Raw genomic sequence first — 70,877 nt, 5'->3', positions numbered from 1 at the left:
CAGACGCTCCACGACGGCCACCCGGTCGTGGAGAGGCGCATACTGATCAGCCCGGGGCTGATCATACCCGGGGCGTGTTCCCACCCCCCGCCACCGCCGATCCGTGACACCCGCGGCTCAACCCGCTGGATTGTTGAGCGGATTGTTGACCATAGTATCCCGAAAACGAACCCTCAAGGGGCTCGTTTTCGTATTCGTTGGAGAGGATTTCCTCCCCATCGAGATACATGGGAGCCGCGGAACATCTTGCTGGAGGACGTTCCGGAAATGGTGAGGGCGTACGAGGAGCAGTACGCACTGGCACAGCGGAAGTAGAGCGAGCGCTGCGATCATCGCCAGCGCCCGAACCCTCACGTGCTAAGAACTTAGCACGGAGCTCTTTGAGACTTTCGGGCACACGGAACGACGTGTACCCGTTCAGGTCGCGGTCGCTCAAGCGGACCGCACCTGGAAGCACTTCGAGCACTGAAAGCCCTCGGGCACAGCGCACGGCACATTTGTTCTCCTCAGCAGCAACATGAAGTTGCTCCAGCTTTCCACGCTTCGAGTACGTCTCGAAGCGATCACGCGCTTGCTTAATCCGATCACGGTAAGCACTCGGCCTCTTGTTGAAGTTCTCAACAAAGGCGTTCCAGCTTTGACAAAGTGCCTGCCATTCGGGCACTTTGCTGCGAGAAGAGGTCTTCTTGCTTTGAAACCATCGGAGCTCATGAAAGAGTCCGATGTGGCTTCGCGCCTTTGATGCGTTTCCGCATCAAAGTGCAGCTCGGCAGCCACAGCGTCATCTTTGATGGCGCTGCATACGTACAGCGGCACCTCATTCGGAGGTACCGAGTTCCCAAACCGGTCCGCGATCTCGGACGCGGACGGCATCCATGGATCGCGCGCTGCAGGCGCAGCGCGCGGAGAGCCTTGAGCTTTAACATCACGCGCTGCAGCAGCAGCGCGCGGAGTACTGAGAGCCCCAGCTGTAGCGAGTGGGGTATCACTCTCAGTACGCGAACGCTTCGAACTCGAAGCGTCCGATTCGTCCCCTTCACGCGGGCGAACGTTCTTGGCGTGAGGGTCGAGCGATTCGCCTGACACTGAGTCTTTACGCTTTGAGGGCGAGTCCTCCTCGCCCTCCATATCTTCATCGTCGTCGTCGAAGTCGACGACGTCACCGTACTTCGCCTTCTGGCGTTCGAGTAGTCGTCGATGGAGAGATGACTCCCATCGACTTTGCGGACTTCTTGAGGCGCGCTCATCGTTGAATGAGCGCGGATTTCTTCTCCAAACGCGGAGAATTGACGAATGGTCAATTCCAAAGATTGACGTGCGGGGACCCCGCGCGTCTAACCTTAAGGGGGGATGGTGTAACGGTTACACGTACAAGTGGCTGCAAGCCACTTGTGAATTTAACAGATAGGTTATCTGTTAAACGTTTTGGATACTTCCTCACATTGGTGTAAGACACACCGATGGATACATTGAAGTGGACCACCACAGTGAGTGGTCCACACATACCCAAAGGATCCTATTGGTAGAAAGCAGCATCTTTCTACCAATCAGAGACATGCATATTAGCGGGGCTCTGACAGCCAGCCGCTGCCAACCCTTTCATAGATGATAAACAGTTTTTAGCAGATTTTAGAGGAAGATCAATTCACAAACAATACAGTTCTCATTTTACCTAATCTAAGTCACTTGGAATCCTTTTGTTACTTAACTTATATTTGTGTATTCAAATATAATTAACCTAAGTAATTACTAAGTACTTACGCTTCCTCATACACGTTGCGCAACGTGTAAGCTAAAGTAGTGAGTCAAGTTAGACCCACTACATATGTTGTAGAAGTCAACCACGTATCCACCAGTGAGGATCCTAGCAAGTACGCAACGTTTGAATGTGACGCCGAGAATGATGGTGGCGACGACGACGACCAGGCCGTCGAGATAGTTGATGATACGGACATTAACTTGCTCGTTCCACCCGATATGAAATTTGACCGCACATTATTAGCTTCCATCGGGGGATTGGAGAATATTTCGAGGGGTTCCGTGCCTGACGCTTTCTTGAAGAATTTTGGCGAGACGGGTTGGTCTGATTTGGAGCCTCACACACCTTCATGAACCCTATGAGCCGCGGGCACCGAACGCCATGCGTGAAGACTACCCTCGACTATACGATGGCGAGTGCTCGCGCATTAGATGCGGCTACAACACCATCCGGCAGTTTCTTTTTTATCCTACAGCCTGACTTGTGGGAGACTATTGCTGCCGAATCAAATAACTATTTCGAAGGCAGTATTGATGAAGGGGTGGAGGGACAACTGGCGAAGCAAGGTGCGCGGGAACGGAAACACCCAGAATATAAGGCCAACTCACGAGAATGATTCGTAATGACGTGATGAAGGTGCCGCCTATTGCTGTTAGAGAGCTGTGTGTTTTCATAGGGCTACTAATAGGGCGGTCAATCGTCCCAAACAAGGAAAATTTGGCTAATCATTGGAAGTCAATAGAGGAAGGCGCTATACCTCGTGGTTGTTTTGGTAATTTATGACGCGCGACCGCGTCATGCACATTTCTCGGAACCTTCATTTTAGCTCAAAACATGACCCTAGAGCTGCTAAAGATCGTGCATGGAAGCTCCGCCCGGTGATAAACGCTCTACAAAATCGCTTTGCTGCTGGCTATACACCACCAGCGATCATGGCTTTTGACGAGGCAATGTTGCCATCGCGTTCTACGTTCGAACGTATGTGTGTGTACATCAAGGACAAACCCCACAAGTGGGGTACAAAATTATTCATGTTGTGCTGTTCAGCAACGGCGTACTGCATTCGGTGAGTAGCAGGTGTGTCCGACGACACACCTACTTTTTGTTGGCTTCAAAGCTCGGTTATCGTGTATAGTTCATTCTAACGTTTTGTTAAATAGTATCATACAGCTTTGGAGTTTATTGTGGTAAAAAGGAAACAGCAGGCAATACATACTTCACTGATCACAAATCCGGTCCAGCGGCGGTTGCTCGAAATTTGCAGCATGTCTCTGGTTCTACGGCTCCAGCAAGAGGTGAGATGCGGCTCATCGACATGGATCGATTTTACTCGTCGATTCCGTTGTCTCTGCAGCTTTTGACAATGGGTTTCTATTCCATCGGGACCATACGCACGGATCGCAAAGGCTTGAGGATGCTGCTGATCCCAAAAAAGAAGAAAGGAGACAAGAAAAAACCGCCAAAGATTCCAAAAACCCGACCATCGAGCATTGAACGAGGGAGATACATTTTTTCGGAAGCCCTGCAAGTACCAGGAATGAGAGTGATGCGCTGATGGGATACGCGAGCTGTACACATGCTTAGTACAGGTGGTAGCATGCAACCGGACTGCATTGTTTGCCGAAACACGTTGACAGGGGAGCAGCAAGAAGTAGCGTGTCCACGCATCGTAAATGACTATCAGACCTACATAGGAGGGTTAGACGTGCACGACCAGCTGCGGCTGCAGCGGTAAGCGCTGTTATCGTGTATGTACAGCTTAGAGGACCTTCTAATCGTGTTTGATACATTCTACAGGTACTCCCTACAGCTCTACAGATCAAGTACAAGTAGTACTATAAGGTACTCTTCTTGGGTCTGGTTGACCTGGCAATTATCAACTCCTACATAATCTACAATGCTGTTCGCGCTGCTGCGAATCTCCCAAATATGAGCCACGTGAAGTTCTTGAAACACCTCCACCTCGAGCTGTGTCAGCTTCAAGATGAAGATTGGGCTGCACTATGCAGCAACCAGAGCCTACAATCTACGCCATCAAAAGAGTTGGAGACTACTAGACGTCGGCACGCTGAGCACATACCATTGCAAAATGATGGGTGGAGATCTGGCAACAACAATCACGGACGAAAACGCCGTACCCGCGTCTGCAAAGTTTGTTCGCTTCTAAAGGACACTGACAACGATCGTGGAGGTGCCTCTTCGACCTATTGCAGCAAATGCAAGCTGCAAACCGCCTCGAAGAAGCCAATGGCGTGAAGAGTTTTTCTGTGCGAGAAGAAGCGTCATACTGTGAAGGGCGAGCTACTGTCTTCTTTCGACATCTGGCACCGTGCGTGGCGCGATGGTACGCTGGCACCAATGGCGACACGCGGCGGAAAGCGCTCAATCCGTGCGCGCGGGCCTGCGCGGACTGAGGAAGACGGAAAAGGAGGTGAGAGTGACGAGGAAGCAAGTGATGAGTCCAAGACCAGCTCAGTACCGCCAAAGCGGGCCCGTCGCGTACCCGATCGACGTCAACAGAGTAACCAGCAGGTAGCGTCCGTCCGTTTGTTACTTAGTTTTGGTTTGGTAAAATGTCACGCCATTCGGATCAGTTGCATATGTTCTTGTTGGTTTGATTATGCACTCTCATTTCGTATCTGAGTTCAGCTACGACCTGACTCGTCCAGGAACTTGCACCGGCTTTGCTGCCAAGAATACACGTTATTTACCCAAACGTGTATAGTTGGCTGTCGGAACCCATGAGCAAGCTGGACCATACACAATAGCGAGAGGTCAGTCTACCGATGATTGGGTTTATCGTCCGCCTATCCACTGTACACGTTACCGGAATATCACGATATTTGTATGGGAACCCTTATTCGCAGATACACCTTAGGCTACCTAGGGCTTAGGCTAAATTGGGGTACGGTACTACCTCGGGCTCAAGGGGTTAAAATATGCTATTCCGCAATTTGATTGTGCTACTGTATATTTTCTCGTCGAGCAAAGTGTTTAACAAGCTCCTGCGATCATGCAAAGCCGGTTCCGATAGACATAACATCAAATATCTGGACTATAATGTGTTGGTAAAGTGCATTTGATAACAGAGGCAATTTTTGATGCGCATCAACCCTTTGCATCATTTTCGAGTTGTTGTGACGTACAGACAATCCTCTCCGTGGTGAGTTGGAGACCGCGGTGTACCAACTCTTATGCATGCTTACACAGGCACATCTCATAGCAGTCACCATTCCCCGGTCAAGTTGCAAGTTTTACAAAAGTGCAAATGCATTTTTTTTAATTGTGGGCGATTTCAAGAAGCTCTTCTTGAAATGGGTGGCTTCCTCTCCTTAGAAAAGCCACCCGTTTCATGATTTGCAAAAACATCCGGAGTACTTTTCAGGCAAGTTGTAAACCCGTGCTACAGCATCTTAGAACTTCACTGTGTAATATTCTACAATATTGTGGGTTCTACTCCAAACGGCCGGAGCGATTGGTTGAATCCGACATAAGGTTAACCGCACATACAAAATAAGGAAATCCACAGATCCAGATACGTTAAATCCACATCTGGGCAATACGCTGCACTGCGTCATCGCCCTAAGTGCAATGACGCAGTGCTGCAGCTCAGCAACTCTGGCCCTCTCACTTACCTTTTTCCACCACGGCGCGCACGCGTTCTCGGGTCTTTCTGGGACCCGCCGCCCCGCTCTCGCCGCCAGCACTGCCGCCGCCGCCTCGCGTCGGCGACGCACATTGGCACGCCGCAGCTGGCGTACCGTCCGCCGCGTATTGTGCCGCTGCTGGAGGCGGAGGTTTCGCTGTCGGTATCAGTAGCAACCATTGCCTAAACAAGTTTTTGTTTTGATCGAAGAAGTATGGCACTGGGTTTCTCTATGGGGAACTTGGTTGCTTTCTGGAACGTTGGATACACTATCAAACGAAAGGTCTTTCGTGGGTCGTTGTGCAACGAGGCCCTACATGAAGTTTAGCATTTGGACTTCGAGCCTGTATTTCATTAGGTGTACGCGAAGAGGCTTGACCCCTATCGGGGCCAAGCGAACTTAGACGTGAATAGCGATTGCTTGGCAATATTCGCAGCGTGGTGGCCGGACTTGTGGAGGCAGCTAATACCCGGTGGGAAGTGAATGAAGGTACATGGCACACAATGAAATCGCTACCAGGTGGTAGAACGCAGGCACCGCATCGGAATTTCCCGACTTTTGAGATCACGCGGGCATTTTTACGCCATAGAGTTGGGCAAGGGTCGGTGATCGTGGTGTTAATGGATAATACAGCCATACATGGTTATCCGGGTTGCTTTGGAGGTCCAGTGGAAAAGAGTGGGAGAGTTTCGTTGCTACTAGGACGAGACGATCTTCTTTTGTTCCGTGGAGATCTCGCTCATGCAGGAGCCAAGTACGAAGTGAAGAATATCCGTCTTCATTGCTACGTCCGGGTGATAGGTATTCTGCAAAAGCCAAACGCAGCGGAGGATGTTCTGTTTAAAACCTATGGCTGCAAGAATTGCATGCACATGCTTTATTCTCGCCGCGACTTTAGAAAACACAGGTCTGCATGCACTACCCGAGGGACATTTGCCCGCCCTTACTGTGACAGCAGCTACAACATTCGACACTCCCTCACAAAGCACATTGGTCGTGAGCATCGCAATGTGCATCAGCCCCGCTGAGCCCGCGAACGTGATGCAGAGGGGGGCGGAGAGGACGACAGCGAGGACGGAGAGGACCACAACGCCGACGTGGAGGATGACGATGAAGATGGTGATGACGAGGAAGACAACGATCTAAGTGAGATCGACAAAAGTTCGTCGGAGGAGAGCAGGGAAGGAGAGACGAAGTCATGAACGGCGTATTCTCAAGGCGTAGTACGTTTTAGCTGCATGTGTTTGGTGCGTTTGCGGGCGTTGTGTAATACATGAAAGAAGCACACTAGGTAAGTAGCCGAATCAAAGGGCAATACCTGTTGAAATCCGTTAAGTTGGGCATCTTCGGCATCCCCCATTACCGCGTCGACGTGAAGGATAGATGACGGCAGTATTTGTTTCACCATGCAAACAAATGCACTTAAACACATCGCATATCCTTTAGCTGTGCGGCGGCAAACAATGAATATGGCAGCTAGCTGATACGATCTGAAGAATCCGAGAAGCCGTACGTGATCAGCGGATACCCCAAATCACTCAACTTGAATGTAGCGTCCGCATGAAACAGCGTGAATCAACCCGACGCCGCGTACTCAATACAAGCATTCACGAGAGCTAGACTGGTTACTTCGACAACGAAAGAGTCGTCGTCGGTACCCTTGCCAACGAACACATGTCCGTCATCATCTTCTCGATTTCCAAAACAAAACGCTCTGTTCAGATTTCCGGTCGGGCCACAAGCGTTTTCACGAACTAGGTTGCGTACGACTTGAACGGAATTCTTCGTGCCCTGTAAACGCCATAAATATTTAGCGCTGTTTGATATTGGCACAGCGTAGGGTAGCCTCTCGTCGGCTCGACAATGTCCACTGATCACCTCATGCTGCTTAGGATGAGCTGCGGGGGAATGGCACATTCGTCTTGTTGCAACATGAACTCCTTCATCTGGGTAGTTGTTATGGCTTTGTGAGGACCGTCACAGTCTAACTGGCCATCACGAGCATGGTCAATTAGGTCGTGAAATACTTGACAAGCGTTGGTCGTCTCGCACAATCGAATCTTCATAACGAACTTGCATTTTCCATACAGCCTACGAGTTTTGCTTCTACACCGCATTCGTCGCTCTACCATCGTGTGATCTACACCATCGCAAATTTGACATCGACGAGCTGGGGCCGTGCGACCTACGCGAGCGCAACAAAACTCGAAATCCAAGAATTCTCCCAGTGCTTCTGCAGAATCTAGAGTACAGAGGCTCTCCAAACTGTCTGTGCTTTTCACGCTAATATCTGTGGATTTCAACCTTGTGACCAGTTTACCTGCGCGATTCCTTGATTATCTGTGGATTTACCGCTTCGGATGTGCGATTTACCTGTATTGTCTGTGCAATTCTTCTGTTCTCTTTGAATCCAATCACCCCACCAATCACCCCAGCTCACTTGCAGTGATTCGTTTCTGCACACAATCGCCTCTACTAAATACGAATAGAGGTTTACATGTAGCGCGGGGCGATTGAGCAAATGACTCGGGCTTGTATCGGAGCAATTCACGGAACCGTGCGACCTCGCCAAACTTAGCCGAAAAGCACAGTAATTATCCAGATTATATTCAGAGTCCTTAGGCGGATGCAACTCAGGTGCCATTATTCTCCAATCGAAATACCTGCTGAATATGATTTACAAAGCCGTTCTTCACCCGGAACAGCTCTTGATTTTACGGTGAGCGTGCTAAAAGAAGTATATGATACAGCCTAGCGCTAATACTAGACCGCTGTCACATAAACCGGGAGGGCTAAACGCATACGCGTGCGTTTATTGTTGTCGTTGAACTCATCGTCATCGTCGGTGCTCTTTCGCGCGTCAAACGGATTTATCAGCCATTTTTGAGTCGGCCATAGCTATAGAACTAGGTCGTCTGCGATTTGGCTGGGAACACCTGTGTTGTGAAGTGCAGCTTGCCGTGACATGGTCGATCTCGAGTCATAAGCATTGTAATCAATTCTGTAAACCCCTCGCTTTATTCATCCCCATGCGCATGGGCACGTCATCGAAATAATATTTTAATCAAGGAGAACGGCATTTCTTGTCGTTGAGGCCAACTTGCTGCATTTCTCGTCAAGTAGTGAGTTGCACAGATGGAGAGGAATATTTTATATGTATTAGTAAGAAAATATAAGCTATGCGTAAACCTACCATTGTTCTGATTGCTGCGGAATCGGCGATTATACACGAAGGTGGAATCTCGTACAGGCAGGGTTCCAGTCTGTGAAGTAGATCCTGATACCTCCGGGAGGCCGCGCCCCTCCTCGAAGATGACTTCGATAGGAAGTCCAGTAAGTCCGTGTCGACGTCGGCGGAATTGACGACACAGTTGGAAGAGTTGGAGCGACAGCGCGCGGTCGAACCAGAGAAGTGGGTGGCAGGTCTCGAACGGAATCGATTGCACAAGGTGCTGGTGGATCGGGTCTACCTCAAAGTGCGTTTGCGAGTTCTCAAGCGAGTTGCAAGATCCCAAGATTACGTTTTGGAGGAGATCTTGTCGTGACGCCAGCTCCAGACCTTTTGTGGAACTTCAGCTCCCTTCACACAGATCTTCGAATCCGTTGCGCTTCTCAACTGAACGCTGCTTGGGTGTTCGAAGCGCTGGAGGAGACGGTAAACGCGAAGTGCCTCGGTGTAGTTGCCGCGCTATCGTGCGCTTCAAGTCGCAGACGACCTAGTTCAGTCGTGCCGGCATAGGTAGGTTCATGTTCACGGCATTGATCCACGGCATTGATCCGCTATTCTGTCGTCTCTTAATAATTGATTTACTTAGCATCATTAGGTGCTGACAATAACGCATGTTAGTCGGGTTGAGCAGGATCAATTTCCCTGCAGCAGTGCCGCCTTGGCCGCGGGCAGGATGACCTTCTGAGACGGCACTGCGCTCTTAAGCAGCTCATACACTACCTGGTTTAGAACGCCGTGGGCATGCCTCTCAAAATTAGGCAGAAATCGTAACGAAGACAATGAACATGAATAATCTATACCACCTGCATGCCTAATTTGGATTTTGAGCCGTTTGTATCGAACTACCCAATCGGCCTTTTCCAGAATGCCTATTTGAGACCACGGGAAACAAAATGTTACGTATCAACCATTTATAGTTTTCGAGATAATCGCGTTAAAAGTTGACTAATCAAAATTCGTACATAACCGGACATTAAAAATTTAAAAGCGAAAAACACTCGTATAAAGTGAAAACAACTCTGATTCGATTGCGTTTTACACGAGCTTTCCAGCAATATAAAATAAGATAAAATTGAAAAAATATTGAGGTCACACGCCCGAAATAAAATCCGAGATTTCGGGGGCCCGAAAATGGAAATATTTCTTTTCGCCTAATGTAACCCCACGAGTTCTCAACATTTGCTAACAATAAATAGCTTAAAAGAAGCGCGAGACACAGTCATTTCGATTCATGCGGTTAAATCGCGATTCGTACGTAGGTTCATAGGAAACGTTTTTGTTCGCCGTGGTCAACTTTTGAGGTCAAATTAGGTAGGTAGGTAGGTTGCATTCCTAGAGACGCATTCAGCTAGATCAAGCAAACTGAAGTACTGCAGTGACTGGAGTTGGCCTTCCATTGCATATTTGGCTAGATCTGTTCTCTGCGGGTTCTTGACCTGCTTCAAGACGCTGAACTCACTCAAAAAAGCAGCGTCTTCCGCCTCGACGTTCACGTCATCCGGCGCATGCAGCAGCTACAGCTACCAAGCAGCTCATCCGAACAACCTGTTCGCTCGCATGTTGGAGCTGAACCGCGTGACCGAGTCCACTGACAACACAACGCAGCAGAACGGTATCTACCTCTCGCAGCATGAGCGGGACGTAGGCAGTAGAATATTATATAGGTAGTAGCTGTAGCATATATTAAAGCGCAGGGAAGGATGGGGCGGTCGCTGGGAAGAGGGAGTGGACAATGAAAACTGCCTCCCCCCGTGTGCGGGCGGAAGAGCCAGATCCGACTCCACCGCTCGACACAAACATATTAATCAGTCTGTGATGGTACTGCTAGTGTGACGAGGTTCGAGCCGTAAAGAGAGCGAAGCGGACGCGAAGACTACAAAGAAGTCGACAAGAAAGAAGGCCACGAAGCTCACGACTGCGGCCATGGAGAGAGCGGAGTCCAAGATCGGTGCGGTTCCGTCGGATGGAGGTCGTGTGGAGCCAGCAGAGGCCAAAGCGGCTGCGTGCGAGGCAGCGGCGGGGGCCAAAGAGACGGCGGCGGAGGCAAAGGAGGTGGTATCGGAGGTGGTATCGGAGGTGGTAGGGAGGGACGGGAGGTTTGGAAGGCTGGACGCCCCCTTTCGCGCGTGGTGGAGGAGGTAGTGTCTGACATCGTCGCTTTCGTCGACACTTCCGCAAAGATGGTTGCATCGTCGCTTGGCTCGCGTTTGACTTCGACATCTCGTGACAAACCTTCTTCGACCAGCTCTCGCAAGCGGCATCGTGCAGTACTTCAAGATGACAGTGCAGGCAAAGATGAAACAAGTTCTGGTGGGAGAGATGACACTGTGCGGAGCCTGGAGCTGCCTGTGAAGTGCATTATTGATGGCGACGCTAATCTAATGACTACTGGTGCTGATCAATGCACAGAACTAAACTCGGATGAGGACCCATCACTTCCAGGTGAGCCCGAATCCGAAGATGATGGTGAAGGCGATGAATGGGTGGAGGACTGGAATATCGGTGTTCTTACGGATGAGGACTCAGAGGAAGAGCCGGCGGAGATTCCGAACTCTGCGTGTTTGACGTCAGCGAGGAACAAGAAGACGATGGCGATGATGAGGACACACGGATGGGAATATGTTACGTTATGGTGACAATATCCAACATAATTGGATCTCTAATTGATGCGCATACAACATACGAACAACATAGTCTAACTGATTGTGTTTTTCTATAGATCCTGCCAAGTATGGCCCGGACCCAACGTATGCCGGCTTGTACGATGGGCCGTACGGACCCGGTGATAGCGTCATGTCCGTGGCAGATGACCCATTGGCACTTCAGTTTTACTTCATGCCCCCGAAGTTGTGGACGCAGATCGCGGTGGAGAGCAATCACTACCATACGCAGTCAATATCGCTTCCGGCGCGCTCTATTCGATCTCAGCAGCGGCGGTCGGGACAAGAAGTTGAAGATCTTGGTGATATTCGCCGGCGCTTGGCTGCGGTTGCAGATATTGAGGCGTGGGATGTGTTGCGTGCTAGGGCTTTGTTAATTTGGCGAATGTTGGCACCAATTCGGAAAGGAATCGCTGCACACTGGTCAACAAAGCATGTCGGTGCGATGGCTAAAAACCGCTTCAATTTTTTGGGGGGAAGAACCGTTTTTTTACGTGATGGGTTACCTGCCCTTTTCGAACAACAAGTCCCCGCGAGCTCCCGTCGATCGAGCCTGGAAAATTAGGCCTGTGGTCGACGTGCTTCAGCGCACATTTGCCCGTGGTTATCAAACGCCTCCGGTCATCAGTTTCGGTGAAGCTACGCTTCCGTCTCGCTCCAGGTACAACCCGATGCGTCAGTTCAAAAAGGACAAGCCGCATAAGTGGGGGACCAATATTTTCGTCGCTGCGTGTTGCCAAGACTGCTTATTGGTTGAGGTTGGTGCTGCAACTAGTGTGGCTAGCAGAGGCTAGCCACATTTTTGGGGGGGCTAAGTCCTTATGTTGGTAAAAGACGACATAACTGTGGTGGGTAAATTGTGATGTTCAACATAGTGCTAACATTTACGCTATCTCCTACTGTGTCGATAGGATTGAGGTCTACTGTGGTGCTAAAACACATCTACGGACGCCAGTTCCAAAGGATAACAACACTGGAGAAGCGGCTGTTCTCAGGAATATGCTGGCATTGTGCCAACCATCACCGTCATCGCCCTGGCGGTTGGTGGTCACAGACAGCTTCTACACGTCGGTCAGGCTAGCTCTGGAGCTGCTGCATCGCCGCATCTATCTAACTGGTACAATTCAAACCGACCGAGCAGGCTACGCAAAAGATGATGTCACGTCCAAGTCGTACAAGACGGTGAACAAAAAGAAGGAAATGGTCCCCCACAAGGCACTATCAAGCTAGCCCAGAACAAGCATTTCCCCCAGATTACAGCTGCCATGTGGATGGACAGGAACCCCGTTCACTTACTATCGAGTGGAGGCAGTCGAGCGATGGGCACATGCAGTACGTAAAATTTCGAACCGGAACGGGAAATTGGCTAACTTTTTGTGTGTCAATGATAGCAAGACGTATTGCTGGAGAGCAACAAACGGTGCCTGCACCGGAGTTGGTTCTGGACTATCATCGCTGGATGGGTGGCGTTGACATCCACGACCAACTCCGGATGCAGCGGTACAGCGTGCAGCTATGCTACAAGACTAAGAAGTACTACAAAGCGTTGTTTCTAGGACTATTGGATATGGCTTTGGTAAACGCGTTCATTGTGCATCGGCACTACCGCAAAGTGAATAACAAGAGCCCACCAAAGCATTTCGCTTTCTTCGAGACGCTGATGGAGCAGCTGCTTGCAATTGACTCTTCGGAGACGTACGCAGCGATTGAGGTAAGTGCTAAGTTGGTATATCCTACATAATCAACTATGGGATGAAGTTTGAGCTAATATAACACTTCCTTATGTGGGCTATATTCGAGCAGGCTGCCACTCGAGCCCAGGATAGAACAGCATCTCCAAGCCGACCGGATACTTACCAGGCGTCGCCTGCAAGGGGATCGGAGAGTGGCCATCGTCTGGAGGAAAATCCCGACACAGTTGAAGGCGAACAAGGTGTCAAGCGTCGTCAGCGATCGTGCAAGGTCTGCGCGCTGTTCAAGGTCAAACCACGCAAATTTACGAAGTATTTTTGCCCAGAATGTTCTAATGGCAACAAGCGGTACGTTACGCTATATTGAGTTTTACTAATAGCGGAAAATGCATACAGAACTAACGCACTTTATCTAGAAAATATCTGTGCAATGTAACGCGCGAAGGTAGGGAGAAGACGTGCTTCAGTATCTGGCACAACGACTGGGGTAACGGAATGGATATCCTTCGGCTGTTGCTGGAGGACCACAAGCTGCGCAACCGTCCACTTCCATCTCACCCGGGGAAGAATCGTCGGCGTCGCGATTCCGCAGGCGGTGCTAGTGCTGGTGGGGCTGATGCGCGCAGTTGTGAAGGTGGCGATGAGGACGAAGCGAATGAGGACGAAGAATGAGGCGATGATACGACGAACATGACCGTTCTTTACTTTGGTAGTGATGCAGGAATACATGGTAATCAATTGAAACGATTTATTTCCTTCCGACAATTGGTCAAAACAAATCTAGTCACTGTCGCTGGACGTGTGGAACAATAAAAAAATGGGCTACCAATAAACAGGGCATACATTATGTTCTCATAGCCTACATAAGTGGTTTGTCGGATCATATTCTATGACATACGACCGATGTATGTTGACCATGTCTACCAGCCTTATCGTATGTCCACACCAAACCCCGGCGTACTTAAGTGACGCGACATACAATTCTCTATACAATAATATATGGGACGGGGCAAAAATTTACCCTCGTGAATAGGTCCGGGAAGTAAGGGGTTAAGGGGTTAATCCGATATATTTGTAGCGAGTTAAATGGAGTGATTCTCAAAGAGTATTCTTTGTTGAGTTGGAGTTTTTCTCTACGAGTGCCTCTCATCAAGACGCTTACCGCATTTTTAGTAACCCTACACAGTTTAGAAGCCCCCCTCCCAAATATCATTGCTTTTTGTAAAAGTAAATAGCGACCCGGGCACTATTCGGTGAAATCCGTTAGACATCCTTCACTTAGCAATTCGTCCATTTAGCTGCTGGCAACTCAGGATAGAAGTGGTTGATAGTCTTCTCGATATTGTAGGCAACAGCATGGCCTAAGACCTTTACCTTCTGTGACGTGGTAAGTATGAAACAGTCTGCGTCATCACCTTACGACCTTCGCCGAGGTCGTCCTTTTGGACGTCGGCGATGTATACTGTATGCGCCATCGGATGGCAGAATGAGTTTCGAAAAATACTGTTCGAGGTCTGTATGTAATAACTTAGGGTGCACGGTGGTCCTTCCCCCGTGGACTCTGATTGGCTACATATGGAGGAATGTGCACCGTACTGTGTACCGTGTAACTTATGGACCATAAGTTATGGAAGTATTACAAGTCAGTACTGTACTGGACAACGTTCATGTACTTATTTTAATAGACCGTTTTATTCCCCAAAACTGCTGTCTCGTCGTCATAAGCGCTGAAATCGCTTTACTAACCGGCTTTCTTTTTGATTTTGAACAGAACTGTAGGTATATTGACTGAAACATGAAAACATATATCTACTGTCAGTCCAGTGAGGAGAGCTGTATCCTTCGTTACTATTTTCCACTGCAGTACTGTACGTCCAATGTGGGCTGCCAAGACTACCGAATTTGAAATTTCCTACAGCAGACATAACTCCTAAAGCACATCCCTCACTAGTCAATCATGTTCAGCGGTGCGTCCACCTCATCACTCGAGATTAGTGATGGGGACGTAAACGACGGAAACTTGCCTTAAGGAAAAAAAGGTGCTGAATCTAAACGTTAACGTAAGTTTACGTCAATATTTACTGTATCCTACACAACAGCTTCAGTCTGCGATCCCCTTCCCCCTCCCTGAGTCGAGCTTGCTGGCTGTTCTTGCTCACACGACCGTGTTCACCGTGCTGCCGGGGTCTCACCTCGACACGTAGTCCGAACTTGAGCTGCTTCTCGTGCTTCACCCGCCAGCCCAAGAGTTTCTTTGCTGACCTATTCGAGTCAATGCCCGTGACCAACTTTACGCCCAAGTCAGTGCCCAAGTCCGCTCTCAAGCTCGTGCTCTAGTTCGTGCCTGTGCCCCCCATTTGTGCTGTTGGCCGGACGTGCAATCACGTCCGCGTCCGAGGAGCTGCCCGTGACGAAATCACCGCAAGTGTCAGGGCCCATTATTTGTGCCCTATTACGTTTCGGTGTCAGCTCAATTGGTATTAGTGACACAGCTGTGGAGATTCTTTTGCATCGAGGTGGATTGAACTCAAGTTTCTGTGGAGCTGTTTTGTGGAGTTTTCGTTTGAATAGCGCGCATTACATTGATTGTGCTGTGTAACACCACGACGGACAACTCGCGGCAGGACTCGCCAGCACAACTGCATTTATTCGATATGCCGCGCGTTCACAAGGCAGCATATTGGTCGTTCGTAAAGCTTGTAGCTCCAAGCGCACATCTCCCTCCAGGAAAAGTTAAGTGGTCGTCGTCGGATGCGTCTTCTGCGTACTGTACCGAGTGTAAAGTTTCGTTTTCCTTTAAGTCAGGAAGCAGCGCTGATATTAGAAAACATTTAAGTGAAAAGCACCCTGGGATTTTGATTAAAGCGAGGGGAGTGATGCCACGAAATACTGCGGCCAAGCTGGTGCATGATGCAATCACTTCTAAGAGGAAGTCTTCGATGCCGTTTCTGTCACCAACAAAGCGTTCCAAGAAAGCCTCACCAGTCGAAGAAGAGATGGTTACGCGTGTCCTCGTTAACTGGATCAGTAACAACTTGCGGCCGCTGGGTATCATAGAAGATAAGGAGCTCCGCTTTTTTTCAACATTGATACAAGCTATCAACGGCATCTATGAGATGCCATCTCGTCGTACAATTACCGAGCGACTACAGACTTACGCGCAGCAAAAACGAAATGACTTGAAAGTGGGAATCGTTGCAAGTGCCGTGTTCTACTGCCTCACCACCGACATCTCGACGTCTCGCACAACTGAAAGTTTCTTGGACCTGACAATTCATTTCGTGACTGCCGTCTTCAAAATCAAAAGTCATACACTGGAAATCGTTAGTTTTCCGGGGAAACACACTGGCGTTCAGATTGCAAATATGATAAGGAGCTTGATGCTCAAGTGGGGATTATACCCGTTGAAGCTCACCAAAATTGTCCGTGATAATGGTTCCAATGTTGTTAAAGCATGCGACAAACTGAGCGTTGCCCACTTCGGTTGCGTGGCACACACATTGCATCTTGTTGTATCAGGCACCCTATCGAAGACAAGAGATGAAGTGGAAGACACAACGCTCGGACAAGCGCAAGGGGTCCATTTTGATGATCTTGCAGAGCCCGAACCTGGTGAAGAGCGATGGATAGAAGACCCAGAAGTTGAAAAGCATACAATTGAAGAGTTGGAAAATCAAATTGAGCTACTGGAGTTTGAAACTACGTCTTCGTCTGTTGCGTCTCCATACGAAGAATCGGTGGATGTGCTGACTGATGACTCTCTTGATGAAGGGTTACTTGATGGTTGTCTTAGTGCTCGAGCTGTGGCTCAAATCATGAACGGAATGAAGCTAGCCGCGTCTGAAACGAGAAAACATGTAATTAGTTTCCGCAAGATTGTAACTTTTTTCAACAAGAGTACGAAAGGGAAGTCCAGGTTAAAGGCTCTGCAGAAGACTCCCCAGCCTCTTACTGTGATTGCAGACGTGGCAACTCGGTGGAACAGCACTCATCATATGCTTAGAAGACTTCTAGAGCTTCGACCAGCACTACACGATTTTCTGGAGTACATACAAACCTCAGTAGGAAAGGAAGAGTTTAGTGATGTCAAGATAGCGCGTCCTACTGGGTAGATGTGATTCCATATCCAATGCCTTGATAGGCTCCTTGTCAGCTTTGATGGCATGACCAAACTTCTATCTGGTGAAACCTATGCAACTATGCCGCTTATACTACCCAGTCTCAGACTACTTGAGATGCGCTTGCAAAGCAAAAAAGTGTTCGCAAAAGTTGCCAGTGGGCACGCAGGTGAACCATACTATGGACCTACGCTTAAGCGGATGCACTTGGTTCGTCGATTTTTTCTGGTTCTTCTCCGTAAGCGTTTTAGCAAATTACCGGCGGACGTAAAGTCCTGTTGTCTATTAGACCCTCAGTTTGCTCATGGAAAATACTACCGCGATGACGAAAAAGCAGCAGCGGGGTTGTTTGTAGAAAACGAAGCCTTGCGTCTTGCTGGTGCTGTTGTCGTTGATGTGGATCTTAGCATGAGTGTGGATATGAGTAGTGAGGATGAGGATGATTTTACAAGCGAACTACTTGGCTTAACCCGCAAAGCATTAGACCAGGAGCATGAGTCTGCAGAGGATGTGACACTGCGTGACAAAGTGAAAGCTGAGATAAAAATCTACTTCGACAAATGCGAGCTCCTTGAAAAAAACAAGAGTCAGACCAGAGCACGTGAAAAGACAAAGCCAACGAAGCTCGTAAACCCTCTGAAGTGGTGGAAGTCCAATGCAGGTGATTTTCCGCTGTTGTCCCCGGTAGGAAGAAAATATTTTGGAGTTGTTGCCACATCGGTCCCATCTGAGCGCTGTTTTTCAAGTGCTGGTAATGCCATCACCTCTCGCCGTAACAAGCTGACTGGCGACAACGTACGAGACATCATTTTCCTTCACAATAATCAAGCAAGTGATACGGAGGATGATGAGAGTGATGCCTCGAGCAGCTAAAACTCCGGTCCCATAAACAAAAAAAACATTTCCGATAGTAGTATAGTTATTAAACCACTATCTGTTCCCAACCTCAACTTCGAGAGTAGGTAGCTGTCTAAATAACAATAAATACAAATGCATTGGACAGTATAATTACGATGCGGCATGTTTCAGCACTTCTGCGGCCGAGCGCAACGCCAGCGTACCTGCCGTCGAGCACGACGTCAGGCGCCCCGCGCCTTCAAAATGGGTACACGATAACATTTTTAACATGTTTGCAAACTCGATATTACGTGTGATGAACATAAATATTATGCCTCCTAAACTTGATTAAGTACGAAACGGGAACAAGTCGACGGGAACGGGAACAACGCCAATTCACGTAAACTGGGTTTACGTCCCCATCACTACTCGAGATCACCTAAATGACAGCATGTAATGCAACAGAACCGAGCCAAAACAGCCAGCTATTTTGCAAAGAGCGAGCAGAATGCCGATATCCACCGAAAAAGTGGCAGATTTACTCGTGGTTCATGCAGCGTGACTTCATAGCAAAGCAACGTAAGTCGGGGACAGCCTCCCACTTTAATGCTCGTGCAATGAGGGCGAGAGCTACATTGCTGCCGGAGGTTGAGGAACATCTCGTCCGCTGGACCAACTCTACGTAGCGAAGGGAGTGACAGTGCTTGCAAACGTATCGGCTGACCGCGATATCGATACACGGACTACCAACGAGGAGGAAGCCTAACTACATGAGTTCACGTGCATCGTTGCATTTGTATTCGTTATAGGACTGTTCTTATGCAGTGTACCTGTACATCTCGTGTACAAGTGCAACGCGACAACTTCAATGTTCCTGGGGTATCATGTAGGAATTCTCAAAGTACAAACAACGACGGATAAATCCGGGTGACACTAAAATCCGGGTGAGACAGATCCCCATTCGATCCCCAAACAAAATCTAACCCCATTTTTATCCAATGAAATGCTTAAATGAATTATTTTAGAACCAATCAGAAAGTTAAAGATAATGAGCTAAACTCCTTTGCCGACACAGTAATTTGATGTCAGTTGCGCAATGAAGCGCATCGAGCAAGTGACGGCTACAGGGTACGGAGCGGCACAAGTGGGCCAAGTGGAGGCCGGTGGTGGCCCCCAGACGGGCGGCCAGCACCTGGTAGAGCCCTCCCAAGGACGTGCTGAGTAGAACCACGTAGAGCAGCTGGTAGCGCGTGTAGGCGCCGCTCTGCAGGTCCGCCTCGATGTACCCCGGGTCCAGGAAGGTCATGCTCATGAGCCACCCAGTGCCCGTGGCACGGACCAGCTCAAGTGCCGCCGTCTTGGGGACGTGGTGGGGGCATCTGGAGCATGCGGGGGGGGGGGGGGGGAGCGAGCAACGCCGAGGTGTGGGAGGTCAGCATGACGCATATCCGGGTGTGAGGTTGCCTCAGCGTTGTGCCAACAGCTTAGTGCTAGTGTCATGGGGCCACTAAAAAGCGAAGCTAAGATATAGTGCTAAAGCTACTGGATGCACGGCAAAAGAAAAACGCCTTCGTGCTATTCATGCCACTATTGCTGTGTGGAACGCCATACCGACAAAGGCGATAATTCGCAGCATGAAAAAAAAACAATTCCTAGGTACCCTAAGGTAACAGTCTAAAAAGACGGATTTTTTTTGCTTTTCCATACGGTTTCAACTTCGTTTTCTGTACCATAGGTTAGTTTATCAACCAATCCAGTCGCAGCATTTTTACTCTCCGGATTTTTTGTGTCGGGAGCGGAGATTGCCCTATAGTATGGAGGTTGTCATTCTGTGAGTCCGAATTTATCCGTCGTTGTCTGTACCGTACATGTATTCCATTGCGTCCTCTCGATCCCCACTTTTGTGCGGCAACGACAATCCCAGATGTCGTTTTGACATCCGGTCCAGGAACACGCCGCCGGGTGTTTCTATACACTTATACCAATACAGGTGTCCCCGCTGAATCTGCAAAGGTGGGACCAAAAAAGACTGCGAGGTTACAATATCTGCACAGGTTGCGCATAGACGCTAATGTACTGCTTTTATAGACGCTAATGTACTGCTTTTTAAAGAATGTTTCTTTTGTAGTTTTCTAAGCCTTCGTTCATCCCGAATAATGCAATACAAAGTACGCTCAGACAGAGGTCGGGAAAAGTCGAAGGCTCGAGTTGCCCAGTCAGCAAGTGCGTGCATGCTGAAAGATCGGTTGCCGGTCTGCTTGTGCGCCATCTCGCACACCATGAACTCCTCACCCAGCGTCAGGAGCACCTATGCCTTCTTGTTAATTTTGGGCTGGTTCGTCATGAGGACTTTAGGTAAATGGAGTTGGTTGTGGTGCACGCTGCATGTCCTGCAAAATATAATGTTCGTTGTGGGCCTTTCATTTGCTACCGTGTTCTAGCATCTCGATCTTTCCCCCAGAGAAACATTTTCCCGCAATGATCTTACTAATTCAGTACATCTCACCAGACAGCTGTGGCAAATCTTGTGCACTTGCAGACTCCCGCACACTCTGTGTTCGCGGCAGATAGCCGATGGCAGTTGCAGATTCAGCGGGGACACCTGTACATATTACCGGTATATCCTGTCCTGGTTGGTGCAGCTGTCTGTCAGACCTCGATTCGTTCTAGGTGCACTATTAATACAGTGATACGGTCACTCATTTCGCGTTTTGGTGTTGTGAGAGTAACCATGACCCAAGTCCTCTGGGCCGCGGTTCTGGCTGCTGCTGCTGTCCTCACCAACGCCGATGCATTTTTCGTCACAGACTCGAAGCTCTCGCTCCGTTCCGACCCGTCCGACGTCTACTTCAACCGATTTCTGAGCGTCAACGATGAAGAACGAGCGGGGGTGTACTTCTCCATCGTCGAGAAGGCGAAACATCTGTGGCAGCCTTCCGTCTCGGCCCAACAACTCTCGAAATGGGTCACAATCGGGAAACCTGCCAAAGATGTCTTCGTGCGGTTGGGCTTGACCAGGGTGGGCGAGAAGCTGTTCGAGACCCCGCAGTTTTTCACCTGGGCCAAGTACGTGGACAATTCAGCCGGAACATCCAAGGCGCCAGCGATGATCCCGATCCTGAGGGCCCAGTACGGCGACGACGCCCTCGCTCGGATGATCGCTGCAGCCAAGACGACGGGGAATGCGGATGTCAAGAAGTTGGCCACTAGATTAGAACGCGAACAACTGTACGCCTGGGCGGCCAAGGGAAAATCTCCGGACCAGGCGTTCACCTTCTTCAAGCTCAACAAGGCGGGGGACGACCTGCTCTCCAGCCCGCAGCTGACCACGTTGGAAGACTACCTCGGGATCTTTAACAGTAAGAACCCCGACAAGAAGACGACGCTGATCGCGACCATGGTCAAGAGCTACGGTGACGACAGTGTGGCCAAAATCCTTCAAGCGGGGATGAAAGTGCCAGGCACTGCAGCCGACGCCAGAAGGCTCGATACCGAGCTGGTGGAGCTCTGGCTGGCCAATGGCAAGTCCACGGACGACGTCTTCAAGCTGCTGAACCTCGACAAGGCGGGGGACAAATTGTTCAGCAACCCGCTCTTGGTCACGTGGACCAAGTACATGAACGCATTCAATGAGAAGAACCCCAGCAGCCCAGCCTCTCTGACCGCAACATTGGCGGCGCACTATGGAGACAACGGCGTCGCAGCGATGCTCAAGTCACAAGACGTCCACAACATTTTAGCGAAGATCAAACCCGAGGAGACACTGTTTGACAACCCGCACTTCCTCTTGTGGGTCCAGTTCGTGGACGACCCGAGAAAGACCCGAATGGCGACGTCTCTTATGACGTCCCTTACCGTGAAGTTCGGCGACGAAGCGCTGATCAAAATGATCGAAGCGGCCAAGAAGGTCTCCCAGACGAAGGATGTGGCCACGAAGCTCGAGACGCAGCAGTTCCAGTACTGGGCCGCGATTAGGAAACATCCTGACAATGTCTTCAAGCTGTACGCGCTCGACAAGGCCGGAGACGACCTCCTCTCCAACCCACTGCTGGCCACGTGGTCCGCCTACCTCAACGTCTTCAACAAGCAGCACGCTAAGGAACAGACGACTTTGATCGCAGCTATGACCAAGAGCTACGGCGACGAAGGCGTGGTCAAGATCCTCGAAGCCGCGAAGAAGGTCCCTGATACGGCCAAAACCGCCAAGATGCTCGAGTCCAAGCAGTTGCAGCGCTGGCTCCGGACGGACCCCGACGACGTCTTCAAACTACTGCGTCTCGACACGGCTGGAGAGAAGATGTTCAACAGTTTGTCGTTGAACGCATGGGGGAAGTACGTGAGTGCCTTCAACGCGGATAATCCGGAGAAGAAGACGAATTTGATCGCGACAATGACCACGCACTACGGCGACGAAGGCGTCATTGGCCTGCTGGAGGCGGCCAAGAAGGTGCCGGGCTCGGAAGCGATCGCCACGAGACTGCAGAGAGAGCAGCTCCAGTATTGGTTGAGCATAGGCAAAGAGCCAAAATATGTGTTCAAACTGTTCAAGCTTGACAAGGCGGAGGACAAGCTCTTGGATAGCCCTCAGTTCAGCACTTGGGCCAAGTACTTGGATGACTTCTTCAAGAACGGCGACATGGATGTCGCTGCCTTCAAGTCGATGCGCTCTTACTACAACGACGAAGAATTGGCCACGATGATCCTCGCCGCAGAGAAGAACCCAAGTACGAAAAAGATCGCCCACTGGACGGAAGAAAGCTTGTTTAAGGGCTGGATGGCAAGGATGACGCCAGGCGAAGTTTTCCGGGGCCTGCATCTCGAAAAAACCAAGGACAAAGTGTTCGAGACTCCGCTGTTCGGCTACTTTCAGAAGTACATGGATCGTAAAACTGAAGGGATGCGCGATAAGGATAGTGTGATGATCTCGGCGATGACGAGTGGCTTCGGCGACGAGGCCCTGGCATCGGTTCTCATCGCAGCGAAGGAGGTCCCGAGCACAGAAAAACTCGCTACCAAGCTTCAGGCCGGCCAGATCCAGTTATGGCTAGCCCACAAACAGAACACGCCTGAACATGTCTTCAAAAAAGTTTTGTTTCTGGACGACTCAGTCGACGACATCCTCACCAACCCGTTGCTTAACACTTGGGCCAGTTATTTGGAAGCATTCAATGCGAAAAGGCCCCTCAGTGAAAGAGAGTCGATGGTCGGCATCTTTAGAGCTAGCTTTAGCGATGAGGAGCTGGTCACGATGCTCATCGCAGCAAAGGAAGTCCCGAGTACGAAGAAGATGGCCACGGACTTGGAGGCGGCGCTGCTCAACCAGTGGGTTACAGACAGAGAGCCTCCGGCAGCCGTCTCCAAGATTCTAACCTCAGGAGGAGTGGAGGATAGCACGAAGGCAAAGCTTCTCGAAACATATTCGGCCAAATTCAAGGAGAAATACGGAGGAATGTCCATTTCAGAGGTAACGAGGTGATCTTTTACAGATAATACTTCTACGTAGTCCTTGCACTTCAATACCGGGTAGTTTTCGGGAATGTCACTTACCCAGGCAGTCATCCGCGTCGAAATGCTTCCCGACAGAATCGATCGGCTTAGCTTCTGCGACGACACCGATTTTTTTTTTCACGCCGTCATGCTTTGTCTAAAACATTACATGTACTAAACTCGCGAGCTGCATGTACACCACGGTACAGTATGAACATGACCCGAGATTTCCAGGTAGGTTGGCCGCGGAGGTTTAAGACAAAACACGAATTTATTTACGGTGTATGAAGCTGCTAAGCAGCATATTTCTTACCGAAATAAGTACCGAACATGTGTAGAACAAGTTTAGTGTAAGCGACGTCAGTTTCCTGGGATTGTAATACTTCACTGATTGCAGAACGGCCCGATTCCAACGAGTGCTGGCGCGAATTCAACGACCACGCGCTCTACAGAATGGATTCGTACGTGTTGAGCAGGTAGCTAAAGCACAGTTTTGCCAAATTTGTCGCCATTAGTCACAAAACGATTGGTGACGACCCCGGCGTCCGAAATCGCAGTACTCCCGGGTCGTCTGGGTCGTCTTCACAATGCAGAGCCCTTCAAAAGGGGATTTCGGCTAATTGTTGTTGGTTAGAGATCACGTGCGGTGCATCTGGGATACAAGGTGAGACCACAAACAAAAGAAGCTTGAATCACATCACGCAGCGTGATATTTGCAAAATCTCCACTCTGATTCAAAGTCGACGAAATTTTCTGGCCCATTACTCCACCTGGCATCCAGGACGTAAGACGTTTTAGTCCAGGAACCAAAAATGCGTCGAAGTTTCATTGTGTTGCTTCTCGCCGTTGTACATGTACGTGCACTTGTGGTGAGGTGTCGGCCAGCTCTGATCAGTCGAAGACTGTCCGTTCTGATGATGATACTGGCCCAAAATACGACAACACCGGCAGGGTATTGCGGAGCCACGAGCAAATTGGAGATGACATTGGTGACGAAGAGAGAGTCCTTGGCAGCACGCTTAAAAAACTGATTGGCTCAAGAACAAGGCATTTAAACTCGATCTCTATAAGAAGTGGGAAATCCAGAAGAAGGTAAAGACGGATATCTTCCACTCAGGCGAGGCGAAGTTGTTGTTTGACAACCTCAATTTGTTCAGGAAGAGCCCTGCATCCTCTGTGAAGGTGAAGAAGCCTCAGAACGCAAAAAAAATGGCTCGTTGTAGCGCGATTCAAGGCGTCCGCACCATCGATGACGAAGGAAACGTTGTCCACAAGGTGGTAGGTTTCAACGCGAAAGCGTGAAATTGCAGTATTAAGGCTTGGAAATTGCAGTACTATCCGATAGGGCCGCAGGGGCTGAGATAGCAGAAAAGTTAAAGCAATCTTCTGACATCAGTTAGAAGTTTGCCGGCGTTCAACTTTCGCGACCTCCTGCATTAGCTCTACCAAAGCGAAAGCAACACACTACATACATCTATTATACTTGTTTTTTTTAGCCGTTTGCATGCGACTTAAGCACCGCGGTTGCGGTGCCAGCGCCATGAATAGCTCGATATCTAAATAATTCATTGTGGGGTTAATGGCAACGCACATGCCTATAACTTTACTACCTTCGCGCTGCCAGTATAAAATACGAAGGGCTTGCGAACTACAAATTTTGTACTTCATTGAAGTAGTTTTGCTTTGTCGGCAAGCAAATCTACCCTCAGTACTTCATTATTTAATACTTCTAAGTACTTTTTACTATACCGTATCATTATACGGCTCGCACGAGCGTTTCGATATCTAAGAAGCTCCTTTCCTCACTGTGTATCGTGGGTAACAGATATTGTCTAAAATGCATTTTGATAAACAATATCCATCCGCGACCAAATCGACTGGGTACATGGGCTACCGATAGAAAACAACAGTTGTTGTCGATTTCAAGAATTTGCACAATCTTTTCGTTTCCTAACTCGTCGTTATGAAATGACAAAAACGTTATATATCGATAAGTAAATCGTCTATCAAGCATGATTTAGCGGCCACATCTTATTGTGCCTTGCATGCTTTCTGTCTAAACAACGACGTAATTCGTTGTTTTAGCTCATCATGGCGATAAGCCCATCATTGAGTTAGGAGGCTAACTCGTCGATTTAAGATAGAATAGCTGCTAAGACAACGAGTTAACGTTGAGTTATGCCTACTTTCGTTGAATGGCTGGAGTAAATCCGACAATACTACGGTCCTGACATTCTAACTCACTTGCTTCGTCTGATTGCTTTTCAGTCGATCATGATATCGATTGACATGCGCTGGCGATCTATCGTACTAACCTACCTCGACGATATTGATCTAACGGTTGTGGCTTCAGTGATGGGAGTGTCAACGCGGTCCATCTCTCGCTGGGGCTATCTGTTCCGTCGGCGTGGTAACGTCATTCCAAACGCTCGAATCGAACGGAAGACGCGCTGGCCTCCAGAGACTATCAAGTTTGTGAAGGGCTTCGTCGAAGAACATCCCTGTTTTTATATCGAGGAGCTGCAAGCAGCTTTAAAGCCAGCGTTTCCTGCACTACCAAACATTTCTACTGCTACGCGCTGAAATTCGACCGCGCAAGGTCCTGACGAAGAGAGCGAGAGAAAGTGCCCCCGCCGAAATCGATGCTTACTACAAGAAGTTCTATTCTTGCAGCCATTCTTGCAGCGACAACCGATCTATTCTTGCAGTGGCAACCGGTCTATTCTTGTTCTGCGTTGTGCTCAGGACTGGCGGTTGATTAGATTATTTTTAACTTAGAGTTAGGCTGCGATATATGATCATCGCGAAGGATTTGCTCGTTGGTTTAGAGTCCTTAATCGCATGCCAAAGTTCGTGCAAAGCACAATACATGTATTGTCTGTAATACCTTATTTTGTCGATTCCGGCTAAACTTGCGAATCCTGGGCAGTTTGGCATCCCCCAATCCCCATCACCGAATCGACGAATGCGTATGACTGGCAGAAATCAATAGATATATCCTGGTTATTGACGAATCGAAGTGCACACCCGCCGTTGAAGTCTAGAATTTGAAGTGCACGCGGTAACGCGACAGCATGCGCACCCAAACATCGTCTACCATTTCCTATGTGCGTACTACAAGCTCGGTTACTCAAGACGCCACCTGGGGTACAACTTCAACAAGCCTGAGCGTACCGCAACTGGATCGAGATCAACGAGCAACATCAAGTCTTCCAATGCTCTAGAACTCCCTCGGAAAAGACGTTCTCGGGGGAGCAGCGTGCATAGTAGGTGTAGTGGGTCTAACTTGACTCACTACTTTAGCTTACACGTTGCGCAACGTGTATGAGGAAGCGTAAGTACTTAGTAATTACTTAGGTTAATTATATTTGAATACACAAATATAAGTTAACTTAGACAAGACTCCAAGAAGCTAGTTTAAGGTAAATTGAGAACTGTATTGTTTGTGAATTGATCTTCCTCTAAAATATGCTAAAAACTGTTTATCATCTATGAAAGGGTTGGCAGCGGCTGGCTGTCAGAGCCCCGCTAATATGCATGTCTCTGATTGGTAGAAAGATGCTGCTTTCTACCAATAGGATCTTTTGGGTATGTGTGGACCACTCACTGTGGTGGTCCACTTCAATGTATCCATCGGTGTGTCTTACACCAATGTGAGGAAGTATCCAAAACGTTTAACAGATAACCTATCTGTTAAATTCACAAGTGGCTTGCAGCCACTTGTACGTGTAACCGTTACACCATCCCCCTTATAAGGTTAGACGCGCGGGGTCCCCGCACGTCAATCTTTGGAATTGACCATTCGTCAATTCTCCGCGTTTGAGAAGAAATCCGCGCTCATTCAACGATGAGCGCGCCTCAGAAGAAGTCCGCAAAGTCGATGGGGAGTCATCTCTCCATCGACGACTACTCGAACGCCAGAAGGCGAAGTACGGTGACGTCGTCGACTTCGACGACGACGATGAAGATATGGAGGGCGAGGAGGACTCGCCCTCAAAGCGTAAAGACTCAGTGTCGAGCGAATCGCTCGACCCTCACGCCAAGAACGTTCGCCCGCGTGAAGGGGACGAATCGGACGCTTCGAGTTCGAAGCGTTCGCGTACTGAGAGTGATACCCCACTCGCTACAGCTGGGGCTCTCAGTACTCCGCGCGCTGCTGCTGCAGCGCGTGATGTTAAAGCTCAAGGCTCTCCGCGCGCTGCAGGCGCAGCGCGCGATCCATGGATGCCGTCCGCGTCCGAGATCGCGGACCGGTTTGGGAACTCGGTACCTCCGAATGAGGTGCCGCTGTACGTATGCAGCGCCATCAAAGATGACGCTGTGGCTGCCGAGCTGCACTTTGATGCGGAAACGCATCAAAGGCGCGAGTATTACATCGGACTCTTTCATGAGCTCCGATGGTTTCAAAGCAAGAAGACCTCTTCTCGCAGCAAAGTGCCCGAATGGCAGGCACTTTGTCAAAGCTGGAACGCCTTTGTTGAGAACTTCAACAAGAGGCCGAGTGCTTACCGTGATCGGATTAAGCAAGCGCGTGATCGCTTCGAGACGTACTCGAAGCGTGGAAAGCTGGAGCAACTTCATGTTGCTGCTGAGGAGGCAAATGTGCCGTGCGCTGTGCCCGAGGGCTTTCAGTGCACGAAGTGCTTTCAGGCGCGGTCCGCTTGAGCGACCGCGACCTGAACGGGTACACGTCGTTCCGTGTGCCCGAGAGTCTCAAAGAGCTCCGTGCTAAGTTCTTAGCACGTGAGGGTTCGAGCGCTAGCGATGATCGCAGCGCTCGTGTTACTTCCGCTGCGCCAGCGCGTACTGCTCTTCGTACGCCCTCACCACTTCCGGAACGTCCTCCAGCAAGACGTTCCGCGGCTCCCATGTATCTCGATGGGGAGGAAATCCTCTCCAACGAATACGAAAACGAGCCCCTTGAGGGTTCGTTTTCGGGATACTATGGTCAACAATCCGCTCAACAATCCAGCGGGTTGAGCCGCGGGCGTCACGGATCGGCGGTGGCGGGGTGGAAACACGCCCGGGTATGATCAGCCCCGGGCTGATCAGTATGCGCCTCTCCACGACCGGGTGACCGTCGTGGAGCGTCTGGCGCTGAGTTCGCCGCCCTGAAACAGGAGCTGGCGAACCAGAAGGCCCAAGTCGCGGCGGTCTCGCAGACCGCCTCGAATATCCAGGTCGAGCTGGGGACCCAGATGAAGGGGCTCCAGCGCGTCCGCGCGCTGGAGGAGAGGTTGCTCGTCGCCGAGGCCAAGTCCTCCGCTTCTGCCTCGGCTCCTGCCGAGGCTTCGGGTCAGCCGAGCTAGATGGCTCGTGCTGCCGGTATGGCTTCAGCCGTCCGACGTAAAAGGTCGGATGGAGGCGCATGCTAGACGGTATGTCTAGCGTGTATGCGTTGCCGTGCCGTGCCAACACAGTGAACGGCCCGATGAAGCGCGGAGCAAGCTTGCTTGCTCCGAAATCTGAAACTGCATCTCTAGGCAGGTTTTGTGTAGCTAACAAAACTAATGAACCAACTTTAAATTCATTTGTGTTGCCTCTGCCCGCATTGTCTGCGTTCAGCTTCTGTTGATCAACAGAAGCTGCTATTGTGTCTTGGACAAACCGAATCACGGCTTGTCTTTTGGTGATGAAACTGATTGCATCCGAGCTGAAGTCATTCAGCTCGCTCTCCGCTAGAGGCCCGGCCTCTGCGTGGTTCTTTGCCGTGTCTGCGCCCTGCGCAGACCCGTGGTCGTTGGCCATGTTGTTGGGGAAGTCTGCGCCCTGCGCAGACTCATGTGGTTTGTCCATTGTTGCAGCTGACACTGTGCAAGTGTCAGCGGTTTTCTGCGGCTGCTGTATTGCAGTCGTAGATCCTCCCCCACTTAAAGTGGGAGCCATCACTCCGAGTAAACTCGGTAGACGTGGATGCCGCATGGCATTCACGTAGAACGGTGTATGCCCGGTCGAGGCATGCACTGAGTTATTGATGGCAAACTCTGCCATCGATAAGCACTCGCTCCAGTATTGGAACGAGTGAGCGTAGCTCTTCAACATATCGACGAGCACGCGATTCACGCGCTCGGTTTGACCGTCCGTCTGCGGATGATCCGCAGTCGACATGGAAAGCTGGCTCCCAAGAAGTGTAAACACTTCTTGCCACAGATGCGCTGTGAAGCGCGGGTCTCTGTCCGACACAATGTCGGTCGGCATGCCATGGTGTTTGAACACCATGTCGACGAGCAGACGGGCTGTCTGCTTCGCGGTCACCTCTGCTGGCACCGCAGCAAGATGTACCATCTTGCTGAAACGGTCTACAAAGACCACAACACCGGTGTTCCCTCCGCTATCCGGGGAAGACCAAAGATGAAGTCCAAAGACATGGACTTCCAACACTCCGACGGAGTCGGTAGTGATTACAGTGGAGCCTGCGCGAATGGCGCAGGCTTTACGCGTTAGCATACCTCGCAAGCACGGATGTACTTGCGCACCCACTATACTGGTGGTGCCAGTAGAAGTCGCGCGTGAGAAGGACGTATGTCTTCTCACGTCCGAGATGTCCCGCAGTCGGGGCATCGTGATACTCGTACATGATCCTGAGTCGCAGGTCATGGTCATTTGGCACGACAACGCGATCCGCGTTGTCGTCGACTGCGTTGTAAAGTAGCAGTCCTTCGTGCACACGAAAGCGGTGTGCACGCGCTCGAAGGTGCTTGGGCAGCTTCTGACGGGACTTGTCAGAAGGCGCTGTGCCATAGGCCAGCAAGAGCTTCGCGTCCGCGTCGTGCGCGTACGCGGCCTTCACATCATCCAACAGAGATGATGTGGGTTTGCTCGATCGCATGGCGTCAATGGCATTGACGTCAACAGCTTCTGCATAGTCCGGCCGACGTGATAACGCGTCGGCCACTACATTCAATCTTCCGGGTTTGTATTCGACCCGGAAGTTATACTCCGCAAAGAATGAGAGCCATCTCGCCATTCTTTGTGATATGTGGCGACTTCACTGCGGTGCGCAGTGATGCATGGTCGGTGTAGACCACAAATGGTCTACTCCCAAGCAAATACACTCGGAACTTTGCGAGTGCATACTTCATGGCAAGGAGTTCCTTGTCATGCACCGGATAGTTGCGCTCAGCTGGCTTCAGCTGACGCGATTGGTAGTAGACGACACGATCACGGCCCTCGTGATCGTGCTGCATTAACGCGCATCCGATCGCGAAATCGGATGCGTCACACACTACGTGAAATGGGCGATCTTGGTCAGCCACTGCCAAGATCGGCGCCTCAGTCAAGCCCCGCTTGACTGCATCGAATGCCTTTTGGCAATCGGGTTTCCAATTCCACACAGCTTCTTTCTTAAGAAGCTGTGATAGCGGGCGGATCTTGCCCGCATAGTCCTCCACGTACTTGCACAAGTACGTGGTCAAGCCAAGGAACTGCCTCAGTTCCTTGACACTTGAAGGCGTTGGCCATTCGTTAACCTCTCTGACCTTTTCTGGGTCAGGGCGAACACCATTCTTCCCTACGAGACACCCGAGGACGGGTATCTCGCTCGCCCCGAAGATACACTTCTTCAGGTTCGCGTAGAGCTTATGCTTTCGCATAAGCTCAAGTAGCTTCCGGAGATGCACCCTGTGCATCTCTACGTCGGTCTTCCCGTCCACAGCCCGGCTGTGGATGAATACATCATCGAAGTAGCTCGGTGCGAAGTCGCGCACCGAGCGCAACAAGTGCGTCACGCACCTGATGAAAGTCGCAGGGGCATTCTTAAGCCCCTGTGGCATTACTAGCCATTCCCAGAGCATGCCGCTTGGCGTGCTCACTGCCGTGAGAGGGATATCGCTCTCACGCATTAGGATTTGATAAAATCCATCTCGCAAGTCGAGAGCACTGTAAACGGTGCTCCCGGCCATCGAATCGATGATAACATCTTTTCGCGGTATCGGCGTCTGCGCCGGTACCGTCGCATCGTTCAGCTTGTTGTAGGCATGAACGATGCGCCATCCGCCCTGTGGCTTCTTGACACAGAACGTCGGAGCACTGTGCGGGGACTTTGATTCCCGCACTTGTCCTGCTTTACGACGACTTTCAAAGAAGTCGTCGATCGCTTTCACCTGCTCTCGCGGCAGTGGCCACTGCCGCGTGACACAGTATTTCGTGCCCGGCACGAGATCAATCTCGTGCTGAATGCCCTTATCCTACGGAAGCTCCGCAGGAATGTCTTCCGGGAGTACGTCTTTGTACTCCCTCAGCAATTCGTAATAGGGACTCGACTTCAGCGAGTCCCAACCTTGTTCCTCGAAGCGCTCTCGCTTCGTCTTCGCACTGAGAGTGTCTTCACTCTCAGTGGTACTTCCCATGAAGAGCTGCCTCAGCTCTTCGCTCTCGCTCTCCGTTCTTTCGCTGTCCGAGAACGCAGACTTGCTCGATGCGTCCATCGTGCAAGTCGCGTGTGAAGCGCTTCCAGCTCATGGCTGGAAGCGAAGTCAACTCCGACGCCGTCGTCGGAGGACTAGCGAGTTCCATGTCACGATACTGGAATCCAGTATCGGTGCGCGTCAAGACGCTTAGCGTCTTGACATTCGGCGTCACCGCCGCAGTCTGCCCAGCAGACTGCTCTTGTTGCGTCTCGGTCCCGGACCGAGACTTGCGCAGCGTTTTCCGCTTGCGCCGTCTTCTTGTTGTGCGGAGCCCGGCTCCGCACGGTTGTTCTTCTTGTCCAGGCCCGGCCGTGGACAGTCGTTCGCCGGCGGACCCTGTCCGCGGGCGCGCGGTATCAAGCCCGGCGTGACCGCATGTTCCTTCGTGCAGCCCGGCTGCACGGTAATGTGTCCCTTCGCCGGCAGACCCTGTCTGCGGGCGCGCGATATCAAGCCCGGCTTAATCGCATAGCGCTTCGTCGTGCAGCCCGGCTGCACGACAGCATGCAAATTGCGTCAGTCCGGTACGTTTGCAACCGTCCGCACTGTTTGCAGCGTCAACTCCCGGAGTTGACACGCCTTCGTCACCTCGACGCCAATCATTGGCGGAGCCCCTCATGACCGAGGGTGCGTCGGCTCCCGGAGCCGACGCGTCGTTGTCGACCTGACCGCTTCGGGTCAGGGACTGTCCCTTACACGCTTGAACGTGGGTGTTGGTTCCCGGAACCAACACATCTTTTTCTCCGACGTCGGCAGCATTGCCGACGTGGGTCTCACTTGTGCGCGCCCTCGCGCGCTTCTTGGGCACTCCGGGACAGCAGCATAAAGCGCTGTCTCGACTGGTGAGCCGCGCGCACCTGCTGGTGCGCGCGCTGCGGTAACAGGGCCATCGCTCTCTGTTCCGCTGTCGCGTCCGAAGCGCACGAGCGTGCGCTTCTTCCAGTCTATCACCGGATCATGCCGTGCAAGCCACGGCATGCCCATTACTACGTCGAACTTATCGTCCAGGTCCAGGACGATAAAGTGTTCGACAAACACTCGTTGTTTGTACGAGAAGCGCACGTTCACGACGCGCTTCTCGGTCTTTACGATGGCACCTGTTGCCAGTCGTACCTCCAGAAGACTTCGAGGTGTATCTACCTCCTCGAAGTCAAGTCTCGGCAGAGCTTCGTAGTCGAACAAAGTTGTTCGACGCGCCTGAATCCACCAAAGCTCGAAGAGAGTCACTCGCTCTCTTCGAGTAAACCTCAAGATGACTAGGTTTGGCCTGTCATCTTGTTTCTTGCAGTGAGCTGGTCTCACTGGGGCTGCAGTCCTCAGTGTCGCGTGCCCGATGTCGGCACGCGCGACTGCATTACCAGTAGGGCGCCCCGCGCCTACTGGATGTTCGCGTTTTTGTTGGTCCGCGGCGATGCCTAGCATCGCCACGATGTCCACCTCCAGGGGGCATGGGAGCTGTACACTCCCGTGCAAAGTGACCGATCCTTCCGCAGCGGAAGCATCGCACGTTACCTCCCTGCTGCTGGTAACCAGCAGTTGTTGCGCTCGAGAGGTCCATTGGCTCCGGACCTCCCGTCCTCGCTACCGGGCGCGGTTGCGGCCTCGGTACGTTTACATGGAGTTTAGCCTGCCGCAGGCTAAACTCTTCTTGCATGGCAAGAGTGATTGCAGCTTCGAGAGTACTCGGGTACTCTCGGAAGAGATAGGTCTTCACAGGCCCATCTCTAAGCCCCTTCATGAACGTGACGACCTTGGTCGCCTCGTCAATCAGGTTAGTCACGATATTTGATACCAAATATCGTGCGCGCTGCGCGTAAGCATGGACGTCATGCTTACCCTGCTGAAGGTCGAGGAACTCCGCCCTCGACCGGAACTCGTTTGCGGGGGCTCAAACGCTTGTTTGAGCTCCTCTTTGAACACTTCGTACGTGCTGAAGCACGTAGGATCGGAGAGTCGGCGTCCATACGCCCAACTCCTTGCGCGTCCGCCAAGGCAGGACATGGCGAACGCGACCTTCGACAGCGGGTCGACGATGCGTCGAGCCGCTATGGCTGTGTCGAGTTCGACAAGCCATCGGAGGAGAGGCTCGCCCTCTCTTCCCACGTAATTGCTTACGCTCAACTTTAATGGTTGAGCACGCGGTGTCGTCCCTGACGACGCCGTCACTGAGAAGCAGCGTCACGCTGCTCCTTCATGATGAATCCCAGAGCAACACCATGTTGCTCCGTCGGCGATAGCGTACGCAGCATTGTAGCTATCGCCGCTTCTCCAATGACTGTTGACAGTCGTTGGAGGCCTCCACTCTGGGTCAGACGGGTGGGGGCAGTCAGCGCGTGCAACATGCGTTGCAGGCGTGTTGGAGCTCTCCATGGGCACCTCCGTGCTTATGTGGTTCTCGGCTCCGCGTTCGTACACCGCGTACGAACGTCAAGCAGTCGGTCGTTGGACGGACTACAAAGTGCTACCAGGTGTAGTGGGTCTAACTTGACTCACTACTTTAGCTTACACGTTGCGCAACGTGTATGAGGAAGCGTAAGTACTTAGTAATTACTTAGGTTAATTATATTTGAATACACAAATATAAGTTAACTTAGACAAGACTCCAAGTAGCTAGTTTAAGGTAAATTGAGAACTGTATTGTTTGTGAATTGATCTTCCTCTAAAATATGCTAAAAACTGTTTATCATCTATGAAAGGGTTGGCAGCGGCTGGCTGTCAGAGCCCCGCTAATATGCATGTCTCTGATTGGTAGAAAGATGCTGCTTTCTACCAATAGGATCTTTTGGGTATGTGTGGACCACTCACTGTGGTGGTCCACTTCAATGTATCCATCGGTGTGTCTTACACCAATGTGAGGAAGTATCCAAAACGTTTAACAGATAACCTATCTGTTAAATTCACAAGTGGCTTGCAGCCACTTGTACGTGTAACCCCGTTACAGTAGGATTCTGCATCGTGCGACTGCGGTCTCCGAACGTTGGGCACTCCCAGCATTTGACAGCAATTGGCTAGCATCACCATCTGTAGCCTGCAGTTGCGATTCTACCGGGGTGACGTGCGGTGCGGAGGGGGCTTCAGCAGCGACGTCCAGACTCTAGCAGTTAGCTGCTACGACGGGAAATGGCAGAGCATGCTCGGTCGATAGCAATCTTGGTGCAGCTATCGAAGGAGTTGAGAGGACTGACGCTGAGTCTCCGGCTTCGGCTCGCAACGGAGAAACTTGCTCGACTGATGGCAAGGCTTCGGGGGAGGATTGCAGAACGAGAGGCGGGTCTGGGTCTTCGGTGAGCACTAGCTGCTGTGCGCGTGCACGCACAGTGTACGGTGGTGCTCTCTCATTGCTGCGCGGACGAGTTGAGCGACCTGGTACTGGCAGCATTTTCCTCTGCGTGCTGTCTTCTGAATGCGGAATGCTTCTTCGGATCAGATTTATCCATTCCTCACACTTCATATTTTATTCATTTGTGGGGGTTGGTTGATTTCTGGTCGATTGGGCTCCGTCGATTCAACGAATCGATCACGGTAATTTCGAATGGAACGCACGATACACAAAACGTGCGGATAGGAGGGGTGCATCACGTGGAACACTTCTCCTGAGATAATATTCTGCACCTTACAGTACCCGGTGTAAGGAGGCCAGCGTCATGGCAACGAGTGAGACGTTAGGTGCGAATGAGGCGACGGGTGACGGTGTTGGAGTAGCCGTTAGTGTAGTACGTGAACCCAATGGACTTCGTGTGCGACAGGATTTGCTGCACGAGCTACCGCACGACAGGATCGCGATCGTAGGACGTCGTACCCGACGGGGCGAAGTGAGATCGTTTTCGTGCCAGACGGCAGCAGAGCGAGCATTTTGGAAGCCGCCGGCTAACGAGCAAGCCGGACGAGCAGTTTGGAATCCGCTGGCTAACGAGCAAGCCGGGCGAGTGGTTTAGGACGAGACGGCTGACGAGCAGGCCGACCAACGGAACGACGCGCTCCCGGAACGAGTGCTAGGGACGAAACGGCGAGTAGAACGGGGAGTGTAACCAGCGACGGCTCGGTAGACGACTGTACGGCATGGACGACTCCGGAGGGACGTCCAGGAAGCACTTGGTTTCCAAGTCTTTCGACGGCTGCAACGATTAGGGCAGGCGCGCGTGGACGTAAGTCCGAGTGGCTAGAGAGGTGACCAGGGCGGAACTCAAGATTGTTGGTGTCGGGCGGGCGTGTATTGAGGTTAGTTGGTAACTCGGTTGGTAGCCTAGCTACCTCGACTTTGTGTTTTAAATAAAATAGGTGTCGCTGCCAGTCGGGCACGCACCGGCGCGGTGTCATACGTTGTGACATCGTCAGCCTGACGGACTTCGGACTGCATCAGCACAGTCACGACCAACCCCAAGCGTGTGGGGCAAACACGTTGCACCGGCATCACATACGCTGCAACACTCGCTCTTCGACCCCAATTCATCGCCGTCGTTATCTGTCGCCACCCACCCAAGATACTTAACTCGTGCTTCCTCCACGCCTGGCGTGGAAATTCGTCATCTTCGAGATCTGTATCAAACACTTGGAGTTCCTCTCCATCTAATGAAATTGTCGGGGAATCCTCCATCTCGGCTCACTTAATCCACATGATGATCGAAGGCACGTAATGTAGCACCAATAAGTAGAGCAAGGCCGACCAGGCCCTCCCGGCCAAATTGACGTCGACTCAATGCCATGCCTATAAGACTAACTCACAAGTATCGTGCTGGTTCGGAATTTTTATTGCCATCTCCATCAGTCGAAACTAGGATGTTGATTTCCTAGAAATGGAGGGTCGTCGAGCAAATACAAATTAAGTGCGCGCAACATGATAAACATATTTTTTTGCAAACTCGTGCTCCTCCCGAGAACACTCTAGAATTTTGCATCAGAACTGTTAGTTGTGAGTTTATGTTTTGCGTAGTTTGTATGTAGATAAATGTAAGTACTGATACTTCTATAGAAGTACTTGTACTTGTTGCGCTTATTAAAAACAGAGGAAGTAGTCTGTAGTGTCCTCAAGTCCTCAACATTGGGCGCTCTTTAGAATATTAATACTAAGTATTGTGCTTTGCACGAACTTTGGCATGCGATTAAGGACTCTAAACCAACGAGCAAATCCTTCGCGATGATCATATATCGCAGCCTAACTCTAAGTTAAAAATAATCTAATCAACCGCCAGTCCTGAGCACAACGCAGAACAAGAATAGACCGGTTGCCACTGCAAGAATAGATCGGTTGTCGCTGCAAGAATGGCTGCAAGAATAGAACTTCTTGTAGTAAGCATCGATTTCGGCGGGGGCACTTTCTCTCGCTCTCTTCGTCAGGACCTTGCGCGGTCGAATTTCAGCGCGTAGCAGTAGAAATGTTTGGTAGTGCAGGAAACGCTGGCTTTAAAGCTGCTTGCAGCTCCTCGATATAAAAACAGGGATGTTCTTCGACGAAGCCCTTCACAAACTTGATAGTCTCTGGAGGCCAGCGCGTCTTCCGTTCGATTCGAGCGTTTGGAATGACGTTACCACGCCGACGGAACAGATAGCCCCAGCGAGAGATGGACCGCGTTGACACTCCCATCACTGAAGCCACAACCGTTAGATCAATATCGTCGAGGTAGGTTAGTACGATAGATCGCCAGCGCATGTCAATCGATATCATGATCGACTGAAAAGCAATCAGACGAAGCAAGTGAGTTAGAATGTCAGGACCGTAGTATTGTCGGATTTACTCCAGCCATTCAACGAAAGTAGGCATAACTCAACGTTAACTCGTTGTCTTAGCAGCTATTCTATCTTAAATCGACGAGTTAGCCTCCTAACTCAATGATGGGCTTATCGCCATGATGAGCTAAAACAACGAATTACGTCGTTGTTTAGACAGAAAGCATGCAAGGCACAATATGTTTAGTGCCGCGATCCCGGTTGTTACTGCTTTATCGTGCTGAGCTTGGACACTCACTAGGTGCCTACCATATATACATTAAAGCCTGTCATATCTGCAGCAGATATGACAGGTTTTAAAAAGATATATGTTGACATAGCGCTCGGAAGCTCCACCGCAATTACCTTACATGTGTCACTTGTGTCCGCTTAATATCGCCCTGAAGCAGGCAACTGCAATAGCCGTTTGATGGCTCTGAAAATGTACCCGCCACTTCACACCGGACACCTCCAACGCCGCACCCCTTCCAGATTTCATCACTTTCGGATTTGGCGCGCCTCAGGCACACGTGTCGAAGCGATGGCTGCAGAGGACGTCGATGCGCTGGTGGTGCTGACTGGTGCCTTTCTCAGGCAGGAGGAAGCGCTGCACGAGGATCGCAGGGAGGTGTACAACAAGCTGGTGGCGGAGGTGTGGAAAATTCCCATGCGAAGCCGACACTACCTGACTACCCAGTGCTTGGACACGCCAAACGACTCCGCGTGGAAGATGCTGTACACGTACGGCAGCGACATCAATTTCCTGAACGCGACGAGCTTAACCAGGTATGATGTTATCGTAGTGTCGCTAATGTTCTGCGCTACATCTAATACGTGCACGTTGTCAGGTCTGCTTTCGACCAGCTACTGCGGCGGTTTTCGCCGCTGCTACTACATTCCACGCAGCACGTCACGTGGGCGCCCCCCGAAGCTACGCCACTACCACCAGATCCGGGGCCTGGTCCTGTGCTTCTACGTTGGATCGATGGAGCAGAGCTCCCTGTGTATGATGTTCGGTGCTCCGCCGAGCACCATATCGAGAACACTACGCCATGCGGAGAAGGCACTAGCAGGTGCGCTGGACGGCTACGCCCCGGCAAGGATCTCGTGGCCGTCCCCCTCTCGCCAAGCCGAATTGGCTCGTGGAAGCCCGTGAGCCACTTCTCAAGCACACGTTCGGCTTCATTGATGGGAAGAACTTCAAGGTTAGTTCCACTTTGCAAAATTGTTATTTGCTTAAAGAGAAATACAACGTACTAATAACTAATGCTTTAGGCCCAACAGCCTTCAAATGCAGACTTGTAAAATGCCATGTATAACGGGTGGTTGCACACGGTATTCGTGACTGGTACGATCTGCTTTGCAGCCGATGGCTGCATCATTTGGTGCAAGCATAATTGCCCCGGGTCATGGAACGACTCGGACACCTCGTTCGGCTTCAGAACTAAGTTACTCGATCCCACGTACTGCCCTGACGCACGTGTGAACGTGGTATCGGACTCCGCATTTCCATGTTCGACCGCCATGGTCGGTCGCATCCTGACACCGCTCAAAGACGGAGATCTCGAGAGAATTCTGCCGTCGCTGAGAAGCTCTGCGCGGACGCTTCACAACGCCATCACTTCGGTACGGCAGGCGGCGGAGTGGGGGATGGGGAGCATGCAGAAGGTATACAGCCGCCTTAATCTCCCGCTGCCGTACGACTCCGTTCTTTGCGGTCGCAAAATCAACAACGTCTTCAGAATGGCTAACTACCGTGTCCGCACGGTCGGCATCTCCCAGATACGCACGACGATTTCAGGCGACATGGAGCTGTCGCTATCAAACGAGCAGAGTCCAAGCTAGCATTGTTTGTAATGAACCAACAATATATTTCTCTTTGTAGTTGAGTTGAACGGTATCGTCGACTACAGCAGCAACTTGTTGTTAACGTTTTGCATTAGGGTAGATGCAATATGATGAACGCGCTAGTGGATCATGAAGTTCTAGCGAGCATGCTAGAATGTCATGAAATTATTATGCAAACGGTAGGAGATCATGAACAACACGTTTGGTTTGGGAGGTTTAGTGGTAAGTGACAAATACAAAGGAACTGCAAGGTAAATGGTTAGCCTCGCTTTGATGATCACGCATGACATCTGAACTTGTCAATCTCCACTCACTCCTTCTTGGTCAACGCACCAATCAGTAGGAGCAGATCTTGAGTACGGACACGCGCTTCTTCGCGATCACGGCGTGCACGGTCTTCTCTTTCCAGTTTTTCCTCACGGCGGCGCTCCTCGGCTTCCGCTTTCGCTTCCAGATGCCGAGCCTCATTTGCCGCTTTTTCATCACGGCGACGCCGTTCCTCGTCCGCACGACGAGCCTCCGCCTTTCGATCACTCTCCTCGCGCAGCAGCAAAAGCGTCTCGAGAATGCTTCCTCGCATGCTGTTGGCACTACTCTCTAAACCATCCAGCTTTGTCTTGAGAGAGGTGGTTGCCTTCATCGCGCGAATGCGCTTGGTTTTGGCGTAGCTGGCCCCGACCGTGTCCCTGTCGTCTTCGCGAGTGCGCTTTGCACCCACAGTGTCGCGGAAACTAGGCAAATTCCCACCCCTAAGGCGATTCGAGGCCTTTCGAAGCTTTGGGTACTTGGCCGCTTCGAGGTCGTCGCGGTTGACGGTGCCGACACCTTGCACCAATGGCAGCTGCGACGGTAACGAAGGTTCGCCACCGGTGGCGTTGGCATCCCCCTTGCGGGGTTGTGGTAAGCCTCCACAGCCAAAGCGTCGTGTAGCAGGCATTGCTCGGGCAGGAGCAGGACGTGGCGTGCGGGAATCGTCATCCTGAGCTTCCGCAAACATCGGCGAAGTGAGCAGGTCTTGGAACTCGCCACGGTTCAATGAACGGCTGGAAGCCGTCGACTCCTCCTCGACCGACCCGTCGGAGCCCGGTGACTCGGTGAGCCCAGATACGGTCACGGTGGCTTCATGAGGTACACGCAAACCTTCGCCGTCGACGTCCTCGTAGAAGGCGTCATCCGGATCAACGTCAGAGCAGAAGTCGGGCTGGTCGATATCGGCCTCGTCGTCCATCTCAACGACGTTGGCCTTGTCGTCGATGGCCTGCTTCGCCTGCTTGGCCTTCTTGATGTGAGGGGGCATCTCCTGGACGCCGGTTGGCTTCCGAGTGCTGTGCAGCACCTTGAACTTGCGTCGCAAGCTCTCGAAGTCTCTCTCAGGCGAACCTCTTAGGCGGTTGGCGTTGTACGACATTGCCAAGCGTTCCCACTCGTCCCTGCCCAGAGGTAGCAGCTTCTCAACGAGCATCAGGAGGCGGTCGATATCGGCCATCGTGTAGTTAGTGATTCCAGTGTGCTTCGGCATCTACAAACTCTCACATCAATACAATATCAGCCACGTTGCATATGTGCATGGACGGCCGTCTTGAGTCAGTGTACCGGGTGTTCAGGTTGGAGGCGAATGGTGGAGACGCGCGTGAAGGGGCGAAGTGCTTGGAGCGTAGTAAAAGGAAAAGTGAGAGCCGACGACAGCTTCGCCCCGCCAGCGCTTTGACTGGAGTGCTGTCTTCTCCACCACCCATGCACGTAGAGGCTTGAGATGTAAGCTAGCTTCACTGAGGTGCGCGCGAAATCTGCGCGCGCAAATAGCAAGTAATCATGCGTGAAATCTTCGAAGCTTCGATGGGACCATCAACACGTTGTTGGCGCGAAGGTTGGCGCGAAAATTGTCGCGACATTACTTTGCTCTTCCCAGCTCGTTGTTGATGCGAAACTACATTGCACCATTCTGACAATGCATTGCAATTACCATCAACCAACAGACCGCTAACCGTTAATCACAAAGCAATTGTTCATTTGTTCACAATACACGCAACTACGCAAATACCAACATCGCCGTCTTGTTCGCTCTTTCACCTTGCTCTCTCCTTCATCACTCTCGCTACTCCATCTTGATTGTGCTCACGCCTTCGCCTTCTCATGGATCTTGCGCATCTTGAATGTCCCGGTGGCGGCATCCACTCAGTTCGCACCGACATACAAACCACAAGTCATCGTCAAAGTCGACAGTCACCTCCTCGCCGCGGTGAATATCTTGCATCGTTGCCACGACGACGGTGGCACGGCGGCCGTTGGCTACTTCGACGAATTTCGCCACTGGTTGGCAAGATTGATTCACAAATCTCATGAGCCCTCTCATATTCTCAGCGTTGATCGCCACGCATACTGGAGACGTGGGCCGCTCTGGACGCTGCCTCATCACCAGGCGGTAGCCGCAATTACGAGGTCTGCTGGCACGTGAAACATTAACGTGCTCCATCTCGCCGAGGTATTGGCCCAGCACTTCGCCAGCTTCGATGTTTTCGGCGGCGACAACGCCCAGCATTCTAGTGCGCATGTTCCTCCCCAAAGAGACCTTGTGTGATTCGGTCAGCGCATTTCCGCAGAGGCCCTCACACGGGCAACAGTTGATGTTGCAGTACAAGTGCAGAAGCGAGTTGCGGCAGGAGCCCACGCGGCAAGCTGACGGACAGTCACACCACCCATAGTGAGGCACCGTCGGGAAGACCGTCGCGAGCGGGTTGAATAGCTCACGCAGGTGGATCACGTGGTGCAGCCACTGGGCTGGCACAAACTGGTCATGTGGTCGCGGCGCTTGCAGTCGAGCCCGAGCTGCCACCTCCATATTGACCCGCATTACCCCGCGTGGGTTGATGGCCGGACGGTCATCACGATGGGGCACCGATCGTCGGTGAGAGTAAGGCGCGGCAGCGTCCCGACGTGTGCGCCGACCTTCTTAGCGGGGCTGAAGCGCTTTGCGCGTTCTCGGGCGCGCAGAATATTTCGGCGGCCTCTCCACCAGCACCGGCGACGACGTGGTGGGGCTGGAGCATGAGCGAGTTGTCGTCTCCGGACTTGGTGGTGGGTTGATCGCTGCCTTGGACAGGGGGCGGCTTCTCTCAGGTGTCTGCCACAGAGGGGTTGCCGTGCCAGTAGCACTGGCGGAGTCGCTGACACCATCGTCACGGTGCTTGCTGCCGTGGTCGTACTGTTGACAGGACTGGGTGTTCGGAGGCGTGTTTTCGTCCTCGCTGGGCGTGTCGTTGATGCACCGAAGCCTCCAGTGAACTGCAGAGTGCGTCAGGCGCACCATTGTTACTGCATACAAAGTCCCCTCAAAGAACAGCACATTCAGTTCTTCAGCCGCACACACCTTCTTGAAGTGGAGCTTGCTGTCGTCTTCACACCGTCGGAGGTAGATTCGAAAATGAGCGTCGCTTTGCTCTGGCGGAAGATATATGCACGGCGATATACACGCAGAGTGAAGGATGCAAGCGTAGGAGTGATGATCAGTATAAAGTATACAAACACCAAGACAAAACTTTTATGATGGCTACACGCATACAACTAGGATAGGGCAGTTTATAGAGACGATATCTGCGTCTCACGAGATTTATGCGCGGATATGCCGCTGCATATCTGCTGCAGGAATGACAGGCCTTTAATGCATATATGGTAGGCGTCCACTAGTCTGTTCTTACATTTCAACAGTGAATTGGCTGCAAACTTCTCGCCAGCATAAGGACTTTAGTAGAGTGACACTAGCAAGGCATGTATAGCTGAAGCGGCTCGTTAAGACTCCGAAGATCTTCATTTTCGTAGTCAGCTCCCTCTGCACCTAGCAGCCTACCAACATGTTTATTTGCGATCTAAGTAACGAGCAGTCACCTAACGTTTGTGCTGGCCAACGCGCAACCCGTTCGCCAGCCAGGTTACGTCGCTGCCAGAGGAGGCCGCAGATGCACGGATACAGTACAGTGTACATGTGCAGTGAAGAAGAAGCTTGGTGGTTGGTAGCCAATCTAAGACTACTTTGCAAGGCAACAGTAATAGTCTTCGTCCTTCTGTCCCTCCATGCCTGAGGCCATATCCGGCAGATTCTCGTTGACCATTCATCAATCAGTTTCCAAGGGGCAGGCAGCATGGGAGGCGGCGGGCTGCGCATCCTGCCGCACAAGAGCTGGCATGTGTGGCGACGCGACAACATCGAGCGCGTGCTGCGCGACGAGCGCGAGCATGAGGAGCAGCAGCAGGCCCGGAGCGCCAAGGAGCGGCGGCTGGAGCAGGAGCGGCGCGCGGAGCAGCTCCTCTCAGCTGCAGGGCAAGCACAAGAGCAGCAGCAGCAGCAGCATGTCAACCTGTTCCAGGCGGAAGAGGCGCTGAGCAGGAGCAGGAGCCGGAGGGAGAAGAAGACGGACGACACTCTAAGCAAACATGGCACGCTGCCGTGGTACGCTCAGGGTGGAGACGCGGGGAAGAGCGAACCGACTGCGAAACAGGAGCGCAAGCGCAAGAGGTGCGGAGGATACTGCAAATACAAGAGGCGTAGGGGGCTACTGGCTGCAGTGCTGACACTGTGGTTGCCGTGGGCTGTAGGGAGCTGGAGGGGGCCGATCCGCTGCAGCACATGCGGCCGAAGGAGGAGCGTCCGTTGTCCGCTGCTCGACGTTCGAACGAGACGAGAGGGAGACGCAGAGCTGGTGAAGAGGGTCCTGCTGGTAGCGACCGCAGGAAGTATTCGGGCAGGTATGATCGGCCGTCCACGTCTCCTGACCGTAAAGTTCGTCGTGGACGCACCAGCGAGGGGAAGGAAGAGGACAAGGGCTCAAAGAAGCGTCGCAAACACCACAAGGATGAAAAGTACAAGAGCAAGAGCAAGAAAGAGGCTCTGCTGCTGGAGTTGCGACGGGAACGAGAAGAACGAGAGGCTTCTGAACGCCGTCGAGCTGAGAGACTCATGTACGAGTGACACCAGTTCAACGGATAAGCAAGACGAAAGTGGTTTTGGTTGAAAAGCGTTTCATTATGGCATTCCCGTTGTGCAGCCCACAAAAGGCTGCGGATTGAGCTAGAGCGAGACAACTTAGTTGTCCTTCTCCACCTTCTTGATACCGCGAAGGCGGCCCGTGCGGCGGGCGGCGATGAGACCGACCTTCTTACCAGCAGGGGCATCGCGACGCACGGTCGACGGGTGACCAATGTGCTGGTGGTTACCACCACCGTGGGGGTGCTCCACGGGGTTCATGGCAACACCACGCACCTTGGGCCACTCGTTGCGCTTGACGCGGTACTTGTGGAAGGCACGGCCGGCCTTCAGGATGGGCTTGTCGGTACGGCCACCGCCAGCGACCACACCGATCATGGCACGGCACCTGTGGATCAATTTCCATAAGCGAGCACACAAGTCAGTAACACAGTCACCGTCACAGCATCCCCCTCCTTCACCGACGACCTCAAAAGCACCCCTAAAACCAATCATCGCACTTGCGCGCGAGTCATCATCAAGAGATACTTACTCACCGCACGAGGGCGGGAAAAAATGATAAAAGCACGCACACACACTGAAATACCCCAATAAAATGGAGAAATCAATGCGGCGCGAGCGCCCGCTCCGTCACTAGGGGAATAGCCGACGGAGCAGAGCGCCGCCGTGCCCCGGGGACCCATTCAGAGCCCCCGAATCATTGCGTCGACAGCGGGAACAGACCCAAAATGCAGCAGCAACTTACGCCGAAGGGACGGTCTTCTTGGAACCCGAAGGCAGACGCAGCTTGGTCTTGCCCTTGTCCTCGTCGTGGGTCACGATGACGGCGTAGTCGCCCGAGGCGCGCGCGAACGAGCCGCGGTCGCCCACCTTGGCCTCGACGTTGCACACGATGGTACCCTCGGGCAGGCTGGACAGGGGCAGCGTGTTGCCGACCGTGAGCGAGGCCTTGGGGCCCTGGTACACGAACATGCCCGTGTACATGCCCTCGGCGGCGATCATGAGCTCATGCTTGAGCTGGAAGCGGTACGGGTCACGGAACGTGACCTTGGCCAGCGGCGCGCCGCGGCCCGAGTCGTGCACGATCTCCTTGACGACACCCTTGATGTAGCCCGTGCGCTCCACGAAGTCCAGCGCGCGGAAGCCGGCGGCGCCCTTGCGCAGGTGCGTGTGCGACTTGAAGATGGAGCCAGCACCCTTACGCTGACCACGGATGACGCGACCCATACTTGCTCTTCTTTTTCAACCGGGAAATGTCAAAATGGACGGCGATAAAGTATGGGGGCGCCGCGCCGCGCCAGACGAACGCATGGCCAACCAAAGTATGTCCCCTGCAGAGTGGGTATTAGGTTTCGGGGGATTGGATGCGGTATACAAACACCAAGTGCAAAGCGAGAAGCCAGTGATTCATTGGCGGAGGTTTGGGCGGTACAGTGTGCCAGTGCTCGCCTGGACGACGTGCTGAAATGGCCCATTTGAGCTTTTGCCAAGTGTAGGAGTCTGTGTGTCGGGAAGTTGTGCCGGTGATAGCATTTGGTATCTCCACCTCGTGAAGCGTCCTCGACGCGTTGTGTGCGGGGTGGTCATTTAAATAATGCGAGAGAAAACTCCAGTGAGACGTTATAGTTGGGCTTTACGCAGCGCTCCTCCATCTGCTTCTTGCCCTGGTTTGTCTCCATACATTCCAACAAAAACAAACAGTTCATTCAGGGTAGAGAGATAGCGCACTAGAAGTTCTTCAAGCAAAGCAAGGAAAGAAAGCCTGGTGTTGATGTCAAAAGCGTGTTTTTATTGAGAGTATACACGTGCTTTTTCTCGTCTATCATTTTGGGTCTCGTCTATCGTCTTGGGTTTCGTCTATTGTCTTCACTCGTTGGTACTTTTACACACAACTCGAAGCTACGCCGCCGCGGGTTCAGTCCTCGCAGCAGCGGTCAAAAGTCCATTGCGTTCCCCGCTTTAAATACGTAGTTGTAGTTTTCCATAGTACACGGGCGCACAGTTGAGGGTTCGTTTAGGCGGGGCTCATGGGGATCGGCTGGCCCGCCAGCAGCGGCGAGGGTGCGCGCACACTGCCAGCGGCGCTGGCGCTCATCCACGGGTGCTGCAGCATCTGCTCCGCCGTGAGACGCAACGCCGGGTCCTTCACCAGCAGCTTGGAGATGAGGTCCTTGGCGTCGGGCGACACGTTGTCCCAGGCGCTGAAGGCGAAGGTGATCGGCTCGGCCTTGATGCGGTGCTCCACGACATGGTCGGGCGACATGCCGTCCAGGTCGAACGGGTGCGAGCCGCTCAGCATGATGTACAGCACGCAGCCCAGCGCCCACATATCGCACGCGCTGGTGCAGACTCCAGTCGTCAGCAGCTCCGGCGGCAGGTAGGCGGCCGTGCCGATGTCCTCCAAGTTGGTCGCCGTGCTGGCAGGTCCGGCGCTGCCGAAGTCTGCAAGCTTGACCAGACTGGTGCTCTCGTGGCGGTTGCCCTTGCGGAACACGCCGCTGGTGTCGTGCTCAACGACCCGCGCACTCAAGAGGATGTTTTCGGGCTTGACGTCCTTGTGCACGAGTCCGTGCCGGTGCAGGAACGAGAGTGCGCTGGCCATCTCGCGGGCCACATCCCGCGCCTTGGTCTCCGGGAATGACCCGTAGGCCACGATCTGCTCGAAGAGCTCGCCTCCTCGGGCCAGCTCCGTGACCAGGAAGAGCTTGCGGCCTTCCACGTACACGTCCCGGAGGTCGATGATGCTGTTGTGGCCGCCCAGGGCTTTCACGAGCTTGAGCGCCGAGATCTCGCGCTCCAGCGACGGGTACGAGCGCCGGTCGTTGGGGTTCTCTAAGGGCACGATCTTGATGGCGGCCACCTCGCCCGAGTCCTCGTGCATGCCGAGCCGCACGACGCCGAAGGCGCCGGCGCCGATCTGGTCGAACAACTGCCACTTGTGCCGTGGCTGGTGCACGGCCGGCTCAATGGCGGCGCGCGCCTGCGCGACGCCCTCCGTCTGCAGCTCCAGGCCGACGCTGAGCGCCGCGGCGCCCACGACCGCCAGACTCAGCGGGTTGCGGCCACGCTTCGTGCCCGGCTCCGGGTTGCGCCGCGACTGCGTCTGGTAGGCGCATTGCAGCGCGCGCGCGCCGCGCTGCTCTAGCTGCAGCTGCAGACTGCTGCGGATGGCGGAGACCACGGCGCCGCTGCAATTGGAGGCTTCCGAGGCTGCTGATCGTCCGAGGCGGAGCATGGCGACAAGAAGTGGAGAGATATGGCTGGCGAATGCTGTGAACTGGAGGTTAATCAGGAATGCGAAGGTGCCGACTACTGCGGGATGGCAGGTAAGCGCGCAGGTGCAGGAATACGCTGCCGTGTCGGACTCAGAGTGCGAGGAAGGAGGTTGCATGCTGGTCCGGTGTCTGCTAAACGGAAACAGCCGTTATTTTGTATGGGGTTCTGTATGCGTTGCGACACAGCGAAAACCAAACCTATTCGACTGACGTCACTGCGGCAACAACGAAGCCGTGCATACAGGCGACGGCGCTGGGCTTAGCACCTCCTCATGATCGTGGTGCCCACACCACCTGGGCTGGGAAATTCGCCTCGTGCGGATTCAACGAGATTCCTGCACGTATTTTCCGAGCCAAATGGAGCCTTTCCTCGCACACTGAGCTGCTACATTCAAAGGGGCGCTTAGTTGATCGCTGAGCATTGAATCCAGCAAGAACTTCGCACGTACAGCAACAGCGATGCAGAGAAGTGCAACCTCGGAGTCGGAGCTCGTGCGCAAGTACATGTATTTTCGGCGCGCGATTTCTGGAAGGGGTTTCTCAGAAATCGGTGAAGCACGTTGTTCGGTTGAGCTGCATGTAGCTGCACGCACGGAATCGGGATCTGCACGGGTTGCCCGTCTTGTCCAAGGCGGTGTAGGTCAAATTCATGGCAAACTTGCAGTGAGAAAATCGTAATGGGTTCAACTTGCTTCAACATGCAAATACGTCGAGCTGGGGTCTGCGATTGATCGCGTCTAATCTTACCACGACGAACTTTTCCACTTTAGCTGCTTTCGGCCTGGAGGACCGTCTCAATTGAGCCGCAGCGGCGAGTGGATTGTGAGGGAGTTTGCCAGTAGGCAGCATAGCAGACAAAATTGCTCTCGTGGTAATACGAGTTGTAGGCTACAGCTCGAGCATACATGTACATGAGAGAGCAGAGAAACTGGCCTAAGTGTTCAAAACTCTCTCATTTACGAGGTGAATTGTAATAGATACTACGAACTGCCCAGGGCTGACACTACGAACGTCTATCTGCCAGCGCTGCTGCAGTCTTCAACTACTTGGTCGCATCGACCGTGTGCTTACTCAATAGGCTCAATCGGGGTCGTGGCAGGCTCCGCCTTCTTCTTGCGGGCGAGCGTGACCCACTTCTTGGCCTTCGTGACGGTGTTCGCGTTGGTCTGCATGGACTGGGCCTCCTCCTTGCGTTGGGCAGCCAGCTCCTTGCGGTGCTGCATCGCAGCGGCGGCTTGCTGCTTGCGCTGGGCCACAGCCTGGCTCGCCTTTTGCCGGCGCTGCTGCATGGCAGTCGCCAGTCGAGACGTGCGGGTCGTGCTACCAAGCAGCTTCGCGATATCGTGGGAAGGACGGTCGCCCTCGAAGTAGGACGCAGTCGTCGAGTCAATGGTAGGCCGGTCCTCCTTCCAGTGCTCGTTCTCCTCGTCGTCACCAGAGGTGGAAGAGCTGTCGGACGAGTTGAGGTCCTCCGGCTCCGTGGAGCGAGAGCTGCCCGTCTTCTCAAGGTAGTCGCACAAGGTCGAGTACTCGCCGCGCGCCGTCTCCAGCTCCTTGCGCTGCGTGGTCAGCTTCTGCGTGAGCTCCACCTCCTTCAGGTTGTTGGAGGCCTTGACCACGTCGCGGTCGCACCGATGCTCAGCCACCGCGGCCTCGAGCTCCTGGTTGGTCCTCTGCAGCTCCGCGAGCTGCTTCTTCAGCTTGGCATTCTCCTCGCGCATGCGCGCGAGCTCGTCGTCCTGCTCAGCCTTCTCCATTTTGAACTTGGAGAACTCCTCGCGCACGCGGTTGATCTCGCCTTCCCGCTCGTCCTTCTCGATCTTCTCGATTCTCAGCTTGGAGAAGTTCTGACGAGCCAAGCGACCACGCTGGATGCTCTGCAGACGAATAGCTGCTTCCTCCGCCTCCTTCCGGGCCTCCTCCTTCATCACTGCAAAGTGCTTCCTGGCAAGGTGGCCTCGCACTACACGCTGGATAAACATGACAGCCTTCGTCGCTGCGAACTGCTTCCGGGCGAGATGTCCGCGACCCACGCGCTGGATGAGGATGACAGCCTTCATCGCTGCAAATTGCCGCCTAGCAAGGTGTCCGCGGCCCACACGCTGGATGAGGATGACAGCCTTCATCGCTGCGAATTGCCGCCTAGCAAGGTATCCGCGGACCATGCGCTGGATGAGGATGGCAGCGTTTTCGCGCCTCTGACGCATAAGCAGCGCCTTCTTCTTGCGTTCCTCCGCCAGCCTCTGCTTCTCGCGCGCGGCCTCCTCCGCTGCGCGGCGCTGGGCCTCCCGCTCATCGTGCTCGCGCTGCAGACGGATTCGCTCACGCTCCTCCTCCTCTTCCCGACGACGACGCTCTTCTTCCTCGGCCTCCTGGACCATTTCGGCGAACACGCAGCGCGCGAAGAACCCGCGGACGTGTCTCTGAATGGTCAGCGCACTCTCCTGGCGGAGAATCTCAAGCTGGCGCGCTTCCTCCTGCCGGCGCTCTTCTTCCAACCTGGCCAGCTCTTCCTGCAGCTTGCGCTGCCGCTCACGCTCCTCCGCCAGTTTGCGCTGTCTGGCAAGCTCCAGCTCGCGCTCGACGCGTTCTCGCTCCTCCCTTTCGAGCTTCGCGATGTACGCGGCGCGGCGCCGATACAGCTCCTGGCGCGCCAGGTATTGGCGAGCGAAGCACTGCAGACGCAGCGCGCGAGTCTGGCATAGCACCGCGAAGTAGATCTGTCGCCCCTTGTGGCCGCGCCACGTGCGCTGAATCTGCGTCGCGCGCACCTCGCACAGCGCTGCGAAGTGAATTTTGCGCCCCTGGTGGCCGCGCCACACGCGCTGGATCTGAAGCGCGCAGTGCTCGCTCAGCACGGCGTAGAACTCGCACCGACCGACGTATCCGCGCCACACGCGCTGGATCAGAGCGATGGCGAGCTGCGCGCGCAGGAAGCGGCATCTCGTCACGAACACCTTGGCGCGACGCTGGATGGTGATCAATGCACTGCGCATCTCGTAGTACTCGCAGCGCGTGCGCATGCCGCGCCAGTGCGCCTGGATGAGCGCCACGTACGCGAAGAGCTTCTGCGCCTTGGCGTGCTCGCACTTCTCCAGCACACCCTTCTGCAGGTAGATCTTGGTCACGCCCATTTGGTACTCCTCGGGCATCTCGAGCTTGAACTTCTTGACCAAGATGCGGCAGTGGGCCTCGCCGTACTGCTCTGGGTCCTCCTTCTGGCGGATCTGCTCCTGCTCGGTGAGGAAGATGTCGAACTGCTCGGCGAACTCGGCGTGCAGCAGTCGGTTCGGGTAGCCGGCACGCGCGATGCAAATGGCTTCGATGACACCTGCGCAGCGAAGCTGGTTGGCGACCATCTTGTCCTCCAGCAGCGTGGAGCTCTTGGCACTGTTCGGCTTGATGCACCGAATGTAGTTGACGTTCGTCTCGTTGATGTTGGTCATGAGCGAGTTCAGAGACTGCTTGAACTGCATGCCCACAGTCTTGTCGCCTCCAGCCCCGCCTGCACCTCCGCGAGCACCTCGACCTCCAGAAGTCGAACGCTTCAAGGTGGCAGCGGAAGCTGCAGCCGCAGCCTCAATCTCGGCCCTGACCTTGAAGAGCATCTGTGGGAACGCCTCGTGACTGCCGCACATGAGGTCTGACAAGTCCGAAAGCAGTGCGTCCTTGTGCTTCTCCAGGAACCCCATGGCCTCGTACTTGACAGTTCCGGCATAGTGGTGAATGGCGAACTGGGTCTTGGAGATCCGCGGGAACTCAATGAGGTTCTTCTGCTTGAGGTAGGCACCCGATAGTTTACTGACAAAGCCTTCCTCGTTGCCTCGTGGGCGGACGATCTCCTCGTTCAGCAACGCCAGCACGCCCATACGACCTTCGATGAGCGCAAGCGTGTCGCTGTTGTCAGCGTACGAAATGTGAGCCCACGTGATCTTCTCGCGCTCGTACTCCTCCTGCACCGCCTTGAAAACGTCCTGAGTGAACTTCTGCTGCAGCTTTTCATTGGCGTAGTTGATGCAGAGCTGCTCGAACGAGTTGAACTCGAAAGTCTCAAAGCCGAAGATATCAAGCACGCCAATCGTGTTGGCGGTGAGTCGAGGTGCGGCTCCCAGACTAGCGTTGATACCAGCCACAAGCCAGTCGAAAATGCTGGCGTAGATGGCCTTGGCGAGAGCATCACGTCCCGACTGGGCCTGCTCCACCGTAAGAGGAACCAGATATACTTCTCCGGCAGCCTTCATAGTACGATGAGTCAGGGCTTTGCCCATAGTGTCCGGGTCCAAGCCCAGCAGAACGCACGAATAAATCACGGAATCCTTGTCCAGGTCGCAAGCTTCGTCGTTATCCGGCTGCGCGACGAATCGAGCCTCACCCAGATGCAGAATGCCCGACAGAACCTGAAACAAATCGTTTTGCTGGTCGGGGCTGAGTCCAAGCAGCGAAAGGGCTTGCTTTGTCTTGGAAAATAGTGCTCGATCTTTGGCATTCTCAGCCTCGATCATTGACACTGACTTGGGAGGAGGTGGCGCACTGGGCCTCGACTTTCTCCCTGGCCGTACCTCCAGTCGAGGCTCCTTCTCTTCGAGGTACGAAAACTTAGGGCATTCAGCGCCAAGTCCCAGTGCGTCGCGTTCCTCGTCAGTTGTGCCGTGCAGAAGCTGATAGAAAATGTGGTAGTTGCGCTCACCGCGTTCGTGGGAGATAACACGAGTCTTCTCGAGCAGATACGTCTCGCACTGGGCACCGCACAGGGCGTGGTTTTTGTCAAACTGAAGCTGAGTGAACTTGCCGAAGCGACTGGAATTATCGTTGCGAGTGGTCTTGGCATTACCGAAACTCTCGAGCAGCGGGTTCACTTCGATGATACGCGTGGTAATGCTGTGCTCCTGGTCACTGGCAGTCGCGGTCGGTGCCGGAGCAATGGTGGCCAGATTGTCCATCAGGATCTTGGTGGTCTCGGTCTTTCCAGCGCCGGACTCGCCGCTCACGAGAATACTCTGGTTGCTGCCATTATCGCACATATGCCTGAACGCAGCAACAGACACCGCATACACGTGCGGCGGAAGGTCTTGTCGCTTCCGAGCCTGCAGGTACTTCTTGTGGAGTCCTGGTGTGTACAGCTCGTCCAGCCACTGGTACGGGTTCACTGCCAGACAAATGTCGCCCGTGTACGTGTACGGCTTCCGTGCTCGGAAGCGCTTCTTGAGGTTACGCAGAATAGCAGCCTCGTGCAGGTGGTTGAGGTCGATCATGTTGTCCAGCCCCTCGTCGTAGCGCGAAAGCTGCGCGTTTTGCAGGGGGAAGCCGACGTCCATGGGCACGACGCGACTCTCTCCAGATCTGTCTGCATCGTCATGATCCACCGTGTCCTCGTCCTGCTGGTCCTTTCGTGGCCTCTGGATCCTCACGGTCACGAGCCCCTTTTGCTCGTTCACCTCCTCGACGTACACGGGCAGCCACGCAGAGTCGTCGTCCGGAATGTAGCACCGAGCCCCCACCGCGACACTCGGAGTCATGTCCTTGGACATGGTCGCCCTGCCGACGCTTTCGCTATTGGAAGGAGCCATCCCGCGGACTAGAACTGCCTGATGTCTCCGTTACTACGGCAAAGGCGAGGCGACGGCAGTCAATAGGCTAAGAGAGATCCCCACCCCACCCCAAATGCCTCGAGAGCAAGCGGTGGCAATTGCGCGCTGCAGAGGTATTCCTGAAAGTGCTGTGCACTGCCCTACTGGCCTTTCCTCACCTGCTGGTCAATGCCCAAGAGGGGGAATGCGCTGCAAACAGCTGAGCTCCATGTCGGCCGTGACATCGTCTCCGGCCGTTGAAAAACCAAAAAGTAGCCAGTCGGACATCCGTTGTTAGGCTCGATAAGGACGATGTCGCTCTTAATAAGGTGTCTATGACACATATATAAGGGTGATATGCCTCTTTTCCCCACCCCTAAAGTCAGATGAACGCTTACGGTACACCAAGCGGATTCTGTGCGGAGTTGTTGCTGTTGCCCTGTTGAGACTAACGCGAGCTTTATTCACGGTAAGGCGGCGCGAGGCCGTCTGGTGGGAGGGCGCGGAGCAGGCAGCGCTTTGCAGCTTTTGCGGTTTCGAGCTTCCTCGCGCATACCGGAAGTGAGATTAACTCACTGTCCGTCCAGGGTGGGTCCGAACACTTGAGCTCCGCGGAAGATGAGGCCCGGCTCGCATCACCGCCGAAGCTCTCTCGCCGGCCGTCTGTGCCGCAAGCATGTCGTTTCGTGGCAGTGCCTGCGTGCTTTGCTGGTCTCTCTCCATAGAGCTGCGGGCACCGTTCCCCTCGTGGCGTCGTGCCGCAGCTTGTGGACCATGTGCCCCCAGGCAACCTTGGATGCGAAAGATTTAGTCGACATGCTTGAAGGGCGGAAGTGCTCTGAGGACACGTCGGAGGGAGTGCACCGGGTGACCATCACACGGATGCAGCCCAGCATTTTCGTCTTCAACTGCTGTTGCCACTCTGCCAACTGTGCGGTCACCACCGTGAAGCGGTGGCGTAGCCATCTCGATCAATTGGCGCTTGACTCCAAGTGAGAGGGTGCATATCCGCTGCGGTGTGTGTAATATCTGCTGAAAGAGATAGCCCATGGCGCCACGCGCTCTGCCGATTCTTGTCCACCGCAAACGCCTTTAGGAGTCAGACGTTGGCTTGGACATCATGTGGACGGAGTTGCCGCTAGATCGCGGAGCTACGCGCTGATCGCAACATCGTCGCGGAAATCAGCCCCACCGAGTTTGGTAGGGGCATGAGCCCAAGTGGGCAGAAGGAGACAGCAGTGCAACGTGAAGTGTCGAGACCTCTCGTCGAGAAGCTGACAAATTGCAGCATGACTGACTCATTTTGGTAGCCGATGCCCCTGGGAGGGAAAGAGGAACTGGCCGAGATCGAGTTCCCGCTGGATCTCACTGCGCGTAAATCTCGCATTGCTCTTGACCCCCATCACGCCAGTGTTTGCTTTTTTGATGTCTCTGATTGCGTGTGTTGTGGAGTTGCTGCCAATGCTGGATGGCATCCATGACCTACAGAGCGTTCTTTCACTTCCATCGCCTCCTTTATCATTTAGATTAGAACAAATGATGCATCGTACCATGTAGTTCATTCGTAGTAACCTAGGTTACCTTGCTTACGGAGCAGCGATGAGTCAAACATACTAGTAGTCGAAGTCTTGCCGTTTTGTCGGTGTGGGCGTGTGGTTTGAGCCCTTCAACACTTCAACATGAGGTATGCGTGCCTTAGTAAAACTTAATCGGCAATATTTGTCGTGCCATGTTAATGGCTCGACGCCGTGCGGCCGCACTTGCGTGAAGGACGGAGATTCTGGACGTCAGTCGGCCCACCAGGAGCTGATCGAAGCAGCACAGAAAGCAAGCCTAGATCACACAGGTCTAGATATACCGATAACCAAGTTGGTTCTCGATATATCGTTTGTGCGGTGAAGCTGATGTAGAGTGATGACCTTGCGGTTGTACAGGCTACTTATCATTGAAAGTCTACCTTGGTACGGGGGCAATTGAAGAAGGGCAGAACCACTGAGCGAGAATTAGTGTTTTCAGCCAGATGCTACAAAAATGCAGCTTCAACGTCAACAGCCGACCCTAGACAAACGTTTTAAGCGCATGCATGCTTCGCGATGTGGCCGTTGTTAAAGTCATCGATGGGCCTACCCTCCGCTGGCCGAATGCAGGACACCAAATCCACGTTGATCCCGGATTGGGGTCCTCGTAAGCCGGGGTATTTCAACGAGCCACACCGTCGCTTCGGAGACAAATTTCCATCGTCAGCAAGGTGGCGAACATCTTGCGGACTCAGCACACCGCTCCAGAAGCGGAAATCGTCCAGCAGCCCGTGGAAACCATACCATCCGACGAAGTCCGAATGCGGGAGGTCATCTCCTCCTTCTGTAATGTACCCGTCCCGACCTGCTCGTGGAGGAGGTGGTGCCACTCGCGGTGGAGGGTTCCAGTTGTCGACCACGCCTTCTCGCCGTTGACGTACACATCCTGTTGTTGTCGGTCTCGATCGTAGGTGAGCGCGAGGTGATACCAGCGGTGATACTTCAGGTCTTTTGCTACAGGTTCTTTGGCATGCAGTACAGACTGCACTTGGAGTCCACGACCATGAACTGCTGGTGATACTTGGGCCTGTTGTAGTTATCTCGCTCCTCCGACTGCAGCCCGAAGATGACGCCACCCGGGTAGATTCGGCCTTTCTCGGAAGGCAGTAGGCAAAACCAGACCTCGGAAAATACAGTATAAGCTTAGTATTGAATTGCAAAGTTTCAAATTCCATAATAATCATTTCAATAAATTCATGATATGTAATACATATTTATTGCAATTGTTTTTCTATTGCAAAATGTATGATACTTACGTTTTGTTTGGAAATCCAATCTACTGCTTTTCCTGTCTCAGTAATAATTGTACTGGAGACCTTGGGGTCCAATAGTACATATTTCTGTACAAAAAATACAGTAATTGCAATTCAACAGTAATTTTTCCGAGGTCTGGGCAAAACCACAGGTCGAAGTTGAGGCTCTTGGCGTGGAGTTCTCGCAGCGCGAAGTGTCGCCACCGGAGACGCCCCACTCGGTTGGTGGCGGGTACTCCACACAGGTGTAAGAAGCCAGAGCGAGCTCGTCGTTGGGTCGGTGCCCAAGCCGTGGAAAAGCATTGACTTGACCAGCATGTAGCGGCGCTTCCACGAGTGGGCTGGCTGGCTGGCACTGAGCCGTGCACCAGCCGTTCGTGCCATAGCAACCCGTCCGACAGCGAGCGCATCCACCACGCGCTCGTGTGGGAGAGCTGGGAGACGTTGAAACCCGACAGGAATCCGCAAACAGCCTCCACAGTCTCCGGTGGCAGCAACTGCAATGCAACCGTATCGACCCAACTGTCTCGAAAGCAGTCATTTAAAGAATGAACTGGGGAGACTGTGCACGCAGTGCTAGTCTTAATCTGCCCGCCGCCCCACCGAGCGCGGAAGTCCGTGTCATCCTGCCTGCAAGCCGCAGCAACGAGGTAAGGCAATATGTCGCCTACCCCGAACGAATTTATGCAGGCACGTTGAAATTGCATCCCCAGATCCTTGCGCTGGTTGGCCGTGGCGGTAGGTCTACCGACAAAACCTGTAAGCCGCCGCATCAACAAGAAATAGAATCGCGCTCAAGTCGAAGCCAGCCGTTCTTCAGTCCCTAGGAAACAAGACTCCCCCTCTGCTGCCGATTTGGTGCCCCCGAATTCGGATGACTCACTGGTGGATTGTTGAAGCGCAAGTTGAGCTCAATTTCATTTTGGTCCAATCATAATCCGTCCGTTATTCCGCTGACCAATCAAACGCGCGTATCGATCAACTTCAACGTCCTGGTGCCTATCTTCTCGGCTTTTGCGGCCTTTTTCGCAGCCTGAGCTGGACTGAGCTTCTTCAAAAGATCCCCCAAAGAGAAGACCCTCTCTTCGTAGTTGTCCTTTTCGACACGACGAAGCAGCCGTCCGCCCTCCGCTTCGGGTAAACCAACGATAGCAGACAAGGCCTCCTTCTCGATCGCAGCCTTGGGAGTGGCGGGCGAAGGGAGCGCATTGGCACTGGTATGGGTTGTGGCCGCAATTACCACCGCGAAGATGAGAGCGAGACGCATGGGTTCTTGATACCGTCAGTTGAAGGGTTGATCACAGGAGTGCTAGTGGGCTGCAAAGCAAAATATGGAATGAGGTCATTTCGTTTTCAAGGTTTGACCTTCACAGAGTACGGCACGTACTGTACGTATTGGTCTGTTGCTATGGAAGATTCGCCCCTTTGTACACTAGCCGATGGCCGCCGCTTCGCGGCGGTGTGTGTGTGGTTAGTCATAGGCGGTTACGCTCGCTGTTCCAGCTCGCTTCACTATTTGTCATAGCCCCCTCCGCATCGTTCCAGCGGGTCTACAGTTCGGCGCAACCCGTTCCGCTACTTGGCATACCGTTCGTCTCAACCCGTTCCGCTCGCTGTTCCAGCTCTCGTCACTACTTGGCCTACAGTTCGCCCCAACCCGTTACGCTCGCTGTTCCAGCTCGCTTCACTACTGGATATACCGTTCCTTGCAACCCGTTACGCTCGCCGTTACAGATCGCTCCACAGCTTGGTCTACAGTTCGTCTCAACCCGTTACGCTACTGAACATACCGTTCGTCTCGACCCGTTACGTTTGCTGTGTCAGCTCGCTTCACGACTTGGGCTACAGTTCGTCTCAACCCGTTACGCTCGCTGTGCCAGCTCGCTCCACTACTGAAGATACCTTTCGTCCCAACCCGTTACGCTCGCTGTGCCAGCTCGCTCCACTACTGAACATACCGTTCGACCCAACCCGTTACGCTCGCTGTTCCAGCTCGCTCCACTACTACGCGATCGCGTTCGGTGCTTGAAGGTCCAGCGTGCTCGAAGGTCCTGCGGGCTTGAAGGTTCAACGTGCTGATAGGTCGAGCGTGCTTGGCGGTCCGGCAGGTCGCGCTTGAAGGACCATTCATCGTAATCCGTTACACTCGCTGTGCCAGCTCGCTCCACTACTTCACTTCCTGTTGGTCGCAACCCGTTACGCTCGCTGTGCCAGCTCGCTCCTCTACTTGCGATACCGTTCGTCGCAGCCCGTTACGCTCGCTGTTCCAGCTCGCTCCACTACTTGGCCTACTGTTGGTCGCAACCCGTTACGCTCGCTGTGCTAGCTCGCTTCACTACTGAACATACCGTTTGTCCCAGCTCGCTTCACTACTGAACATACCGTTTGTCCCAACCCGTTACGCTCGCTGTGCCAGCTCGCTTCACTACTCAACATACCGTTCGACCCAACCCGTTACGCTCGCTGTTCCAGCTCGCTCCACTACTGCGCGATCGCGCTAGGTGCTTGAAGGTCCGCTGCGCGTGAAGGTCCGCCGTGCATGAAGGTCCACCGTGGTTGAATGTCCTGTGGGAGGTGCTTGAAGGTCCGGGATCGCCCCTGTCCAGCGCACGTCTTGTATTTCGCGCGCTGAATCGCGAAATGTGTGTGGCACCCCGAATAACAATATATTCTAACAGAGAGGATTTCGGCCAATCACAATGAAGTAATAATATATTATGTATTTAGCTCACGCCCAGAAGGTCGTCCTCTATTTAGGTTAGGGCGCATGTACGGGTTGCTATACCTTGTACGCAGCGCACCGTCGTCGCTGTGCGGCGCTCGCGTCCTGTGGGGCTCGCAGCGGCGCCCGACGTCCGAGCGCTTCCTCGCTCCGCCGCGCGCGGGATTCAAAAAAGGAAATCTACTACAACTAACAGAGTCTCCGGTGTGTCTGTCTCCTGTTCGTTTGTCCCCGCCCTTGCGGCATCAGCCTGCCGTAGCGCATCGCCCTACCGCCCTGCATTAGCGCATTAGTAACCTGCCCTATGGCATCTCACCAACATCTCGACTGGATTATCTTTGCCCGATATTACAACGCATAGCCATGCGTTATTTTTATTCGTGATGTGATTGGCCGATTTTGCCTCTGCGCTCACATTTCCTTTTTTGAATTCCGCGCGCGGCGGAGCGAGGAAGCGCTCGGACGTCGGGCGCCGCTGCGAGCCCCACAGGACGCGAGCGCCGCACAGCGACGACGGTGCGCTGCGTACAAGGTATAGCAACCCGTACATGCGCCCTAACGTAAATAGACGACGACCTTCTGGGCGTGAGCTAAATACATAATATATTATTACTGCTCTGTGATTGGCCGAAACCCTCTCTGTTAGAATATATTGCTATTCGGGGTGCCACACACATTTCGCGATACAGCGCGCGAAATACAAGACGTGCGCTGGACAGGGGTGAACCCGGACCTTCAAACGCGACTTGCAGGAACTTTAAGCACGCAGGACCTTCAATCATGCTGGCGATTCGAGCACCGTGCGCGATCGCGTAGTAGTGGAGCGAGCTGGCACAGCGAGTGTAACGGGTTGCAACGAACGGTGTGTTCAGTAGTGAAGCGAGCTGGCACAGAGAGCGGAACGGGTTAGGTCGAAGGGTATATTCAGTAGTGGAGCGAGCTGGCACAGCGAGCGTAACGGGTTGCAACGAACGGTGTGTTCAGTAGTGGAGCGAGCTGGCACAGCGAGCGTAACGGGTTGCAACGAACGGTGTGCTCAGTAGTGGAGCGAGCTGGCACAGCGAGCGTAACGGGTTGTGACGAACAGTAGGCCAAGTAGTGGAGTGAGCTGGCACAGCGAGCGTAACGGGTTGCAACGAACGGTGTGCTCAGTAGTGGAGCGAGCTGGCACAGCGAGCGTAACGGGTTGTGACGAACAGTAGGCCAAGTAGTGGAGTGAGCTGGCACAGCGAGCGTAACGGGTTGCAACGAACGGTGTGCTCAGTGGTGGAGCGAGTTGGCACAGCGAGCGTAACGGGCTGCGACGAACAGGAAGTCAAGTAGTGACGAGAGCTGGAACAGCGAGCGGAACGGGTTGAGACGAACGGTATGTTCAGTAGTGGAGCGAGCTGGAACAGAGAGCGGAACGGGTTAGGACGACCAGTAGACCAAGTAGTGGAGCGAGCTGGAACAGCGAGAGTAACGGGTTAGGACGAAGGGTATATTCAGTAGTGGAGCGAGCTGGCACAGCGAGCGTAACGGGTTGGGACGAACAGGAAGTCAAGTAGTGAAGCGAGCTGGAACAGCGAGCGGAACGGGTTGAGACAAACGGTATGTTTAGTAGTGGAGCGAGCTGGCACAGCGAGCGTAACGGGTTGCGAGCAACGGTATGGCAAGTAGTGGAGCGAGCTGGCACAGCGAGCGTAACGGGTTAAGACGAACTGTACACCCGCCGGAGCGTAGCGGAGGGGGCTATGACAAATAGTGGAGCGTGCTGGAACAGCGCGCGTAACCGCCTATGACTAGCCACACACACACCGCCGCGAAGCGGCGGCGATCGGCTAGTCTACTACAACTAACCGAGTCTCCGGTGTGTTTGTCTGTGAGTCCGTCCGTTCTCTGTCTTCGGGCCTTAGCCTACCGTAGCGCATCGTCCTACCGCCCTGCATTAACGCATTAGTAACCTGCCCTATGGCATCCCACTATCTTCCGGACTGGCTTATTTTTGCGTGATATCTATTCGTCCTGTGATTGGCCGATTTGGGCTCTGCGCTAAAATTTCTGTTTTTGAATTCGAATTCAGGTGCGGCGAAGCGACGTAGCGTGCGGACGTCGGGCGCCGCTGCGAGCCCCACCGTCCGCGAGCGCCGCACAGCGACGACGGTGCGCTGCGTCCGCGACATAGCAACCTGTACATGTGCGCGATAGCGCTATAATAAATAGAGGACGATCTTCTGGGCGTGAGCTAAATACATAATATATTATTAGTGCTCTGTGATTGGCCGAAACCCTCTTTGTTAGAATATATTGTTATTCGGAGTGCCACACAAATTTCGCGATACAGCGCGCGAAATACAAGACGTGCGCTGGACAGGGGTGAGTCAGGACCTTCAAACGCGACTTGCAGGACCTTCAAGCACGCAGGACCTTCAAGCCCGCAGGACCTTCAAGCACCTCGCGCGATCGCATAGTAGTGGAGCGAGCTGGAACAGCGAGCGGAACGGGTTGCAACGAACGGTATGGTCAGTGGTGGAGCGAGCTGGCACAGCGAGCGTAACGGGTTACGATGAATGGTCCTTCAAGCGCGACCTGCCGGACCTCCAAGCACGCCGCAACTTCAAGAACGATGGACCTTCAAGCCCACGGGATCTTCGAGCACGCTGGACCTTCAAGCACCGTGCGCGATCGCGTAGTAGTGGAGCGAGCTGGCACAGCGAGCGTAACGGGTTGCAACGAACGATGTGCTCAGTAGTGAAGCGAGCTGGCACAGCGAGCGGAACGGGTTAGGTCGAAGGGTATATTCAATAATGGAGCGAGCTGGCACAGCGAGCGTAACGGGTTGGGGTCAAATAGTGGAGCGAGCTGGAACAGCGAGCGTCACGGGTTGCAACGAACGGTATGACGAGTAGTGGAGCGAGCTGGCACAGCGAGCGTAACGGGTTAAGCCGAACTGTACACCCGCTGGAGCGAAGCGGAGGGGGCTATGACAAATTGTGGAGCGAGCTGGAACAGCGAGCGTAACCGCCTATGACTAACCACACACACACCGCCGCGAAGCGGCGGCGATCGGCTAGTGTGAAAGTTGAGGCAAATCAACCGGCCAATCACAGCACGAATAGAAATCACGCAAAAATAAGCCAGTCCGGAAGATGGTGAGATGCCATAGGGCAGGTTACTAATGCGTTAATGCAGGGCGGTAGGACGATGCTCTACGGTAGGCTAAGGCCCGAAGACAGAGAACGGACGGATTTACAGACAAACACACAGGATACTCTGTTAGTTGTAGGGGACTAGCCGATCGCCGCCGCTTCGCGGCGGTGGGTGTGTGGTTAGTCATAGGCGGTTACGCTCGCTGTTCCAGCTCGCTCCACTATTTGCCATAGCCCCCTCTGCTTCGCTCCGGTGGGTGTACTGCTTGTCCCAACCCGTTACACTACTGAACACACCGTTCGTCCCAACCCGTTACATTGTCTGTGTCAGCTCGCTCCACTACTGAACATACCGTTCGTTGCAATCCGTTCCGCTCGCTGTTCCAGCTCTCGTCACTACTACGCGATCGCGGTCGGTGGTTGAACGTCCGCCGTGCTTCAAAGTCCGGCAGGTCGCGCTTGAACGTCCGAGGTGCTTGAAAGTCCGGCGTACTTGAAGGATCATTCATCACAACCCGTTACGCTCGCTGTTCCAGCTCGCTCCACTACTTGGCGTACCGCTCGCCAGAGCCCATTCCGCTCGCTGTTCCAGCTCGCTCCACTACTTGGCCTAACGTTCGTCGCAACACGTTCCGCTCACTGTGCCAGCTCACTCTTCTACTTGGCTTCCTGTTGGTCACAACCCGTTACGCTCGCTGTTCCCGCTCGCTTCCCTATTTGTCATAACCCCCTCCGCATCGTTCCAGCGGGTCTACAGTCGGCGCAATCCGTTCCGCTACTTGGCATACCGTTCGTCTCAACCCATTCCGCTCGCTGTTCCAGCTCTCGTCACTACTTGACTTCCTGTTCGTCGCAGCCCGTTACGCTCGCTGTGCCAGCTCGCTCCACTACTTGGTCTACTGGTCGTCTCAACCCGTTCAGCTCGCTGTTCCAGCTCGATTCACTACTTGCCATACCGTTTGTCACAGCCCGTTACGCTCGCTGTGCCACCTCGCTCCACTACTGGACTTCCTGTTGGTCGCAACCCGTTACGCTCGCTGTTCCAGCTCGCTTCACTACTGGATATACCGTTCGTCCCAACCCGTTACGCTCGCTGTGCCAGCTCGCTCCTCTACTTGCGATACCGTTCGTCGCAGCCCGTTACGCTCGCTGTTCTAGCTCGCTCCACTACTTGACCTACTGTTGGTCTCAACCCGTTACGCTCGCTGTACCAGCTCGCTCCACTACTTGACCAACTGTTTGTCTCAACCCGTTACGCTCGCTGTGCCAGCTCGCTCCACTACTACGCGATCGCGTTCGGTGCTCGAATGTCCAGCATGCTTGAGGGTTCGGCGTGCTTGAAGGTCCGAGGTGCTTGAAGGTCCTGCAGGTCACGCTTGAAGGACCATTCATCGTGACCCGTTACGCTCGCTGTGCCAGCTCGCTCCACTTCTTGACCTACAGTTCGTCCTACCCCGTTACGCTCGCTGTGCCAGCTCGCTCCACTACTGAATATACCGTTCGTTGCAATCCGTTACGCTCGCTGTTCCAGCTCGCTCCCCTATTTGGCCTACAGTGCATCGCAACCCGTTCCGCTCGCTGTGCCAGCTCGCTTCACTACTGAACATACCGTTTGTCACAACCCGTTACGCTCGCTGTGCCAGCTCGCTCCACTACTTGACTTCCTGTTGGTCGCAACCCGTTACGCTCGCTGTGCCAGCTCGCTTCACTACTGAACATACCGTTTGTCCCAACCCGTTACGCTCGCTGTTCCAGCTCGCTCCACTACTACGCGATCGCGTCGGTGCTCGAATGTCCAGCATGATTGAAAGTCCAACGTGCTTGACGGTCGTGTGGGAGGTGCTTGAAGGTCCTGACTCACCCCTGTCCAGCGCACGTCTTGAATTTCGCGCGCTGTGTCGTGAAATGTGTGTGGCACCCCGAATAGCAATATATTCTAACAGAGAGGGTTTCGGCCAATCACAGAGCAGTAATAATATATTATGTATTTATCTCAGGCCCAGAAGGTCGTCCTCTATTCACTTTAGGGCGCATGAACAGGTTGCTATGTCGCACACGCAGCGCACCGTCGTCGCTGTGCGGCGCTCGCGGACGGTGGGGCTCGCTGCAGCGCCCGACGTCCGAGCGCTTCCTCGCTCCGCCGCGCCCAAATTCGAATTCGAAAACGGAAATTTTAGCGCGGAGGCAATTTCAGCCAATCACAGGGCGTTATAAATATAACGCAAAAAAATAAGCCAGTCCGGAAGATGGTGGGATGCCATAGGGCAGGTTACTAATGCGTTAATGCAGGGCGGTAGGACGATGCTCTACGGTAGGCTAAGGCCCGAAGACAGAGAACGGACGGACTGACGGACAAACACACCGAAGACTCTGTTAGCTGTAGGGGACTAGCCGATCGCCGCCGCTTCGCGGCGGTGTGTGTGTGGTTAGTCATAGGAGGTTACGCTCGCTGTTCCAGCTCGCTCCACTATTTGTCATAGCCCCCTGCGCTACGCTCCGGCGGGTGTACAGTTCGTCTTAACCCGTTACGCTCGCTGTTCCAGCTCGCTCCACTACTGAACATACCATTCATCCCAACCCGTTACGCTCGCTGTTCCAGCTCGCTCCGCTAATTGTCATAGCCCCCCTCCGCTTCGCTCCGGCGGGTGTACAGTTCGGCGCAACCCGTTACGCTACTTGACAAACCTTTCGTCTCAACCCGTTACGCTCGCTGTGCCAGCTTGCTCCACTACTGAATATACCGTTCGTCCAAATCTGTTACGCTCGCTGTGCCAGCTCGCTCCACTACTTGACTTCCTGTTGGTCGCAACCCGTTACGCTCGCTGTTCCAGCTCGCTCCACTACTACGCGCTCGCGCTCGGTACTTGTAGGTCCTTGAAGGTCCTGCGGCCTTGCAGGTCCGACGTGCATGAAGGTCCGGCGTAGTTGAACGATCGCAACCCGTTCCGCTCGCTGTTCCAGCTCTCGTCACTACTTGACTTCCTGTTCGTCGCAGCCCGTTACGCTCGCTGTTCCAGCTCGCTCCACTACTTGGCCTACTGTTTGTCTCAACCCGTTACGCTCGCTGTGCCAGCTCGCTCCACTACTTGCCATACCGTTCATCCCAACCCGTTACGCTCGCTGTTCCAGCTCGCTCCACTACTATGCGATCGCGCTCGGTGCTTGAAAGTCCAGCGGGCTTGGTCCAGCGTTCTCGAATCTCCGGCGTGCTTGAAGGTCCGGCAGGTCGCACTTGAAGGACCATTCATCGTAACCCGTTACGCTCGTTGTGCCAGCTCGCTCCACTTCTTGACCTACCGTTCGTCCTACCCCGTTACGCTCGCTGTGCCAGCTCGCTCCACCACTGACCATACCGTTCGTTGCAACCCGTTACGCTCGCTGTTCCAGCTCGCTTCACTACTGGATATACCGTTCGTCCCAACCCGTTACGCTCGCTGTGCCAGCTCGCTCCACTACTTGACTTCCTGTTGGTCGCAACCCGTTACGCTCGCTGTGCCAGCTCGCTTCACTACTTGACTTCCTGTTCGTCCCAACCCGTTACGCTCGCTGTGCCAGCTCGCTCCACTACTACGCGATCGCGTTCGGTGCCTGAATGTCCAGCATGCTTGAACGTCGGGCGGGATGTGCTTGAAGGTCCTGCAAGTCGCGTTTGAAGGTCCGGACACCCCCCTGTCCATCGCACGTCTTGTATTTCGCGCTCTGTATCGCGAAATGTGTGTGACACCCCGAATAGCAATATATTCTAACGTAGAGGATTTTGGCCAATCACAGTGCAGTAATAATATATTACGTATTTATCCAGTCAACGCTCAGGCTCAGAAGGTCGTCCTCTATTCACTTTAGGGCGCATGAACAGGTTGCTATGTCGCACACGCAGCGCACCGTCGTCGCTGTGCGGCGCTCGCGTCCTGTGGGGCTTGCTGTAGCGCCCGACGTCCGCGCGCTGCGTCGCTCCGCCGCGCCCGAATTCGAATTCAAAAACGGAAATTTTACCGGGGAGGCAATTTCAGCCTATCACAGCACGAATAAATATAACGCAAGGCTAGTTTTGTAATATCGGGCATAGATTAGCCAGTCAAAAGGATGGTGGGATGCCATAGGGTAGGCTACTAATACACTGTCGCCAGGCGGGAAGGGCGCTCCCCCGACGATGCTCTACGGCAGGCTAAGGCCCCAAGATAGAGAACGGACGGACTTACAGACAAACATACAGGATACTCTGTTAGTTGTAGTAGACTAGCCGATGGCCGCCGCTTCGCGGCGGTGTGTGTGTGGTTAGTCATAGGCGGTTACGCTCGCTGTTCCAGCTCGCTCCACTATTTATCATAGCCCCCCTCCGCTTCGCTCCGGAGGGTGTACAGTTCGTTGCAACCCGTGACGCTACTTGGCAAACCTTTCGTCTCAACCCGTTACGCTCGCTGTGCCAGCTCGCTCCACTACGTTGCCTATTGTTCGTCCCAACCCGTTCCGCTCGCTGTTCCAGCTCGCTACACTACTTGCCATACCGTTCGTTGCAACCCGTTCCGCTCGCTGTTCCAGCTCGCTAAACTACTCGGCCTACTGTTCGTTGCAACCCGTTCCACTCGCTGTTCCAGCTCGCTCCACTATTTGTCATAGCCCCCTCCGCATCGTTCCGGCGGGTCTACAGTTCGGCGCAACCCGTTACGCTACTTGGCATACCGTTCGTTGTAACCCGTTCCACTCGCTGTGCCAGCTCGCTCCACTACTGAATATACCGTTCGTCCCAACCCGTTACGCTCGCTGTGCCAGCTCGCTTCACTACTGAGCACATCGTTCGTTGCAACCCGTTACGCTCGCTGTGCCAGCTCGCTCCACTACTACGCGATCGCGCACGGTGCTTGAAGGTCCAGCATGCTCGAAGATCCCGTGGGCTTGAAGGTCCATCGTTCTTGAAGTTGCGGCGTGCTTGGAGGTCCGGCAGGTCGCGCTTGAAGGACCATTCATCGTAACCCGTTACGCTCGCTGTGCCAGCTCGCTCCACTACTTGACTTCCTGTTGGTCGCAACCCGTTACGCTCGCTGTGCCAGCTCGCTCCACTACTCGACATACCGTTCGTCACAACCCGTTACGCTCGCCGTTACAGATCGCTCCACAACTTGGTCTACAGTTCGTCTCAAACCGTTACGCTACTGAACATACCGTTCGTCTCGACCCGTTACGTTTGCTGTGTCAGCTCGCTTCACGACTTGGGCTACAGTTCGTCTCAACCCGTTACGCTCGCTGTGCCAGCTCGCTCCACTACTGAGCACACCGTTCGTTGCAACCCGTGCCGCTCGCTGTGCCAGCTCGCTCCACTACTGAGCACACCGTTCGTTGCAACCCGTGCCGCTCGCTGTGCCAGCTCGCTTCACTACTTGACTTCCTGTTGGTCGCAACCCGTTACGCTCGCTGTTCCAGCTCGCTTCACTACTGGATATACCGTTTGTCCCCACCCGTTACGCTCGCTGTGCCAGCTCGCTCCACTACTACGCGATCGCGTTCGGTGCTTGAATGTCCAGCATGCTTGAACGTCGGGCGGGATGTGCTTGAAGGTCCTGCAAGTCGCGTTTGAAGGTCCGGACACCCCCCTGTCCATCGCACGTCTTGTATTTCGCACGCTGTATCGCGAAATGTGTGTGACACCCCGAATAGCAATATATTCTAACGGAGAGGATTTCGGCCAATCACAATGAAGTAATAATATATTATGTATTTAGCTCACGCCCAGAAGGTCGTCCTCTATTTAGGTTAGGGCGCATGTACGGGTTGCTATACCTTGTACGCAGCGCACCGTCGTCGCTGTGCGGCGCTCGCGTCCTGTGGGGCTCGCAGCGGCGCCCGACGTCCGAGCGCTTCCTCGCTCCGCGGCCCGCGAAATTCAAAAAAGGAAATGTGAGCGCAGAGGCAAAATCGGCCAATCACAGGACGAATAGAAATCACGCAGAAAATAAGCCAGTCCGGAAGATGGTGAAATGCCATAGGGCAGGTTACTAAAGCGTTAATGCAGGGCGGTAGGACGATGCTCTACGGTAGGCTAAGGCCCGAAGACAGAGAACGGACGGATTTACAGACAAACACACCGGAGACTCGGTTAGTTGTAGTAGATTTCCTTTTTTGAATTCCGCGCGCGGCGGAGCGAGGAAGTGTGCGGACGTCGGGCGCCGCTGCGAGCCCCACCGGACGCGAGCGCCGCACAGCGACGACGGTGCGCTGCGTGTGCGACACAGCAACCTGTATATGTGCTCTAAAGTTAATAGACGACGACCTTCTGAGCCTGAGCGTTGACTGGATAAATACGTAATATATTATTACTTCATTGTGATTGGCCGAAATCCTCTCCGTTAGAATATATTGCTATTCGGGGTGTCACACACATTTCGCGATACAGCGTGCAAAATACAAGACGTGCGCTGGACAGGGGTGAACTCGGACCTTCAAGCACCTCCCACACGACCTTCCAGCACGGCGGACCTTCAAGCATGCTGGACCTTCAAGCACCGAGCGCGATCGCGTAGTAGTGGAGCGAGCTGGAACAGCAAGCGTATCGGGTTGGGACGAACGGTATATTCAGTAGTGGAGCAAGCTGGCACAGCGAGCGGAACGGGTTGGGACGAATAGTAGGCAAAGTAGAGGAGCGAGCTGGCACAGCGAGCGTAACGGGTTGCGACCAACTGGAAGTCCATTAGTGGAGCGAGGTGGCACAGCGAGCGTAACGGGTTGGGACGAACGGTATATTCAGTAGTGGAGCGAGCTGGCACAGCGAGCGTAACGGGTTGCGACGAACGGTATGTTCAGTAGTGGAGCGAGCTGGAACAGCGAGCGTAACGGGTTGCAACGAACGGTATGTCAAGTAGTGGAGCGAGCTGGAACAGCGAGGGTAACGGGTTGCGACCAACTGGAAGTCCAGTAGTGGAGCGAGGTGGCACAGCGAGCGGAACGGGTTGCGACCAACTGGAAGTCCAGTAGTGGAGCGAGGTGGCACAGCGAGCGTAACGGGTTGCGACGAACGGTATATACAGTAGTGGAGCGAGCTGGCACAGCGAGCGGAACGGGTTACAACGAACGGTATGCCAAGTAGCGTAACGGGTTGCGCCGAACGGTAGACCCGCCGGAACGATGCGGAGGGGGCTATGACAAATAGTGGAGCGAGCTGGAACAGCGAGCGTAACCCCCTGCGACTAACCACACACACACCGCCGCGAAGCGGCGGCGCTCGGCTAGTCCCCTACAACTAACAGAGTATCCTGTCAGTCTGTCTGCTGTGTGTCGGTTCTCTGTCTTGGGGCCTTAGCCTGCCGTAGAGCATCGTCGGGGGAGCGCCCTTCCCGCCTGGCGACAGTGTATTAGTAGCCTACCCTATGGCATCCCACCATCTTCCGGACTGCCTTATCTTTGCTCGAAATTACAACGCATAGCCATGCGTTATTTTTATTCGTCCTGTGATTGGCCGGTTGATTTGCCTCAGCTTTCACACTAGCCGATCGCCGCCGCTTCGCGGCGGTGGGTGTGTGGTTAGTCGGAGCCGGTTACGCTCGCTGTTCCAGCTCGCTCCACTATTTGTCATAGCCCCCTCCGCTTCGCTCCAGCGGGTGTACAGTTCGGCTTAACCCGTTACGATCGCTGTGCCAGCTCGCTCCACTACTGAACATACCGTTCGTTGCAACCCGTTCCGCTCGCTGTTCCAGCTCGCTCCACTACTTGGCCTACTGATCGTCCCAACTCGTTACGCTCGCTGTGCCAGCTCGCTCCTCTAGTTTGCCTACTATTCGTCCCAACCCGTTACGGTCGCTGTACCAGCTCGCTCCACTACTTGATATACCGTTCGTCCCAACCCGTTACGCTCGCTATGCCAGCTCGCTCCTCTACTTGCGATACCGTTCGTCGCAGCCCGTTACGCTCGCTGTGCCAGCTCGCTCCACTACTTGCGATACCGTTCGTCGCAGCCCGTTACGCTCGCTGTGCCAGCTCGCTCCACAACTTGGTCTACTGATCGTCCCAACTCGTTACGCTCGCTGTGCCAGCTCGCTCCTCTAGTTTGCCTACTATTCGTCCCAACCCGTTACGCTCGCTGTACCAGCTCGCTCCACTACTTGATATACCGTTCGTCCCAACCCGTTACGCTCGCTGTGCCAGCTCGCTCCTCTATTTGCGATACCGTTCGTCGCAGCCCGTTACGCTCGCTGTGCCAGCTCGCTCCACTACTGAACATACCGTTCGTCCCAACCCGTTACGCTCGCTGTTCCAGCTCGCTCCACTACTGCGCGATCGCGCACGGTGCTTGAAGGTCCGCCCTGCGTGAGGGTCCGCTGTGTATGAAGGTCCACCGTGCTTGAATGTCCTGTGGGAGGTGCTTAAAGGTCCGGGTTCACCCCTGTCCAGCGCACGTCTTGTATTTCGCGTGCTGTATCGCGAAATGTGTGTGGCACCCCGAATAGCAATATATTCTAACAGGGAGGGTTTCGGCCAATCAGAGAGCAGTAATAATATATTATGCATTTATCCAGTCAACGCTCAGGCCCAGAAGGTCGTCGTCTATTAACTTTAGAGCACATATACAGGTTGCTATGTTGGACACGCAGCGCACCGTCGTCGCTGTGCGGCGCTCGCGTCCTGTGGGGCTCGCAGCGGCGCCTGACGTCCGAGCGCTTCCTTGCTCCGCCGCGCCCGAATTCGAATTCAAAAACGGACATTTAGCGGGGAGGCAATTTCTGCCTATCACAGCACGAATAGATATAACGCAAGGCTATTTTTGTAATATCGGGCATAGATTTGCCAGTCAAAAGGATGGTGGGATGCCATAGGGTAGGCTACTAATACACTGTCGCCAGGCGGGAAGGGCGCTCCCCCGACGATGCTCTACGGCAGGCTAAGGCCCCAAGACAGAGAACCGACACACAGCAGACAGACTGACAGGATACTCTGTTAGTTGTAGGGGACTAGCCGAGCGCCGCCGCTTCGCGGCGGTGTGTGTGTGGTTAGTCGCAGGGGGT

The 70,877-nt window shown here is 53.6% G+C and overlaps 6 protein-coding genes across 6 annotated transcripts; 3 read left to right on the top strand and 3 right to left on the bottom strand.

Moving 5' to 3' along the window:
- Window positions 1-10,815: 10,815 nt before the first annotated feature.
- Window positions 10,816-11,271, top strand: IUM83_19389 (Pleiotropic drug resistance protein; the record flags this gene model as incomplete). The annotated part of the gene is made up of 1 exon (XM_067944436.1): window positions 10,816-11,271. One exon carries the CDS (start codon window positions 10,816-10,818, stop codon window positions 11,269-11,271), a length of 456 nt encoding a protein of 151 aa, XP_067785848.1.
- Window positions 11,272-20,672: 9,401 nt separating this feature from the next.
- IUM83_19388 (Avirulence (Avh) protein) lies at window positions 20,673-23,417 on the top strand (the record flags this gene model as incomplete). Its single annotated transcript, XM_067944435.1, has 1 exon — window positions 20,673-23,417. The coding sequence occupies one exon, from the start codon at window positions 20,673-20,675 to the stop codon at window positions 23,415-23,417; it is 2,745 nt and encodes a 914-aa protein (XP_067785849.1).
- Window positions 23,418-43,523: 20,106 nt separating this feature from the next.
- On the top strand, window positions 43,524-44,350 carry IUM83_19387 (leukocyte receptor cluster member 1; the record flags this gene model as incomplete). The annotated part of the gene is made up of 2 exons (XM_067944434.1): window positions 43,524-43,897; window positions 43,978-44,350. 2 exons carry the CDS (start codon window positions 43,524-43,526, stop codon window positions 44,348-44,350), a joined length of 747 nt encoding a protein of 248 aa, XP_067785853.1.
- Window positions 44,351-44,464: 114 nt separating this feature from the next.
- IUM83_19386 (60S ribosomal protein L8) lies at window positions 44,465-45,592 on the bottom strand (the record flags this gene model as incomplete). The annotated part of the gene is made up of 2 exons (XM_067944433.1): window positions 44,465-44,753; window positions 45,111-45,592. The coding sequence occupies 2 exons, from the start codon at window positions 45,590-45,592 to the stop codon at window positions 44,465-44,467; spliced, it is 771 nt and encodes a 256-aa protein (XP_067785845.1).
- Window positions 45,593-46,379: 787 nt separating this feature from the next.
- IUM83_19385 (CAMK protein kinase) lies at window positions 46,380-47,600 on the bottom strand (the record flags this gene model as incomplete). Its single annotated transcript, XM_067944432.1, has 1 exon — window positions 46,380-47,600. The coding sequence occupies one exon, from the start codon at window positions 47,598-47,600 to the stop codon at window positions 46,380-46,382; it is 1,221 nt and encodes a 406-aa protein (XP_067785846.1).
- Window positions 47,601-48,707: 1,107 nt separating this feature from the next.
- Window positions 48,708-52,955, bottom strand: IUM83_19384 (myosin-like protein; the record flags this gene model as incomplete). Its single annotated transcript, XM_067944431.1, has 1 exon — window positions 48,708-52,955. One exon carries the CDS (start codon window positions 52,953-52,955, stop codon window positions 48,708-48,710), a length of 4,248 nt encoding a protein of 1,415 aa, XP_067785847.1.
- Window positions 52,956-70,877: the final 17,922 nt, after the last annotated feature.

Source organism: Phytophthora cinnamomi (genome assembly GCF_018691715.1).
Source record: "Phytophthora cinnamomi strain GKB4 chromosome Unknown Contig75, whole genome shotgun sequence".
NCBI classification, from domain to species: domain Eukaryota; phylum Oomycota; class Peronosporomycetes; order Peronosporales; family Peronosporaceae; genus Phytophthora; species Phytophthora cinnamomi.
The sequence above is the reverse complement of the archived record's forward strand: the minus strand, read 5'-3'. Positions and strand labels throughout refer to the sequence as shown.